Source organism: Heterocephalus glaber, unplaced genomic scaffold (genome assembly GCF_053883595.1).
Source record: "Heterocephalus glaber isolate CG9 unplaced genomic scaffold, H.glaber_assembly_v1.0 deba00000470, whole genome shotgun sequence".
Classification (NCBI taxonomy): Eukaryota; Metazoa; Chordata; class Mammalia; order Rodentia; family Bathyergidae; genus Heterocephalus; species Heterocephalus glaber.
The window spans coordinates 13153286-13209534 of record NW_028258145.1 but is presented as its reverse complement, the minus strand read 5'-3'; the positions used below and the strand labels follow the sequence as shown (position 1 = coordinate 13209534).

Sequence of the window (56249 nt, the reverse complement as noted above, 5' to 3'; positions counted from 1 at the left end):
TATTTTGGTTTGGGCCTATGTTCCAAAGTTTAATGGACAGATGAAGAGTAGGCATGTCTGCCCTTGTTCCCCACCTTAAGGAGAAAGCATTGTATCTTCTCCATTCTTATAAGGCATTTTTGCTGGAAGTATGGAGTACATGTCTTTGATCTGTTGAGAAGGTTCTGTTCTACTTCTAGACTCCTGATAGCTTTTACCATGAACAGCTGTAGAATTTAGTCCAATACTTTTTCTGCCACTACTGACAGGATCATATGCCTTTTTCCTTTCCTCTGTTAAAATGATAACTTTTGGGGATGGATCTTCCAATGCTGAACCAACACTGCCATCCCTATAATAAAACCACTTTCTACATCCTGCCAGATCTGACTTCTAATAGTTTGTTTTGTTAAACAAATTTCTATCTATATTCATACTTTTTTCTTCTATTATCTTTATAAAGTTTTCGTATTATCACAATGTTGATTTCCTCAAATGAGGGGAGAAGTGTTCCTTCTTTATTCTGCTTTAAATGTTTGATACAATTTACCAGTTAAAATGTATATGAGCCTGTTGTTGTCATATAGGTAGGTTTTCAATCTAGGAATATACTTTCTTTAATAGGTGCTATTCAAATTTTATATTTCCTCCAGAGTCAGTTTCATTAATTTGACTTCCAAGGTACTTCTTAGAAGGTGTCAAATTTTATTTCAAAAAAGATTTTTGTAATATGCTTTCTATATCCTTTTAAATTCTGTAAAATCTGTGGTAATGTCTTCTAGATCTTGATATTGTAATTTTTAAAATGTATAATGGATATTGTGTAATAGGAAGAAAAGGTCTAAAGGAGTAGGGGAAGCGGGAAGGGTAGGGGAAAGGAAAGAAGGGAAAAGAGAAAATATGAGAAAAGTAAGAAAAATGGAAACAAAGTCTTTGCAAATAGAGAAGGGAGGAGGGGGTGAAGGGAGGACAGGGGAAGGGGAAAAAAATAAGAAGCACGATTCTCATGTAAAGGTACAAGATCCCAATGATGAATGTGACTGTATTTTATACCTAAAATGTACCAGTAAACTTAATGGAAAAAAATAAAATACATAAAATAAAAATAAACTATAACTTCAAATTCTGCTCTCCTGCAGTAGATGGATCCTGTGTATAGTAGAGCACTTTGGTTTGTGTTTGGAAAGCCAAAGATATGCCAGGAGCTTGTTTGGGGAAAGGTGGTGAGGTTGAGAGATGTGAACTGCTTCAGGATATAGAAACAGAAATATGGATGTTGGAGGCTGGTAGCTACAGAGAGTTGGTCCCTGGGGAAAGAGAGGGGCAGAGGACACTCACTAAGGCAGGACATGGGGTTTTGTCCTGTGGGGTGGCCAGGGTGGTGAGTGCGTAGGACCGTACACCTCACAGTCAATTTTGGCTATGGCTCATGCTGTCTGCACTGTGATCCTTTGTTCCCTGTTTCCTGCCTTTTCCATTCTTCTCACTTTATTCCACTTCACCCCTCCCCTCTCTATGAGATTTGTGTGGCTCTCACAGAGGAGGACTGGAGGCTTACTGGCTTTCTTTGCACATTGGGTGGACAGAGAGACACTCAATTCATGACTGAGGGTCCACATATTCTACCCCAAGACAAGGATTTATTATTTTCCCAACTTACCCAAAACATACACACAAAAGATAACAACTAGAAATCCTATAAAATGTAAAAATCCTGCTAGTGCCGCTTGCCCCCTCGGGCTGGTTTTCAGTTGTGACTGAGAGCTGTGGGGAGAATGCTATGGATTGTCCTCAGCACTGGAACTGATGGATAGAAGGCAATCCATGAAGATTGTTGAATTAATAACAGGCACCGATGTGGGGAAAATATCCTTCCCTAATGGGGCTTAAAATGTAGTAGGAAAATATATAAGCAAATAAATATGTTAAAAATTAATAGTTTTTTGGAAGAAAAATAAAAGCAGGTACAGAGACAGTGAGTAAGGAGGTTCAGCTGGTTTTTAGGAATAGAATGCTATTTTTACTATGCTTGTCAAAAACACTTCCCTGATAAGGTACCATGTGTGCAGAGAACTCGATGCACAAAAGGAAGTAAGTCAGGTAAGTCACTTTTCTCAGAAAAGAGAAGAGTAAATGCATGTGAAGAGAAGTGCATGTGAAACTGATACAATCAGAATATGATTCCAGTATGTTTTAGTTTCAGATCATTGACCCTGTGCTATGGAACTTGCAAAAAGTAAAACCCTCAGTCCCTACCTGAAGGTTCTCAGGAGAAGGTGCAAACATGTTCACCTGGAAAGACTTCATCAGTGCCATGCGTGTCAGGGGTCTGGGCCACTGGCCCTCATGGAGTTAGCAGAGAGTGGGTTATTCAGTTGGCATGGATGGTCCTTAATATCTTCAAGGAAACAGTTGCCCAAGAATCTTGGACTTGAAGAGAATTTGTAGGAATTAGGTGTTGCACACGATGAGATAGGCACTCACAGTGTGGCCTAGGGGAGTGAAGGAGTATACTGCAAAGTTCCCAAGGCCCACTCATGGCTCAGAAGAGACTATAGTCCTTACCATTATCTAGCAGGCCCAGGAGAATCCAGCCCAAGCCTATTTCTCCCTAAATCCCATGTTCCAGCCACAGGCCTGTGTTAGAAGGAAAGGAAACTTCCATAACATAAGAAATGCTGCCAAAGATTGAAGGACAAGTTACCAGTGTGACATCACCATGGCCAAGGAAGATGTGCCTTGGCTCTAGGGCACAGATGTGCCTGTCTCTTGCCAGACAGCCCCTTGAAGTGGAGGTGCTGTACCAAAGTGGGGTGGCTTGAGATCACAGGCACTAATATTATTCCTCAGTTCTTAATCTTGTCAACTGTTCCCGAGGAAAGAATTTGAGCATAGTTGCCCTGGGACAGATCTATTCTTCACTGATGCATGTCTAGGAAATTTTTTTTGCCTATCTTTTGTGAGTGCTGCCAATAATCTACCAAGATTGAAATGTACACATCTTGCTCATAGGCATGCCCAGGGGTCACTGTGTTGAGTTGTGGCACAGTGGTCATAAGTCCTGGGGGTGGCAAGGTAGGATTATTTCCCACATTGGTCAACCATTCACGTAAAAGGTCCTTGGAAAGAAACAGGATCACAGAGAGTAGACTATAAAGCAGGTGCAGAAGACCCTTGGAACTTCTTAGTCTCACCCTTTGGAGAATAGACATTTATTGTACATACTTGAATACAATATGAAGTTCATGCACTTTATGAATTAACTATTCAGAATTAGCTGGATGGGAATGAGGAAAAAACTTTCCATAGAGTGAAAACCCAGCGTTTTCTTTCTTAAAAAGTCTGAAAAATTAGACCTTCACCAGATAGAGCAGGAACTGAAGCAATTTCCGTTTCCGTCTCCCTAAGGTTCTTTCCGGAGCAGACCATCAGACGCCTATGGAAGCCTGCCCTCCGGTGGGCATTTCTGGAACTTCTTTTCTTGCCCTTGTGCTTGAGGTACAACTTCCTTCAAAAAGTTTGGAATTCTTCTATTGAAACTTTCTTGAGTTTGAAGGTTAGAACCCCCAAATCTATTTGACTGGCTCCCCAGACTTCTGTGAGAGAGCTGGGTTTAATATCAAATATGCTGAAATTTGCTGCAGTGGCTTAGAGATTTCATAGCTACACAAAGGGAAAACAGAATTATTTGGCTTCCCCAAGATTTGTGAATATCATACCCCAGTAGTGTAGCACAGTTTACACAGAAAGAGAGCAAGCAAGCGAGAAAGAAAGAAAGAAAGAAAGAAAGAAAGAAAGAAAAAGAAAGGAAGAAAGAAAAGAGAAAGCTCGCAGCATTAGCCAGCCGTGTGAGTGAGAAAGTAGAAACTCTTCTCTCTTCAACCCAGGCAAACATGTAGTGGAAATGGGGTGCAGACCTAGTAACGAGCCCACTCCTAAAGTGAAAGGCCATCTCCTTTCTTTGCATTAACAGATGTTGCCAGGCAGGAACAGCTGGGAGGTCTCAACCTTTGGGCCCCAGAGGGTCTCAGCCCTGGCATGCTGAGTCCTTGTCCCACCTCAGGCCACCCACAGACCAAGTGAGTCAGACTCTTTGTGGAGAAGATGAGGTTCAGAATTGGCATCATTTTGAAGAGGTTCTACAGGGGAACCAGCTGAGAACAAAGACCTAGTCCAATCCTGTCTTTATGAGGGAAGAAATTGAAGCCTGGAAGGGAAGGCTGCTTGATCAAAGCCACCCAGCTAGTTAGCAACAAAACTGACTAGACTGTGGAAACCAGACAGCCTTGGATTCCATTTTGAATTTGTGAACTAGTGATTCTGTGATTCTGTGGTGTTATAGTTGGTCGGATCTAGAGGGAAAAGAAGAGGCCATATTCCTCAAAGCTGTTCATCCAGGTTCCCTCTCCGTGCTCCCACCTGGATCCCCCTGCCTCCCAGCTCCCCTTGTAATGCCTATTGAACCTGTTGCCTGGGCCTGGCTTTCCTGAGCCACATCCCATGCCTTGTGTCATATAAATGATCTATAGGCAGCCTCTGTATATTGGTGCTGATTTGTTCTCTGCAGGCTGAGACTAGACTCATTAGCTACAAATTCCAACCAATGCCAAACTCCAAAGTTTGCACATCCAGTTATTCTAAATATAGCCTCAATCATCAGAACTTTGGCCATTTAGAGCCCCATGAAACTGTACCCAATATGCATATCCCATGAAACTATCTGGTATCTGCTAGCCAAGGATAAGGCCCATTCTGAACCTTGTTGCTGAGTGACATCACCAAGACATGTGAAGATCCTCTCCATGGCCCTCTCCCCTGGGAACTGCCTTGCCCTCCTCCCCTTCTGAGTAAGTTCCCACCTCTCTGCCCTATCCTCTGCACAGACTCCTGCCCTGAGGGACAGCAATGCAGACCTCTCAGAGCATTGCCCCATAGAGCTATTGAATTCTACTGTCACCTGGTGGTCATATCTTTTTTTTTTCTTGCCCAACCTCCAAATCCCTGGGCATTTCCTTTCTTATTGACCTGTCAAATATTCCCTGGTTTCTGTTCCCAGTCTTGCTGGCTAATATACTGAATCCATTAATTCCTATTGGTATATTAGTGTCCTCATGGTTCATCAAGTAGCCATTGCATACCTAGTATATGCCAAGCACTGATCTGGGTTTTTGGGATACACAGAAAAAAGAAACAGATGGAAATCCCTGTGTGTGTTGGGCTATTTTAGTAGGACAATGATGGCCCAAAGATTTCCCTTTGGAATACCTTACAGCACATTTTGAAGTCTAATAAGGAAGTGAGGGGTAGTTTTAGGTATGGTCAATGAGTGTAGGGATGTGAATTGGGTTTATGATTTTGAGAGACACTTTGATAAAGGTACCAGAGCTTATGCACTGCAAGAGCCATATTTTAAAGCAGCACTTCTCAAACTTTATCTCTGTGAACCCATGAGGTCAGGTTAAGAAGATGATCCTAAACCCAGGAGTCTGGTATGCTGCCTGGGAGTTCGAATTCTAACTTATGAGCCATGCTAGGTTGCTAATCCACAGATTACACTTGGAGCAATGAAGATTTAAACAAATTCCTTTGTGACTGATTCTTCTAGGACTAGCAATAGTAGTAATACTATTACTTAACTGCAGAGAGCTATTGCCAAGATTACAGGAGGTAACTCAGTCCCCTACATTAACCATCATCTGCATTTTAGAGATGAGAAAACTGGGTCTCCAGTATGTTAACTGGCTCATCCATGCTTAACAAACCCAACAGGAGAACCAGGCAGGGACTGGAGAACTCCAGAACTGCCAAGTGCATGTGTTGCTTCCTTGCCTATAACTGGTCTATAACCTGCTGCTTAACTTAGATTGTGTGAAGTGCCTGAGCTTTGGTGACTCTTATGACTCAGCATGTTGTAAGATTCACCTGTTGTGTTGGGCACAGCTGGCTGCAGTTCATTAGTTTTCTTGGTCATGGAACATCACATTATATGCAGCTCAGAATTATGTGCTCATTCCTTCCGTGATGGGTGATTGGGTTGTTCCCAGCTGGGGCTTTTTGTGAACAATGCTGTCTTACCCCTTATAGGCAGGGACATTTGCTCTAAAGTTATCCAGGGAGGGTTAGGACCAAGAAGGAAATGGGCTTTCAGAGGCCCCTAGAATGAAAAGAACCTCTGGCCCCCCTTTCCCTATCACAGGGCCTATCACAGCCAAGCACACAGCCAAAAAAGTAGGCATTTTCAAGATTTTACTGTAAAACAAAGCTAAAGTCACAGGGAGTAAGAAATTTTCCATCCAACATATAACAGTCATTCACTGAGTACCTATTAAGGGCTAGCCAGTTGTTCCATCTCACAGGGACCCAAGACACATGCAGTCAGGCTTTCTGATCTTGGGAGCTCCCAGTCTGGTGGGAGACAGACAGATGTGCAGCACTCTTTCTTGGAAATCTCACTGTCAAAGGGGCCAAATGGCCAAGGAGCAATTCGTGGGTCCTTCCCTCCTTGGCTGCAAGGGAAGGATCCCTGGGAGCCACATTTCCACACTACAGAGTTGGGGCACTTCCCACAAGAGGGAATTTACTGTAGGCAGCTGCAGAAGATCTGGAGTGGAGATGGTGTTTGGGGCCCCAGCAGAGAGGCCCAATTATGGGAACGTTTCAAAAAGTAAAAATACACAAGGGAGGGGGGGCGCCAAGGTAGTCCACTAACTTGTAATTTTTACAGTTTAGGGTGTTACCAAAAGAGAAAAAACTATCACCTCCTTTCCCATTTCTGCCACCATTTCACAGAGGAAGAACATTCTAATCTTCCAGGCCCTCTCAGAAAGAACAAAACCTCCAAATGAAGGATTCTCTTTCACATTGAATAAAGCTGGTTTTAAAATAATCACAAACTCCTTAATTTGTATTTCTATAGATCCTTAAAAATGTCTCCATGAGCTGGAGGTGCAGCTCAGTAGTAGAGTATATGCATGCTTAGCATGCCTGAGGCCCTGGGTTCAATCCCCAGCACCTACAAAACAATAAACAATAACAAACCTCCCCATGGACCAGCACTGGCTGGTAATATAGGGTATGGAAGTCTCTCAGTGGGGGTCAGCTAGTGACTCGATGGATGTGGGCAATGGGCAGTGGGGCAAGGGGGGAGGGGGAGATGGGAAGAGAGGAACAGACACCTAAAACCAGCAGGTGCACTGTGGGATGCAGTGGCAGGAGTAACTCAGGCTGGGTAGTGGTCCAGATTTCACTCACAGGGCAGAGGCGACATGGAAGAGGTTTGAGTGGGGCTGTTTGCACTTTGAAAGACCATTCTGGAGGCAGCATGGAGGCTGTCAGTGAGAGACTGGAGGCAGAGTCCTGTCAGCAGGGTTTTCAGGACTCCTTCCAGAGTCTACCTGCAAAAGTTACTCCTTGAATCTCTGTGACAGCCAGGAACCACATGAGCAGAGGTGGAGAGGCCAATGATGGCCAGGGGGTAGGGAAGGGCAGGTCTGGGCAGTACTACTGGTCCTCTTGGAAGTAGAACTTGGTGACCATGTCAGAGTCTTCCAGGTTGTTGGTAAAGCGGACAGGCTGGTCAGCTTCCACCACAGTACAGAGAAACCAGCCCGGGCAGGCAGCTGACTGGAAACTGGTGATGGGGCCACTGTCTGAGCGGATGAAGGTGAAGCGCTTGTTCTGCTCCTTGTTCTTGCTCAGCTCAGTGATGTTAACTGCCTGGAAGGCAAGAGACGGACAGGTGAGCATGACCCTGGGAAGTCCTGTACTGCTCACCTCTTGCCCTTCACCATGCTGTGGCCCTCTGACTGGCCAAAAGTGCTGAACAAATGGTGGCCTGGAGAGCTGGCTGGAAACATGGATCCCAGGTTCCCCAGGACCACAGTGGTACAAAGCGTTGTCCCATTGTTGAACCTTGACTTTGGCAGTCTGGCCACATTGGTCATGGGCCAGTAAGTCTGGTAAATACCTGGCCCCATCAGAAGCCAAGGCCCATGAGGCTGGTATTGTCAGAGTCTGAGCCTCTGAGGACAGGGGATGGTGGAGAAGGGTAATTGAGAGTCTGGAAGCTCATTCATTATGTTACATGCAACATCCTGGCCATCCATCTGTACAGAACAGGTACTCTCTCTCCAGAAGGGTATCCATGTCTACTGGGAGACGGAAATGACAGCTACATGGTTATGGCTACTCACATCTGGGTGACAGTCTTGCCCCATGTGCCCTTGAGACAAAGCCATTTTTTCTCAGGACTGGACAACCCACTGCTATTGCAAGAATCAGGGAAGAACAAAGGTCTGGATAGGAGGCCACCTTGCCAAGCTAGGTGGATAAGGACTAGAAAAGAAAGCTCCCAGGAGTTGGTCTTTCTAGAAGAGGGCCCAAGTGGTTTGTAGTTCATGGTGGCTCAAGTCCTGTGACAGATGGTCACAGTGATGTTTTCCAATGACCTCTACCTCCTGAAAGTATGCCCCTGTGCACTTCCCTCCCATACCTAGTACAGACTTAGTCACAGGAAAGGCTTTGACCAAATAGGATCAGAAGTTTGCTAAGCACTTCCCCATGGAGACATGTCCCTTAGGAATGATCCTTCATAAAATTTACCCATAATGCTGGCTGTAAGGAAGCTTGAGCTAACTACTGAATGCTGAGTGACCACATAAAGGGGAGGCTGGAGGATGAGAAACCATTTTAGGACATCCAGAACCAGCAGCATGAATGCTACTGGAATGCAGTGGCAGGAGTAACCCAGCATGCTCCTCCCCATGTGGTAGAACTATCCAGCTGATCCCAGCCCACCCACAGGATTAGGAGAACATACAGTGTTTATTTGAAAACACTGGGTTTTAGAGTGATTTGCTGTCTGAAACACACCCTTACCTCCAACTGGAGACTGATATCATCACCAGACTTGACACAGGACAGGCACAGCTTCCCCTTGTGGATCCCCAAGAACACAGCATGAAGGTCAATGGGCACCATGTCTATCTTTTCTGGGGAAGAGCAGAAGGGAGAGTCAGAGAGAGAGAGAGAGAGAGAGAGAGAGAGAGAGAGAGAGAAGAGGAGACAGAGATGAGGAAGAGACCTTGAGTATTTTTTCTCTCCTCTCGCCAACTAAAATCCTGAGGCCAGAAAGACAGCAAGGCCTCCTCTTTCTGGTCTGCAACCAAACAGATCAAACCAAACACACTACTTAGTGATTTCTAAAGGACTGTGTCTCCCAGATTCTGCTTCACATAATTTCTGTCCTCTCCTACTTTACTCAGAATATCTGTGCTCTAGGTTACAGGTGCACTGCTGTGGTCCAAGGAGGGCAGGGTTAGCCTTGCCTTCTGGCCCTTGCCCCTCCCAGCTGTGGTTCTAGGTCACTGTACATATAGACAGTGGCCCTTGACCCAGACTACCTCTCCCACCCTCTGGAGGCTGCACTTATATGTGCCCTCTTGTGCTCACATCTTCCATGTTTCCCCATATTCAAACTCTGCAGGGATTAAGAAGGTTGCAGGGTTAATTGAGATGCTGCAGAATCCAGGGGCAAATTGACCCAATCCACACACAGCACTGGCTTTCCTGGGAACCACTCACCTTCTAATTTAGTATTTGGCACTTGCAAGTATCCAGCAACAAGTTGGTTGTTCCTCAGGTAGAAAGTCTTCTGGTTAATATCCCAGATTCTGAAAAGCAAAGGGACCCAGCTGTAGTGGACAGCTGCCTGGGACTCAGCACTCCCTGTCCCCCAGAGCTCACCTCATCTGTGTCCTGCTCAGCCAGAGGTGTGGCATTTAGCATACCCACAGCATGAATGCAAAGACTCAGGCTGACACTAGTTAAGAGACAGGCCAAACTCCTTCCCGCCTGTTCCCTCGCCTTGCTCCTTCATCTCAGACTCCCAGCCCAGGTACCTCCCATTTCAGCAAAGTATGCTCTAGAGCAGTGATGGTGAACTTTTTAGAGATTTCAATGATACAAACAGCCCGCTGCAGCACTCATGCCATAGGCTCGCCATCACTGCTTTAGAGTATCCATGCCATAGAACCTCTTGGGCTGCAGAAATTTCCCATATTAGCCTTGCTCAGTGTAAACTATCCAGCTTCTAAATTGTGGATGGTGCCACTGAGGATTTGAACTTTTAAATTTTTTCTACTTTCTTTTAAATGTAAATTTAAATAATCACCTGAGACTAGTGGCTACCACAGCATAGAAGTTCAAGAGACAGAACAACTTGCATCTAACTCACTCTGAGCCATGGACCAGGAAAGCCTATTGCTAAAACATCCTCTATCCATTGGTGACCTGTTCTGGGTCTGGCCAGGACAATTGTCCCTTGGAACATGTTTGCTTCTTCTCTAGTCCATCCAGTGACCTGGTGGTGGCTTCCAGTCTTCTCTTCTTTGTAAAGGACTCTTGGGCAGAGAGCCAGGCTGAGGGCAGGCTGGCAGCTATGAGATGTAGTAACCAGAGCTCTGGCCAGTATGACATTGAACCTAAGCTTCAGCTCCTCACCTGCGAATTGTAGCTAATAATACCTGCCTCATCAGGAGGATTCCAGCAGCCAAGGAGCTCAGGGAGGGGTCACTGGGCAAACATAGTGCATTGCACATGTGAGCAATTGACCTTTTGTGATTAAGCTTAGTTTCCAGATGAGTCTGTCTGAAGGGATTAACATCCCTGCTGGAGGCCTCCAGGGACCTCTCCCAGAGCTCCCAGCTGATTGGAGGAGGCAGAGGAAACCTCCCAAAGCAGACAGTTCCTGAATCAGGGAAAGGAGGGACTTTCTTGGGATGTGTGTGCACACTCACATACTCAGAGTCCTGAACTTCAGTCTGGGCCCAGAAACATATGGGGATGGGGGTTGAGGAATAAGTCACCCAGGATGATTTCACTCCCAGGAGGGACCCCAGGGCAGAGGGCATGCACAGACAGCACACTTGTGTTTATCAATATCGCAGCCTGACGTTTTTACTACCATGATGATGACACCTCCCAGGGCCCTGACCCAATTTTTAAAATTACCGTTCTTTTCAGGCATTCTATAGTTCACAGAACAGTTACTCTATTATCTGTACACATCATCTTCTCAACAACCCTGTAAGGTACACAGGAAATTATCAAGAAGCCCACATCACAGATGGGGAAACTGAGTCCCCAGAGAGAGAGAGCCTCCAATGATTCAGCACAAACAGGGGTTGCCAGCAGTTAGTGGGGCCTTGGGCTGTGCCCTGCCTGGTATTCCCATCCTTGCCAGGCCTTAATCCCTGCACCGACCCTTGGCACTTGTCTGAGTCTCTGGGAAAGTGAGCTGGCTGGTGGTGGCCTTGCTTTCACATCTGGAGTCTTTTGAAAAGCAAGCCCTAAATACTATGCCTATGGCAGGCTGTTTTTGAATAATGGACACTGCTTTCCAGCCCAAACCTAGTTTTTAAGCCCTGCAGATCCAGCAGCTCTGGAGGGCTGGGATGTGTCTTTGTCTCTAGCTGGTAAACCCCACGTCCTTGAGAGAACCTTACCTAAAAGACTGCATCTTGTAGGGTCTTCTCCCAAAGGGGCGGCAGGCTGCCTCTGAATGGAACAGGAAGAGAAGAGAGAATAGGAGGCTGAAGGGACCCTTGCAGATTTCCATCTTGTGGCCGTAGCAAGGCAGTAGAGACTGCCATTTCGGGCCCAGAGTTGCTGCTTATAAAGAAAGTAGTCACTCACCAAGTCGGGCTGCTGCCATCCTGTCCTGAAGCGGAAATACCCTCACATTTCCAAAACGAGAAACCCTTGCTGTTGTCACTTTCAGCCCCACTGAGTGTCGCAATGGGGTGTTGTAACTAATCCCCTCCCCCTTTCCCCCCTGTGCAATTTCCCCAAAATCAAGATTCTATTTCCCCTTCATTGAGTTCCCGGGAAGAAGAGCACAGTGATAACTAAATTCCCTGATTTGCTTGAAAGGCATCCTGAGAGGGTTTGTTAACTTTTTAGAAAGCAGATTTGAGCAGAAACATCTCCCTTTCATTACAAAGCCAAGTGACAGGACTCCCAGAACAAAAGACAGTTTCATGTCACTTTGTGTTCTTTGAATGAGGGACAACTTTCTGGACTCTGCACTGGGGATTGCCAGACATTGTGTACAAGACCAAAGAGTAAACATTCCAGGTGCTATGGTCTATCCAGGCCCCAGCACAATTACTTAATTGGGCTGTGTTGTGCACAAGCAGACACAGACAATCTATAGACCAGAAAGCCCAGTTGCTCTCCAGTACAACTTTATGTACAAAACACTGGTCAGGCCAGGTTTTGCCCCAAATCTGCTGACCCCTGATCTAGGGAAAAAGTAGTTCTTTGCCCAAGAGGTGTATTGAACCAAGTCTCTTCCCACTATCTCCTCTTTAAAGTTATGGTCTCACAAAAATGGAATGAACTCAGCGCTTGGACAGAAATGGATCCAAATTTTACTCTACCACTTGCTATTTGCCATCCTTATGACTTCAAGGAATCATTTCATTTATTTGGGCCTGTATCTTCTCAATCTCAGCATGAAGAGGATCATATCCTCTTTACAGCTAGGAGAAAGGAAGGAAGGAAGGAAGGAAGGAAGGAAGGAAGGAAGGAAGGAAAGAAGGAAGGGAGGGAGGGAAGGAGGGAGGGAATTATTGGCACATAGTGAGCACTAACAAACATGAACGTCTTTCCTTATAGTATTCTAGATATGCTAAGGAAAAGCTAAGCATGCTCCTATTTTCTGGATATGTAAAAGCTAAGGAGAGTTTTTTACATAATCTATTTGATGGGAATGCCATCATGGAAGCATGGATTTTAGCATTTCAGAACTGGACTGTGTCTTATTCCATTGTCTTATCATTGTTTTAAAGAGGCCCAGTGAGGAAAAGCATCTTCCCATTCCCTGTCACAGAGTTCATTAATGACAAATGTATGCTGAGCAATCCAGGTCTTCTGACCCCATAGTCACAGGTTGTTCTACCACAATAGCTGATCTTGATGCGTTTGACTTATTTTTCAATCAACAAATCAGAGTCTATGTTAAATGAGCGTTAAATTCTCCAACCAAGGAAGCTACAAATGAATTCCCCAAGTCTTTAAAGAGCTCCTCTTTCAGAGCAAATATTTCTGTAAATCTCACCCTTTGACAGGTCAAATGGCACATACACATCCCTGTGTTGTCCTTACAAGCCGGACAACATGAAGTGAGTCACTCAGCCTATCTAAAACATGGTAGAGAAACGACAGCCACCCTTGAGGGCCATGGGGGTGTTCTGATTGTTCATTTATTTGTTTGAGTTGTTTTCACAAGTGGTGGCTGAAGGAAGGGATGTATATAATCCTGCCTAGTTATTTGCCAGAATTTGTTCCAGAATTTGTTAAGATTTAAACTTTCTGGAACAATTACTAGTCATCAGGTGCTTAACAGTGCCCTCACACTCGAGTTCACTAGAATCTAACACTGACAGTTCTCTCCTATTCATCTTTCTTATGCTACCTCTCACACCCTCCTGAATTAAAAACTCAGCATTCTCTCAAAAAGCACCCTGAAAGATTGAAGAAGTGGCTTCCAGGTATGAGAAGCTGGGGCTTTATCCTGGTCCCCACCCTCTGACAGCATCCCAAGCAATGGCTGCCCCCACATTGCAGCCCCTGGGTCAATGTTTCTCTGACCTCAACTCAAATTAAAAGAGAAAGAGTGATTTCTCCTGCAGAACAGTAGCCTGGGCTCCTGGACTTTCTCAGGTCTGTGTCCTTTTCCCACAGACTCTGGCTCCAAGCTTCCAGCATGTTCTTTCTGGGAATGTGGGGAGGAAGTCTCTGGAGCCAACCTGGGCTGAATCCCCATGCATCATTTATGAGCTAAGCCACCTCAGACAATGTGTGGAGCCTGTCTGAGTCTCAGTTTCATTACCCATTAGATGGGGCTAATAACAAAAGTCACATTGTGAGTTTCCGTAAGGATTAAATAAGATGCTGCACGTGATATAGTCAGCCTTGACCCTGGCCTGTGGGAAGTACACAAACAGTAACAACGGCACATGCTTCTTTACCCCAAGTGGGAAAGATGAGTCACACTGCCCCAACCTCTACAACCCTTCCCTGTCCTCCCAGCTCCCAGCTCTGTATACTGGCCCATCTTCTTTTCTTTGTACTAATCCATGCTCCTTTCCCTATATACTGACCTACCTCCTTTCTTGTTCCAGACCCAAAAGAGGAGTAGAAAAAAGGAAGAAGGGGAAGGTCTTTCCCTCTTCTCATACTTCTGGCCACAATTCCACTCCTAGTTCCATCTTATCACACCAAAACAGCTAGTGTCCCTGTGATTTCTGCCCACAGGATATCTCTGACTAAACTTATTCTCAGTTCTGGGTACTCAGCCCTCAAGTCTGCTTCCTGAATGAAGCTTAACTACCAAATCTCCCTTCCCAGTAAATACCTGGGGACTTCCTCCCCTGGTCATCACAACTATCTAGTGCCTTCTACATATTGAGCTCTATGCTGCCAGATACTGTTGACAACAGACATTACTAAGACCTCCTGAAAGGGACTCTGTCAAGGCAGAGAAACAGAACCAAGCTGTCCACCTCTTAGGAGTGGTTATTACACAACTGTAGGGAGACAGCAAGATATAAAGGAAAGTGCTACCACACATGGACAGAAGGGCCTTGAGCCTTCTTCACAGCAGGAACTGCAAACCAACTTCACCGATGTCCTATGTTGATGCCTATAAAATGTTAACCATGGCACTGGCCCCAAAAGAAGTGTTCAATAAATTTTAACGATTTCTCAATTTCAGCTAATTATATCTTTCAGTTCTAGGATTTCTATTTTGTTCCTATTTTATTGTTCTCTGCCAAAACTGTTAATCTTGTCTTCTACAGCTTTGAGCATATTATGCACAGGTCTTTTAAAAACTGCCCTTGATAACTCCATTATTTGAATCCCCACTGGATTTCCATCTATTGTCTCTTTTTCTTTAATGCACAGGTTATCTTGCATATAAGCTGTGGCTTGGATAAGTGTTCCCCAAAGACACATGTGTTAGTGGCTTTGTTCCCAGGGTGGCACAGTGGAAGGTGGTGAAACCTTTAGAGGTGGAGCCTAGTGAAGATCCTTAAGCCAGTGGAGGTGTGCCTTCAAAGGGGATTGTAGGAGCCCAACCACTTTCTCTTCCTGTTTCTTTCTCTTTGATTTCCAGCTTCTGAGTGAGTGGGTATTGCCATACACCCTCTACAGTTGTCATCTGGTACCTCCACCAGAGGCCCAATGCAATGGGGTCACCTAGTCTTGGACTAGAACTTTCAAAACCATGAGCAAAATAAGCCCTTCCTCTCTATAAGCTAATTATTTCATTATAGTAATACAAAGCTGACTGATGTAACATGCCTATTAATTTTATGGTTTCCTAAACACTGTTTATCAAAAATTGCAGTGATCATTCAAGGTTTTGAGTGATGTTATCTTTACCCAGAGACAAGTTATTTTGTTCCTTCTGGGCAGATGGGCCAGAAGCACTGGAGACCCAGGTGAGCTTTACCCAAACATGTCTTGAGATGATTCAGAAGTAGGCTTCAGTATCTCAGAGGGCTGCTCCATTTTGGATCCACTCCTAGCCCCCCAGGGTGTCAACCCAAACTGGGTGGAATTTATCAACACTCCTCCTTCTAAGTTGAACATAAAGTACAAATTTTATCCTCTCCCCACTAACCAAGACCCAAGAGTGCTCAAAATCTCAGCTACAGACTTCTTTAGGGGATGGTGCTGGAGACTGATCCCACAGTCTCACACATGTGCAATATACACTCTACCACTGAACTTAACACGCATCCCGGCTGCAACCTTTTGAAACCTGAAAAAATACCCAGGAGTAAAAGGGTCCAAAGCTGAGCTCCACTTCCCCAGGCTCCTACAGTTCCTCATAGCCTTGACCATTCCCTGATATTTCCAAGCAGATCTTTTAGATATTCATTTTGTCTGGCTTTCCCAGTTTTTCACAGGAGACTTGGTCCTTAAAAAAAAACCCTATGCCAGAGGTAGAGCCTGATGGTAATCTATTTTAAAAGATCTTATTATTGAGGATGACTAGAATTTGAGGGCCATTTGAGAATAGAGACAGAAGAAGTGATTGAAAAGTTGGATGGAAGACAGAGTGACACCCTAAGAAGCTGGAAATGTATATTAAAGAAAATGGAGTCAGTGGATGATGTCAGATTTGTTGTATTAAGATAATCCTGAGGACAGTGGACAGATAGATTAGGCTTGAATTGGGGTGATTGATCCCACACGCAGAACAGCGGCATGCTGGTAAATGGTTAACAACTGGATCTCCAAAAATATTTGGATCTGTAGCATTTACTAATTTTGGAGATGTAGATAATCCTACCATGGATGATTTCAAGCCAACAACATGATGTCAATGAATAGGGAATTTGGTAAGAGATGTGTACAATCAGATCTTGCTAGCTCTAGCATCCATCAGAGACAGGGAGATGTGGCTGCTCTTCATTCTTCCTAGAACAAAATTATCCCTTCACAGTCCAACATCATTCCTTTGAGCTCTAGTGGTTCTTCCAACAGGTCTCATTCTCCTTGCAGAAAATAATCTTTACTGATAAATTTAGTTTAGCAGGAAACTTTAATGAATCTGGGTGTAAACATTTTCCCTTGTGCCTCTTGGAGCTGTTTTTGTGTTCCCCAAGCACTATCTGTAACATGTAAGCCTTTGGATGGACAGGTGTGTGCCTTGAGCTGTATTGGCTTCACCTCATAGTCTTCAGCAAACACTAAAATGTCCCCGTGTTATAGTACACACCATTGCAGCATAAGCAGTATTGTCTAAACTTTGGAAAGATAATGGTACAGTGATGCTGGTTGTTCTTTCCAAGTTATAAGTAAATATATTTGTACAAAGAGGAGGAAAAAAATAAATATTCCCCCCAAACAAAATAATATGATACCTTCTTTTTGTCAATCTCCACCTAGCCAGTCCTGGCAGATAGCTGGGCTAATTTTGACTACATCCAACAGTTTATTGAAATCACCCCATGGCCACAGGCCAGGCTTGGAGACAGCTATTTTCCTGGGTATCTCTACCCTCCACATTGCAGCCTTCTGGCTTAATGACATCACGTTGACCACACTGCTCTCCTGGCTGGTGAAGGGAATTCAGGGATTCATGTACAAACCAACTGTTAACAACTGTTCTTGGTAAGAAGCTCACTCACCTCCCAGACCCAAATAGTAAATCATGTGAGTCCTTTCTGAGGTTTAGAGCTCTCCAAGATGGTTTTTGTTTTCATAGTTTATGGGTTTGATATGGATTTATTTGTCATTATTTGTCTAATTTTCTTGTGTTTTCAGAGGTACATTTGCTCTTGCCTTCTTGGCTTTGTGATTATCTTTATAAGCCAGATTGCCTGAAAGAGAAAAGGGAGAGGGGAAAGGGATGTTGCTTCTTTTTTGTTGGTGGTGGTGCTGGAGATTGAACCAGAGCCCTGTACATGCTAAGCTTGCACTCTACTTTGAGCTACATCTCCAACTGTGTTGCACTATTCCGTACAGATTTCTAGTTCTCATACTATCTGTGCAAGGGGGACATAACAAGCCACTTTTCAGATGGGAATGTTCTCACAGTCACTTTGCGGAAAAATAACTCAAGGCTCAGAAATACTGGATCACTTTCCCCAGACCCTGGAGCATAGCCAGGATTTGAATTCCAGTTTCATTATTTCTTCTCACAATACAATCCTGTCAAACAGGCAGCCAAAATTTTTCCTCTCTGCTTCATCCCATGGCAAATTCAAGCAAGAAGTATATTTGTTTTAATGGTGTTCCTTTTGGTTTGAACTCATACCTCACAGAGAAATTATTTAGCTCACAAAATTTAGGAAGATTTTTTTTTGTGGTAAGGAAAGAATAATTCCAAAACTTTATATACTTTTAGGTTACAGGGACAGACAGCTCTTCATCTAGTTTTGTACTAAGGTGACCAGTTGCCTAGGTTTGCTCAGTATGTTTTTGGTTTCATTACTGGGAGTTCTAAATCTTAGTAAATTTTCAGTCCCTTAAAAGCTAGGATTATTTATCATTTTAAATTATGAGCCCTTAAAGACACTGGCACTTCTGGTAGCTGGTGCCATAAATTGCAAACACAATTAACTTAATCATTGCACCTTGCCAATTTAGCCTGTTTTTTATTAGCAGAGATAATCCATTTAGACAGACAGACAGACAGATAGGCAGACATTCAAAAACCTTTTCTCTCAGGAAGAGACCATAGCAGACATAATATTGATCAATCACATGAGTAAATGACTTTCATTCTGGTCAAGTTACTGCTTAATTAAGTCATTATTTTTAATCTTTTCTGGCTGCATAGTCAAACTATTGTCAACATCTAGTGACTTAAAGCTATTTTCAACCTAGATTCCTAAAAGGGCTTTGAACTTTTCATTATCAATGCCTCCACCTTCTCTTCTTCCTCCTTCCTCTTCACATGTACCAGCCGCAAGGTAAATGATGGGACCAACTGTGTAGAGAGGATGCAGATGTCTGGAGAGGAAAATGGTGCATCTGGTAATGCAGAGTGATTACATCCTCATCCTTGCTTCTCTGCCCTTGATGTCCCAGGTCCAAATTCAAGCCACACACCTCTCAAACTTCTCTCTTCTCAGAACCCTTCTGTCTGCTTGGCAGCAGTTGGCACCTACCATACTCCTGGCCTTAGATAGAGAACGTGTTTCCTTCTTTCAAGGAGCATGGTGCCTACACCAGGCTTGCTTCCACTGGGTTCCTGAATTCATTTAACTCATGCTCTCACACAGTTATTTAGTGCCCACATGGACCAGTTCAAAATATTTTTGGATGAACCATTTTAAAATAAGGTGATTTCTTCACAATAGATCACTTCCTGGTTATGGCAGTGATTTCAGCTTCCTACTTTACAATAGAAAATATATATATATAAGACTTCAGGCTAACATTTTAATACCACCCACTAGAGATCTCAACACTCACTGGGGAAAGGGGAAGGATTTCTGCCCTTGGAATTGCTTCCTGTGGTTTACAAAGAAATTCTCCATGATCTCATCCTGTGCCCCTGTAGCAGAGTGTAGTAGGTGGAGACACATTTGTCTGCAGTTGACTCTGGCTTCTCCCCTTATTCTGGCCATTTGTCTGGCAAATTACTTCATCTTTCTCTATTTCCTTGTCTGAAAATGTGAGTCCTTCCTCATATGGGTGTTGTGAGGATTAATTTCGATAAGCTATGTAGACAGCTCAGCAGAGTGCCTAGCTGTGGTAAGCACCATGGAAAAGTTAGAAATTAATATGTCCATGAAACCCCCGGAGTTGGCCAGCTTCCTCTTCACAGAGGAAAGTAAGATCCAGAAAGGAGAAATGGTCTGCTCAGTAGAGGTCAAATACAAATTAGAGACCAGGTCTTCAGATCAACAATCCTAAGACTTTTTCTTTGTTCCACACATATCCTAATCAGAGGTCACAAAGCAGTAGCTCAAAGATTATTTTATTTGCTTGCTTTATTATTTTATCTAATCAGAATAGCTCACACAATTAAATCAGAATATTTGGTTTTTTTCAGTACTGAGGATTGAACCCAGGGCCTTTGTACTGAGCTATATTTCCAGATAACTCTTAAATTTTTGCTTTGAGGCAACATCTCACTGAGTTGCCCAGATTGGGCTTGAATTTATGACCCTCCTTCATTAGTCTGCCAGAGTTCTGGGATTGAGGCATGTGCCACAATGCCCAAGTTGCCTTTTCCTGAAAAATGAGAGATTCTGGCCACCTGGAACTTCATTCCCATGTGACAGCCACATGCTGGAACCGCCTAGTTCCAATCATTCGATTTTCTGCAGTCCCTACCCTATTACTCCTCAAACCTTGTGAATGAATGCTGTATTCTATCAATATTTCTCATTAAGCTCAAGCTTTTCTTTCCCTCATTTTACAGAGAGTTTTCTGTTTTCCCCAGCAGTGGAGAATGGCCAACACATTCCAAGGGCTCCATGACTTTTCTCACACTAGGTATCCTGCTTTGCCCAGCATCTGCATAGCTTTCCAGGGCCTAGATCTCCATGCCTTCAACATCTCCCTATCAGCTTGCTGGTCAGAGTCTGAAAGCATTGGGTAAACACCAGTGGTAGACATTTTCCTCCCCCATTTTTCAGATGGATCAGAAAGAGGACTGGAAAGAGCTTACCTGATGCCATCAGGAAGCTCAGATAGGACACTAGGTCTTCCAAAGTCTTCCGGCTTCGAGCTCCAGGCTGAGCTGCTCCACATAAAAGAGTGCCCAGGCAGTGGCTGTGACCAACCCTCCCAGGGTGGGGCTGCTCCTCCTCCCTGACTACCTGCGCAGAGTAAAGAGGCAACCTGGCCCCTCCCACACACCCACGTAGAGGTAGACAGCCCCAAGGAGATGAGCAGGTTCATGCCTGCCTAGGGTCAGGCTTAGCTTCTAGAAGAGTGACTCAGGCTTAAGAAGCCAAACTGGTTCTTTTTTGTCTTTATAAAAGAAGAGATCATTTAGAGAACTGAGCTGGGTTTATAGGGCTGGAACTTTGTATCCACCCAAAACTGACTGCCACCTGTTCATGTATGCATAAACATGTTCATCAAAAACTATGTATCTGCTAGGGCTGGGGATTTAGCTCAGTGGTTCTGCCACCTGCCCCGCAAGCACAAGGACCCAAGTTTGAGCCCTGGTACAAAAAAAAAAACTATGTATCTGCTGAATCCTATGTACAGGGCCCTCCACAGGCACTGGGAGGAAGCCAGACAAGGTCCCCAGTATTCTAATGGAAGAAAGCAGAAGAGAAACAAGCTAAATCAACTAACTCCTTGTGGTGGTAAGTGCTACAAGGAAATCAAAAGCTTGATGTACTTTTGAGAATGACCAGGGGTAGGTGGGTATTTTAGAAAAAGTAGCCAGGAAAGGCCTCTCTGAGAAGGTGGCATTTGAACTGAGATCTGAGTGATGACACAAAGAAGGGAAGAGAATTCCAAGTAGAAGGAACAGCTGGGAAAAGGCCCTGGGCTGGGGAGTCTCAGGTTTGTTTGAGCACCCACATGGGGCCTGTGTGGTGGCAACATAATCTTGGGAACAGCGAGCTATCCATCCCCTCTTCCATTTATACTTGGGCTCCATACCTGGGCACTCTTGTGACCTCCAGGAGATCAGATACTCTCTCTCCACTTTCTCTGAAAGCTCCAGATATTTGTAACCCTTCTCCTCCTCTCTGGCATTCAGAGAAACTACTCTAGTTTCATACCTCTGCACTCTGCCCTCAGGGAGCAGACAACTACTGTGTGCTTCCAACCATCATGTTGACACATTGGGAGCTGTAACAAGGATTCCCTGAGACTGATCCCCAGGTCTGTAACTACCCAGCTGAGTGACATTAAGCACATCATTCTGTCCTCCAGGTTTCGAATTGATAGCGGCAAAATGGGCCTAATACACCCTGCCCTACCTTGGACTGGGGGCCAGATGGCAGGATGAATGGTGTGCAAACTATAAAATGTTTTGCATGTTGTGCATTTAAGCAGGGCCTTGCTCACTTCGACACCAGTTCATTTAAGGACCTAGTTGCAGGGATGGAATTCAGTGAGGAATATCTGTACCAAAGTCTCCACATCTTGGTTGGAAGTTTTAAAGTAGCTTTGTAGAAAAATGCCCATTTGCTAAAAAGAATCAGGAACTGAATTTGTAAACCTGGAAACTTTGGAAATGCCAACTTTGCAAACCTAAAACGTGGGCTTGAGGGCACCCTGGGAAGCCGCTGGTGGCTTGTCTTGTCATTGCCATGGGTGTATCTGTTATGATAATAGAAGGTCATGCGGTGAGCCAAGCTTTACTCCAAAGAGGATCACATCTCAGGCTTAGGAACCTTGAAGACCTTGACAACCGCTGTAAAGTGAAGGTCGGACTGTTTCCACCTTGCAGAATGCTTGGGAAAACTGACTGAACAAGTGTAAAGAGCTTTGTACACAGCAGATCTCTATCCACAGGTTCTGCATCTGTGCATTCAATCAACTATCGAGCCAAAAGCCAAAATAGTTCTCAAAAGTTGCCTCTGTGCTGAACATGTACAGAATCTTTAAATTATTAGTCCCTAAATAATATCAAATAACAACTATTTGCACAGTGCTCATGTTACATTAGGTATTATAAGTAATCTAGGGATGGTTTGAGGTATACAGGAAGATGTGCATAGGTTACCTGAAAATATTTTATATAAGGAACTTGAGAGTCCATGGACTTTGATATCCACAGAGAGTTCTGGAACACATCTTCTGAGGATACCAAGGGATGACTGGATTAGTCATAATTATCACAAACTATGGGTTTACTTCCTTCCTGGGAAGCTGGAGTCTGGTCTAGTCTTGGATCAATTATGACAGAGTAAACTAGGCTGCAGTTAGGGACAGAAAATGCAAGGTGACCAATGCACAGCTGGGGGTTCCTAGTGGCCCCGACACTGGGCATGTCCAGGAGGGAAAGACCATTTATGTAGCCCTCAGTCCCTGCCCCATCCCAGAATTGTCATTTCCAGGGCTGCCACCACTCCTCCAAGTCTGTAAAACTCTGAAGGGATCAGTGGCACAACCTAGGATACTCAGAGCATCTGAGAAGCATGGAGCCCTGTGTCTCAGGGACTGGCAGAAGTGGGAAGAACTGGAATTTAAGAATTCTAGGTGACTGGTGTCTTTTGGCCTTCGGGTAGGGGAGGCTTCTAAAGAACCCTGAGGAGCCCCACCCACAGTGAAAGTGACTACCCTTAACTCCAGCACTAACCTGCCTTCAACTAGCATGCTACATGAAGAAGGAGAAGAAGGATGGACAGAAGAGTAGGTGGAAGCAGGAAGTAGCAAGAAGCGAGGCATCAGGAAAGAGTAGCAAGATGATACTGAGGTTTAATGTTATTAGAACCCCTCTCTTGGCTTGAGATAGTCCCAGGCAAAGTCTATTTTCAGAAGAAAACCCAAAAGAAGTCTACTGTGGAATCAGAAGTCTAGATCATGAGCCAGACTGAATGGATGGGCCCCTTGGTACTACAGAAAGACTAAGAGCTTGGGTGAATCCCTCCATTGCATCCAAGACAGAGAGGAGCCAAGGACATTCTGCTTACTGGCAGTTTAGGCATATGGAGCTGGAGCCACGAATCTGAGGCTGAAAGAAGATGGTATGAGTTTCACAATTCTGATGACTAAAGCCTTCAGCAGTTTCCCATGGTCACAGATAAACCCTAAAGAACTTTCAGAGTCCATGAGAGTGTGCACAGCCCAGCTCCAGACTCAGCTTGTGAGCCCTCCCCCACCTTGTTCTCTGAAGTCCAACCACACAGACCTTCTTTTGGTTCCTCAAATTCACCTCTTCCTCCTGCCTCAGGGCCTGGCCATAGGCTTGTCCTCTTCAGGGCACACCCTTACCTGCTCACTCAGCTGACCAGTCAGTCATCCTCTGTGTAAGGTGTGTGATCTTCTCGGTAATATCTGTCTCCCTGGGAAGGTCATGGTGAGGACCATGTTGATTTGTTCATCATTGTTTCTCTGGCTTCTGACATGGAACCTGGTTCATAAGTAAGTGGACCAATATGATGAAAACTCTGTCACACACTCACACACACACACACACACACACACACTCATACACATGGATGAATAAGACTCCTGGGGATAACATTCATAAGTGATCACAATGGAAACACACAATTCACATCAATTGAGGTCAAGATGTGAACACTCTGCTTCACCCACAATCTACTCTTCTAGGAACTATCCCCACCACCCCACTACTGACACCTGCACTCACAGAGCCAGTCAGGCATGAATTCTCCGAACTGTGTCCCCAGTCATGCCCACTGGGGCATGTGGTGGGCAGCTGCTCTAAATAAACCCATAGTCAGGGATAAGGAACTAGAACTCAGTGAAGCCAGCAGCTTGTACCTACTCTCAGAGGATGGAGGACTCCTAAATCCATGAGCTACAGAGAGGCCACCTGCCACAAGTGCCCAGAGAAGTGGAGAGAGCCATTCTGCAGAGAGAAAATGAACAGGCAGATGCAGAAAAGAGGACACTGTGGCCTTGGATGCAGGGACAGGTTGGGCTGCCTTAATTTCTCCTAACTTTCTTGTGCCCAATGGGCATCTGTTAGGAAGCCCAGCTATACTTCCTGTCACTTGTCATGGCTTACAAATCCCAATTTCAGTCAAAGAAACAGTGCTACAAAAATGCTACAAAGCCTAAATAATGGTACAAAATCCAGCAAGCAACACAGAAAGGATCTAAGAAATCAATGAAAATGAAATAAGGGAAAGGATCCAGAAGACACAGGTTGACGAATATGAAGAATCACTTGCTACATCAGCACAGTACATTCAAGTTCACAAAGCTCTGGACAGAAATGGACTGGCTCAGTCCTGCATGCCTCAGGTTCTTCTGCCCAGTGTTGGTGAGCTGAACTTCCTTTTCTCACTCCAACTACATATTTTATTTTACTTTATTTCATTTATTTATTCATGTATTCTTTCTATTTTTATCCAGTATTGAGGACTGAACCCAGGACCTTCAACTGAGCTACATTTCTAGACCTTTTTTATTTTTTTATTTTGAGACAGGGTCTTGGTAAGTTTTCTAGACTGGGTTCAAATTTTTGATCCTCCTGACTCAGCCTTCCAGAGTGCTGGGTTTACAGTCATGTGCCACCATGCCTGTTTCCAAATGCATTTTTAAATAAGTATGTTCTTGTGCTATAATTGACATATAAAAGGCTGTAAACATTTAATGTATTCATCTAAATTATTTTTGGGATAAGTATTCACCTGTGAAACCATCAAAGCCATACATATATTCATTGTTTCCCAAACTTTCCTCTTAATAATAATCATTATTACTATTGTTATTATCATTAAGCATAAACGTATCCTATAGCAATTTAAAATAAATAATATTGTTAGCTATAGTCACTATACTTGTATGAAAGATCTCCAGAACTTTTATCTTGTATAACTGAAAGTTTGTGTCTTTTAATCATAACCTTCCCATTATTCCCTTCCTTCAGCCCGTATCATTCTACTCCCTTTTTCTGTGTCTGACTATTTTGGATTTCACATGCAAAGTGAGATCATGCAGTATTTGTCCCTCTGTGTCTACCTCATTTTACTTGATATGATGCCCCCCAAGTTTGTCCATGTTTCACAGGTGGCAGAATGTCCTTCTTTTTAAAGGCTATATAGTATTCCATTATATGTTCATATTTCCCTGAAAATAAGACCAAGTCGTACATTAATTTGTGCTCCAAAATGTACATATGGCTTATGTGCAGTGGATATCTTATTTTTTCATGTACAAAAATGTACATTTACTTATGTACAACAATCTACTATCCATTTATTCATTTATCCATTTATTCATTCACAAAACTATGTTTATTTATGTACAAAAATCTACATTTATTCAAATACAGTCATGTTATCTTCTTCTGAAACATTGACATAACCCTCCAAACCAAAAAATTCCAACTTGAATTTCTTGTGACTCTATTTGTTATAGAATCATTGGGCCCAATCTCTCATGCCCAGCAGTAGAACTCTCCTTAAATGAACACTTCTTGTCCATGTAGCTTGCTATTAGTGCATTGACAACACAGCTGTCAGTGATTTGAATCCCATCAATTCTTTTCTAAAATTAATTTTATTGGTACATTTTAGGTATACAATATGATGACATCCATCATTGGCAATTTGCACCTTTACATAATCTCTCTTGATTCTTATTTTTTCCCCTTTCTCTTGCCCTCCCTTCAGCCCTCCATCCCTCTCTATTTACAAAGACTTTGTTTTCATTTTTTCATTTTCTCATATTATTTCCATTCCCTTCTTTCCTTTCCTCTACCCTTCCCACTTCCCCTTCCCCTCTGCCTCTTTTCTTCCTAATTCACATTATCTATTATACATTTTAGTCCTTATTTACACTTTCAGTTTCTCACACTAGAGAAACTATTTGGTATTTACACATGTGTCCTGTTTATTTCACTTAAGAGTATCGCCTCAATGTGCATCCATTTAGTTATAAATGTTTCTAATTTCTCATTTTTTATGGCTGAGTAGTACTCTGTTTTAGAAAAAACCCACATTTTTCTTTATCCAGTCTCCAGTTGATGGGAATTTGGGTTGCTTCCAAGTTTTCGCTGTTACAATTGCTGCTGCTATGAGCATGGGTACACATATATCACTGTGGTATGGTTCTTTTAATTCTTTGGGGAAGATACACAGCAGAGGAATAGCTGGGTCAAATGGGACTTCCAGTCCTAGTTCTTTGAGGTATCTCCATACTGATTTCCACAGTGGTTGCACCAGTCTACACTCCCACCAGCAATGGAGCAGTGTTCCTCTTTCCCCACAGCCCCACTAGCATTTGTTATTGGATTTCATGACAGACTTTCTGGGGTGAGGAGTTCTACTTAACCTCTGTTCCAGCTGGTTCAGCTTTATCTGTTTTAATATTTACATCTTTCATCCATTTTGATTTTAGTTCAGTGCATGGTGAGAGATAGGTCTAGGTTTAATCTTTGGCAAGTTGAAACCCAATTTTTCCAGCACCAACTTATTGAAGAGGCTATCTTTCCTCCAGTGAGGGTGTTTGGCTCCTTTGTTGAAGTTGAGGGGGCTGAGTGTGTCTGGAGTTGTTTCTGCATCTTCTAATCTCGTCCACCGGTCCTCAGGTCTGTTTCTTTGCCACTACCATGCTGTTTTTATCACATTAGTTTTGTAGTATAGTTTCAAGTTGGGAGTTGTTATACCCCGTGCCATGTCTCTGTTACCTAGAATTGCTTTTGCTATTCTGGGTCTCTTCTTATTCCAAATGAATTTTTGGATTGTTTTCTCAAGGTCTGTGAAGTATGCTGCTGGGAATTCCATTGGGATGGGATTGAATCTATATAGCAGTTTTGGAAGTATGGCCATTTTCACTATGTTGATTCTTCCTACCCAGGAGCAAAGGGTGTCTTTACATTTTCTGATATCCTCTTCAATGTCTCTTTTCAGAGTGCTATAGTTTTCAGAGAAGAGGTCTTTGATTTCTTTTGTTAGGTTGATTCCTAGGTATTTCAGTTTCTTGAATGCTATTGTGAAAGGAATTATTTGCCCTACTTCTCTCTCATTGAGCCTGTTGTTCATGTAGAGGAGAGCTATTGATTTTTGTGTGTTGACCTTGTAACCAGCTCCTTGACTGAATTTGGTTATTAAGTCTAGAAGACTTTTAGTGGAGTTCTTGGGGTCCTCTATAGAGAGTATCATATCATCTGCAAATAATGAAAATTTGATTTCTTCATTTCTTGTCTTTGTTCCTTTTCTTTCTCTTGTCTAATTGCCATGGCTAATGTTTCTAAGACTATATTGCACAGGACTGGTGATAGTGGACATCCTTGTCTTGTTCCTAATTTTAGTGTGAAGGATTTCAATTTTTGACCATTTAGTATGATATTGGCTGTTGGTTTTTCATAGATGACTTTTATCAGATTGAGGTAGAGACCATCTATTCCAATTTTATGTAAGGTTTTTACCATAAATGCGTGTTGGATTCTGTCATATGCTTTTTCTGCATCTATGGAGACAATCATATGGTTTTTGTTCTTGGCTTTATTGATATAGTTTATTACATTAATTGATTTGGGTATATTGAACCATCCCTGCATCCCTGGGATGAATCCCACTAAATCAAGGTGTATGATCTTCTTGATGATATTTTGCATTCTGTTTGCCATTATCTTATTAAGGATTTTTGTTTCTATGTTCATTAGTGAGATTGGCCTATAGTTCTCTTTTTCAGTTGGGTCTTTCTCTGCTTTGGGAATCAAGGTGATGCTTACTTCCAGGAATGAATTTGGGAGTATGGCTTCCCTTTCAATTTCATTGAAGAGTTTAAAGAGTAGTGGCAGTAATTCTTCTCTAAATGTCTTGTAGAATTCAGTGGCGAAGTCATCAGGACCCAAGCTTTTCTTAGTTGGTAAATTTTTAATTCTGTTTTCAACTTCATTGCTGGATATTGGGTTGTTTAGAATTTTTAGGTCTTCTTCATTCAACTTTGGTGTTTCATATGTATCTAGGAATCTGTCCATTTCCTCTGTGCTGTCCATCTTATTGGCATATAGGTTCTGGAAGTAGGTATTGATGATCCTCTGGATTTCTCCTGAGTCCATTGTGATTTCATCCACTTCATTTCTAATTGCATGGATTTGAGCCTTTTCTTTCCTTTGTCTGATAAGGTTGGCTAAGGGTTTTTCAATTTTGTTTATTCTGTCAAAGAACCAACTCTTAGCTTCATTGCTTTTTGTATCGTTCTTTTAGTCTCCATTGCACTGATTTCTGCTCTGATCTTTATAATTTCCTCCCTTGTATGAGCTTTGGGTTTGTCCTGCTCTTCTTTTTCTAGAAGCTTGAGGTTTAGCATTAGATTGTTTAATTGGGCTTGTTCTGTTTTCCTAATATGAGTATTCACTTCTATGAATTTCCCTAGTAAGACTGCTTTCACTGTGTCCCATAGATTCCAATATGTTGTATTGTCATTGTCCTTTAATTGTAGGTACTGTCTGATTTCTTCTTTAATTTCCTCTGTGACCCATTGGTTATTCAGAAGTGTGTTGTTCAATTTCCATATGTTTATGAAATTCTTGTAGTTTCTTTTGCTACTGATCTCCAATTTCATCACACTATGATCTGAAAATATATAGGGAATTATCTCAATTCCTTTGCACATACTTAAACATGTTGTATGCATGAGTATGTGGTCTATTTTGGAGAATGACACATGTGCAGCCAAAAAAAATGTGTATTCTGATTTTGTGGGGTATAACACTCTGTAAACATCTGTTAAGTTCATTTGTTTAATAGTTTGATTCAGTTCTAGTATTTCATTGTTTATCTTTTGTCTAGTTGATCTATATATTTGTGAAAATGGCATATTGATGTCCCCCACTACTATTGTATTAGTGCTTATTTGATTTTTCATGTCCATTAGTATTTGTTTTATATACTTGAGCGCACAAGTTTTTGGTGCATATATGTTTATGATTGTCATCTCTTCCTCTTGGATTATTCCCTTTACAAGGATGTGGTGTCCTTCTTTGCCTCTGTTAATCAGTGTTGGTTTGAAATCCACTTGATCTTCAAAGAGGATAGCTACTCCTGCTTTTTTGGGGGTTCCTGTCACATGGAGTGTTGTTTTCCACCCTTTAACTTTCAGTCTATGAGTTTCTTTTTGAATTAAGTGTGCTTCTTATATGCAGCATATTGTTGGATCTTGCTTCTTGACCTATTCTGCAAGTCTATTTGTTTTGATTGGTGAATTCAGGACTTTAACATTGATGGTTATGACTGATATGTATTGACTTATCCTTGTCATGACTTTTTCTTTTTGTTGGATTCTCCCCCTTTGCGTTTAATTTCTTGTCCTGCCTGATAGATTCATTCTGCTGGGCTTCCAGGGGTTGTGATCCTCATTGTCTTTCCTAGAATATTGTCTAAAATTTTGAGGGGTGCTGGTGTGGTATTCATGAAGTTCCTAAGGTGCTCTTTTTCATAAAAGTATCTTATTTCTCCATCAATTTTGAAAGATAGTTTTCCAGGGTACATCAATCTGGGTTGGAGGCTGTTTTCCTTCAGGGCTTGGAATATGTCACTCCAAGCATTTCTTGCTTTGAGGGTTTGCATTGAGAAGTCTGCTGTATTTCTGATGGGCCTTCCTTTGTATGTGATTTGTTTCTTTTCTCTAACTGCTTGTAGAATTTTGTTCTTCATTTGGATTTCTGGAATCTTAGCTATTATATGCCTCTGTGTGGATTTTTTTTTTTTATCAAGGCTATTTGGAGTCCTATATACCTCACTTTTCTGTATGTCAAGTTCTTTTCCCCTACTTGGGAAGTTTTCTGCCATCACTTCTGTGAAAAGTTTTTTTTATGTCATCTGGACTCTTTCCTTCCTCTTCATTGACTCTGATTAGTCTTCTGCTATTCTTCTTTGTATCATCTAGCAGTGGCTGGATTGAATTCTCATGGTCCTTTACTATTTTAAAGAAATTTTTCTTCCTGGTCACTAGTATCAGTCTTATCTTCTATATCTGAAATTCTGTCCTCACATTGGCTCATTCTACTGCGTAAACTTTCAATGGAGTTTTTAATCTCCTGGAAATCTGTTTGCATCTGTTTGTTTCCTATGTTGGGATTCCGTCATGTGCCTCGGCTCCTGTATTTTTCGATCTGTGTCCTCTCTAGATTTATTAATCATGTCTTGCACTAAGGATACAATCTCTGCTGATATCTGAGAAATTATTTCTGATTTCACTTTCTCCAAATCCTCTTTGTTGCCAGTTCAGGGAGTCCAGGTGATTGTGTATCAGATTGTTCCACCTTGTTTCCCTTTGGGGTTGCTTTAGGTGATCTGGAAGTCTGCTTTTGAGACTTGTTTATGCGTCTTCTCATTTCAAGGGGCAGGGTTGGGGGGAGGATGTGTGCTGCTGGCACCCACTCAGCTCACCTCCTTGGCACTTGGGGCCATGGTACTCTGGCCTGGAAGGTTCACCTCCTCTATGCTGGGAGCAGCTTTGCTCCTCTGCACTCAAGGCAGTGGTACAGCAGCCCAGAAGGTTCACTTCCTCTGCACTGGAGGCAGCTCTGCTCCTCTGCCTATCCCATCAATTCTTCACTCAAATCAGGACCTCTTTCAGGCCAGACTTCCCAAAGTTTCCATTAAATCAAGTGTTAACTGAAGACTTATGAGACAAAAGTGGCAACAAAAATGATGACAGTTAAAAATGGTGGCCCACAGCTTAGCCAGGTGGGCAGAGAGGTCCCTGGCCACCTGGAGCCCTGCTCCATCCAACCCACATCACACACACCAACAGGTGACCAGCTGGATGGTGAGGACCCCTCGCCATGCCCAAAGTGACAAGCTTAGCCAGGCAGGCACCTGCAGCACTCCCCCCGACCCCCCGCCTCTGACCTCCTAGCTTTGCCGCTACCTGGTTCCACACTATAGAGGCACAGGGCATCATAAAGGCCATTGTCCTGAGCTCCAGAAGATGGAGCAGAAATGAACAACAGATAGAGGGCTTCTCTCAGGCTCCTTGATGAAAACTGAAGCCACTGGAAAAGTGAAGAGAATCTCTGCAATAAAGGCACACCAGACCACTGTGCTTGGTAAGTTGGAGAGACCATCACCTCCCATTGGAACCTGGACTATCTTCAGGGGAAAGGCAGCTGGAACCTGCAGTAGAAGCTGGCGGAGTTCAACCCTGCAAGAGGTCAGGGATCTCAACTTGGGACTTGCAGCCAGAAATCTGCCTGAACCTCATAATCCTGTGACTGGCTGACTGGCTTACTGACACTTATTGACTTATAACTGCACACTGCTGCCCACGTTGTCTATTGTGGCAGCAGAGACATACCCTGAAGGAGGCCCTTCATTTTTATCTTTTATTTGTTATTTTCAAAATTGCCACTATTTTAATTTTGCTTTTATTTTTATTTTTTTCTTTTCTACTCTTTTAAAATTTTTATTTTTCTCTTTTTTTCTTTCTTTTGTCTTTTCTTTCTCTCTCTCTTTCCCTTGCTCCCTTGCTGTCCCACATTGCACATTGTTCTTCATCTCTATTTTTGTTCCTGTTCTGGCCCTAATTCTGATTACTTCTTCATTTTTCTCTCCTTCTCTTTTTCCTTCTCTCAGCTGTGTCCCCTGGCCTCACTGCTTACCTTCCCCTATCCTTCTACCTATCTATCCCTCCCTCTCCAACTCCTTCTAACTCCCTACCCCAAGGGTAAAGTTGCTATATTAAAGAGTTTATTCACTATAAACATATGTTGGGTTGGTCCTAGATTTTAATTCACACAGGGAAAGGTGATAGATAATAACTATCACAAATTGTCATTTTCTAAGATGTACTTGATGCTATGGTGTTGCTGACTGTATTACTTGGGCTAAGGTGTTGTGATTGATCTAATCAGTTGTCCTTCCTGGTATAATGAAAATGAGATAGCCTCAGAGTCATTAGAGACTCAAAACCTAAAGACCAGCTATATCTGGAAGACACCTCTGAGAAGCAATCATTCCATAAGGGTTCTAAATACAAGAACAAAAATACTTACAATAAACAATTTCTAAGTATCAACCCAAGAATTATACCAAGGACAGTACTAAGAACAAAAATAAGAAGACATTTAAGCAAGGCACAAACTCAGACTTCCACCCCACCAAAAGCAAATTCTGGGAGAAACGAGGTGGAAAGTCTGGTAATCAACCACCTGGATACCTTGAACTGATAGCACAGGAAGTAAAAAAACAGATGAATGAGGCCCTAGAAAAATTCAAAACACAAATAATTTCCCAGATAACTACAGAGATGGTGAGCAGAGTGAAAGGCATGATTAGAGGCTCTAGAACAGAAACAGATAAAAAAATAGATGAGCTCAGAAATGTTCTGGATGCCATGAATATCCAGCATAAGAAAGAAATGGCATCCATGAATCAGATTCAAACAGATATCCAGGAGATAAAAAGTCCATTGAAAGTATGTACAGCAGATTGAGGGAATGTGAAGACAGAATATCAGATACAGAAGACAGGATTTCAGTTAATGACCATGAAAACAGAGATTTCTTCCAAATACTAAGGAACAACAAGAAATCAATCCAGCAGCTGCTAGATGATGCAAAGAAGAATAACATAAGACCGATAGGAGTCCACGAGGAGAAAGTACAATTGACATTAAAAAACTGTTCACAGAAGTAATAGTAGAAAACGTCCCAGACAGAGGTAGAGAATTGGACATACAGATAAGTGAGGCAAATAGAACTCCAACTAGCCATGATAAAAAAAAGTACACCTAGAAATATAGTAGTCAAGATCCCAGAAACCCAACAGAAGAACAAAATCATATAGGCAGTTAGAGAAAAGAAACAAATCACCTACAAAGGAAAGCCCATTAAAAATCACAACAGACTTCTCGATACAAATTCTCAAGTCAAGGAGAGCCTGGAGTGAAGTATTTCAAGCCCTAAAAGAAAATAACTTCCAACCTAGACTGCTGTATCCTGTAAAATTATCTTTCAAAATCGATGGGGAAATTAGATACTTCCATGAAAAAGAACACCTGAGAAATTTCATGAACACCAAACCAGCACTCCAAACAATTCTAAGCAATATTCTAGAAAAAAACAATGAAGTTCACAACTCCATGAGCCCCAAAAGAGGGAAGCCACCAGGCAAGCCAAAAAACTAAAGGGAAAGGGGGGAAAAATAAGAAATAAAAGAGCCAATGACAGTAAAACATCATGACAAGGATGAGTCAATATCTGTCAGCTAAACCATCAATGTTAATGGCCTCAGTTCACCAATCAAAAGAAATAGACTGTCAGAAAGGATTAAGAAGCAAAATCAAACAATAGGCTGTATACAAGAAACACATCTAACTCAAAAGAAATTCATAGACTGAAAGTAAAAGGATGGAAAATAGTTATCCACATAACAGGAACCTGGAAAAAACAGGGGTAGCAATCTTATTTGCAGACAAAGTAGATTTCAAACCAAAACTAATTAAGAGAGACAAAGGTCATCACTACATCCTTGTGAAGGGAACAATCCAAGAGGAAGAGATGACTATCCTAAATATATAGGCACCAAATATGAATGCCCCCCAACTATGAAAAACAAATATTAATGGACATGAAAAACCAAATAAGCACTAACACAATTGAGGTGGGGGACTTCAATACTCCACTATCACAAATAGCCAGATCATCTAGACAAAAAATTAACAATGAAATTCTAGAACTGAACCAAGCTATTGAACAAATGGACTTAATAGATATTTACAGAGTGTTCTACCCCATAAAATCAGAATACACATTCTTTTCAGCTGTACATGGGTCATTCTCCAAAATAGACCACACGCTAGCTCATAGGACATGTCTAAGTAAATGTAAAAGAATTGAAGTTGCCCTCTGTATATTATCAGACCATAGTGCAATAAAATTGGATTTCAATAACAAGAAACTGAAAACCCCCCACAAACACATGGAAATTAAACAACACCCTCTTGAACAACCAATGGGTCACACAGAAAATTAAAGAAGAAATTACACAGTTTCTACAAGTAAATGATAATGCCAGTACAACATACAGGAATCTATGGGACACAATGAAAGCAGTTCTATGTGGGAAATTCATAGCAGTGAATGCTTATATTAGGAAAACAGAGAGAACTCAAATAAACAACCTAATGCAGAACCTCAAGCTCCTAGAAAAAGAAGAGCATAACAAACCCAAAGCTCACACAAGAGAGGAAATTATACAGATCAGAGCAGAAATCAATGCAATGGAGACTAAGAGAATGATACCAAAAAAAAGTGAATCAAAGAGTTGGTTTTTTGAAAGAATAAATATAAAATCGATAAACCTTTAGCCAACATTATCAAAAAAAGGAAAGAAAAGGCTCAAATCCATGCAATTAAGAATGAAAAAGGTGCAGTCACAACAGATCCAGCAGAAATCCAGAGCACCATCAATACCTCCAAGAACATGTACTCTAATAAAATGGAAAGCACAGAAGAAATGGATAGATTCCTAGATACATACAAATTGCCAAAGTTAAATGAAGAAGACATATAAATCCTAAACACCCCAATTACAATGAGTGAAATTGAAAGTGTAATAAGAAATTTATCAACAAAGAAAAGCCCAGGTCCAGATGGCTTGCTTCACTGCTGAATTCTACAAGACATTCAAAGAAGAACTAATGCCATTACTCTTTAAACTCATCAATGAAATTGAAAGGGAAGCAATACTTCCAAATTCGTTCCTGGAAGCAAGGGTTATTTTGATTCCAAAACCAGGGAAAGACTCAACCAAAAAGAGAACTACAGGCCAATCTCCCTAATGAACATAGATTCAAAAATCTTCAAGATACTGGCAAACAGAACACAAAGGATCATCAAGAAGATCATACACCCTGACCAAGTTTGATTTATCCCAGGGATGCAAGGATGATTCAACATATGCAAATCAATAAGTGTAATACACTATATTAACAGAGCCAAGGACAAAACCCATATGGTCATCTCAATAGATGCAGAAAAAGCATTCAACAAAATCCAACACCCATTCATGATAAAAACCCTACAGAAAATTGGAATAGAATGTCTTTATCTCAACATGATTAAGGCTATCTATGAAAAACCAACAGCCAACATCATACTAAATGGTCAAAAACTGAAAACTTTCATGCTAAAATCAGGAACAAGACAAGTATGCCCACTATCACCACTCCTGTTCAATATAGTTCTGGAAACATTATCCACCACAATTAGAAAAGAGAAAGAAATAAGAGGAATAAAGATAGGAAAGGAAGAGTTAAACTGTCATTATTTGTTGACGATATGATACTTCACATAGAAGACCCAAAAAACTCAGCCAAAAGACTTCTCGACTTAATTGACAGATTCAATAGAGTAGCTGGATACAAGGTCAACACTCAAAAAACAATAGCCTTCTTATATACAAATAGCAGACTCACTGAGAGAGAAATTAAGAAAACAATTCATTTTATAATAGCAACCAAAAAAAATAAAATATCTAGGAATCAATCTGACAAAGGAAACAAAAGACCTCTACACTGAAAACTAAGGGCACTCTGAAAAAAGAGATCGACAAGGATATAAGAAAATGGAAAGACATCCCTTGTTCTTGGGTAGGAAGAACCAATACAGTGAAAATGGCCATACTTCCAAAACTATTATATAGATTTAATGCAATCCTGATTGAAATTCCATCAATATATTTCACAGAACTAGAGAAAACAATCCAAAAATTCATTGGGAACCAGAAGAGACCTCGAACAGCAAAAGCAATTCTAGGCAACAGAGACATGGCTGGGGGTATCAAAATCCCCAACTTGAAACTATACTACAAAGCTACTGTGATAAAAACAGCATGGTACTGGCAAAGGAAAAAACCTGAGGATCAGTGGAATAGATTAGAAGTTGCAGACACAAATCAAGACATACTCAGTCACCTCATCTTTGACAAAGGAGCCAACTACCCTCATTGAAGGAAAGATAGCCTATTTAATAAATAGTGTTGGAAAAACTGGATTTCAATCTACTAAAGATTAAAACTAGACCCATATCTATCACCATGCACTAGACTAAGATCAAAGTGGATTAAAGATCTAAATATTAAAACAGAAACACTAAACTTGATGGAAGATAACTTAGGTAGAACTCTTTTCTTTCCTCATTAATTTTATTGGTACATTTTAGGTGTAAAATACAGTTACATTCATCATTGGGATCTTGTACCATTACATGAGTATCTTGGTTCTTATTTTTTTCCCCATTCCCCTGCCCTCCCTTCACCCCCTCCACCCTTCCCTATTTGCAAAGACTTTGTTTCAATTTTTTTTCTTTTCTCATATTTTTTCTTTTCCCTTTTTTCCTTTCCCCTACCCCTCCCACTTCCCCTGCTCCTTTAGACCTTTCTTCCTATTACACAGTATCAATTATACATTTTCTAAATTACAATATCAATATCTAGGAGACATTACCACAGATTTTACAGAATTTAAAAGGATATAGAAAGCATATTTCAAAAATCTGTTTTGAAATAAATTTCACAACTTCTAAGAAGTAGCTTGAAGATAAATTAATGAAACTAACTCTGGAGGAAATATAAAATTTGAATAGCACCTATTAAAGAAAGTATATTCCTAGCTTGAAAACCTACCTATATGTCAACATCAGGCTCATATACATTTTACTTGATAAATTATATCAATTAAAGCAGAAAAAAGAAGAAACACTTCTCCCCTCATTTTAGGAACTCAACATTGTGCTAATCCTAAAACAGGATAAAGACAATAGAAGAAAAAAGTATGAATATAGATAGAAATTTGTTTAATAAAACAAACTATTAGAAGTAAGATCTGGCAGAATGTAGAAAGTGGTTTTGTTATAGGGATGGCAGTGTTGGTTCAGCATTGGAAGATCCACCCCCAAAAGTCATCATTTTAACAGAGGAAAGGAAAAAGCCATATGATCCTGTCACTAGTTGGAGAAAAAATTTTGGACTAAATTCAACAGCTGTTCATGGTAAAAGCTATCAGGAGCCTAGAAGTAGGACAGAACCTTCTCAACAGATTAAAGACATGTACTCCATACTTCCAGTGAGAAAGCCTTATAAGAATGGAGAAGACACAATGCTTTCTCCTTAAGGTGGGGAACAAGGGCAGATATGCTTACTCATATTTCAACAGAATAGAAATAGAACCACACACATATGGTTCACTGAGTTTTGAAAGATTATTTAACATTAGGATTTTATAGAATATAAACTCAATTCAAGAGCCAAGGAAGAGATAGTGTTTTCAGCAAACAGCACTAGAACACCTGATATCCATATATAAAAAATTAACCTCAACCCTTTATTTCCATACATGAAAAATAACTTGAAGGGATCTATGAACCTGAATATGAAAGCCTAAAAGTATAAAACCTTAAGAAGAAATTATAAGAAAAATGTTTATGAATTTAGGGTAGGCAAGAACTACCTAGGATACAAAAAAATATGATGTATAAAAGAAAAAAATTGATAAATGAGATTCCATCAAAATTTAGAACTTTAAATGACATCATTAAAATGAAAACTTGTCCTTAAATAAACCATATTTACAGTGCACATAACCTATGACCAGAATATATAAAGAATTCTTAGAGCTCATTAATAGATAACCCAATTAAAAATTAGACATAAGAAGATGATAAATAGCCAGTACAGCACAAGGAAAGATGTGCAACTCTAGAATCAGAAAAATACTAATCAGAACAATAACAAGATTGAATTATACACTCATTAGGGAGATGAAGTTAAAAATTTTAAAAGCCTTGTCATGACTTTTTCTTTTTGTTGGATTCTCTTGCTTTGCATTTAATTTGTCACGCCCAAGGGATTCATTCTTCTGGGCTTCCTGGGGTTGTGATCCTCATTGTCTTTTCCTAGGGTATTGACTAAAATTTTTTGGAGTGCCAGTTTGATATTCATGAAGTTCCTGAGGTGCTCTTTATCATGAAAGTATCTTATTTCTCCATCAATTTTGAAAGATAGTTTTGCAGGGTCCATCAATCTGGGTTGGAGGCTGTTTTCCTTTAGGGCTTGAAATATATCACTCCAAGTTCTTCTTGCCTTGAGGGTTTGCATTGAGAAGTCTGCTGTGATTCCAATGGGATTTCCTTTGTATGTGATTTGTTTCTTTTCTCTCACTGTTTGTAGAAGTTTGTTCTTCTGTTGGATTTCTGGAATCCTAACTATTATATGCCTATGTGTAGAATTTCTTTGATCAAGGCTATTTGGAGTCCTATATGCCTCACTTATCTGTATGTCAAGTTCTTTTCTCCTCCTTGGGAAGTTTTCTGCCATCACTTCTGTGAACAGCTTTTTTATGTCATCTGCACTCTCTCCTCTTTCTTCATTGACTCCAATCAGTCTTATGTTATTCTTCTTTGCATCATCTAGCAGCTACTGGATTGATTTCTCATGTTCCCTTACAATATTAAAGCAATTTTTCTTTTCCTCATCACTAATTGCAATCTTATCTTCTATATCTGAAATTCTATCCTCACATTGTTTCATTCTGCTGCGGAGACTTTCGATGGAATTTTTAATCTCCTGGAAATCTGTTTGCATCTGTTTTATGGATTCCATTTGTTTCCTATGTTGGGATTCCATCATGTTCCTCAGATCCTCTATTTTTTATCTGTGTCCTCTCTAGGTTTATTAATCATGTCTTGCACCATGAGCACAATCTTTTCTATTACCCGAGTAATTATTTCTGCTTTCATTTTTTCCAGATCCTCTTTTGTTGCCAGTTCAGAAAGTCCAGGTGGATGAGTATCATATTGTTCCATCTCGTTTCCCTTTGGAGTTGTTGTAGGTGACCTGGAAGTCTGTTTTTGAGACTTGTTTACGTGTCTTCTCATTTCCATGGGGGGGTGCTTCTGGAGCTCACATGGCTCACCTTCTCTGTCTTAGGAGCATGGGATGGTGGCAGGGGAGCTTTCTTCTGGTTGCTGAAACCCACTCACCTTCTCTGCCCTAGGAGCATGGGATGGTGGGGGGGGAGCTTCCTTCTGGGTGCTGGGACCTGCTCACCTTCTCTGCCCTAGGAGAGTGGGATGGCAGTGGTGGAGCTTCCTTCCGGTTGCTGGGACCCACTCAGCTTCTCTGCCCTATGAGCATGGGATGGCTGCGGGGGAGCTTCCTTCTGGGTGCTCACTTAGGTAGAACTCTTGAAGACACTGGCATAGGAAAAGACTTTATGAACAAAACCTCAGTAGCACAGGAACTAGCACAAAGAATCAACAACGGGGATCTCACCTTATTAAAAAGCTTCTGCACTGCAAGAGAAACCACCAACAGAGCTAACAGACAAACTACAATGTGGGAAAAAAATTTTAGCAGCTGTACTTCAGACAAAGGACTATTATCTAGAATATATAAAGACCTCAAAAAAATCAGACACCCCAAATTCAAAGGCCCAATCCAAAACTTGGCGTCAAAATGAACAGACATTTCTCAGACAAAGACATAAAAGTAGCAAATAAACACATGAAAAAATGTTTGACATCACTGGTCATTTGAGAGATGCAGATGAAAACAACACTGAGATTCTACCTCACCCCAGAAAGAATGGCTGCTATCAAGAAATCAACCAATAACAAATGCTGGCGGGGGTGTAGGGAGAAAGGAACCCTTCTCCATTGTTGGTGGGAGTGCAGACTGGTGCAACCACTGTGGAAATCAGTATGGAGATAGATCAAAGAACTAGGACTAGAGGTCCCATTTAATCCAGCTATTCCCCTACTGGGTATCTTCCCAAAAGAATTAAAAGAATCATGCCACAGCAATATGTGTGCACCCATGTTTATAGCAGCACAGTTTGTAATAGCTAAAGTTTGGAAACAGCCCAAGTGCCCATCAACTGGAAACTGGATAAACGAGATGTGGTTTTTTTTATAAAATGAAGTACTACTCAGCCATAAAGAACAAGAAACTAGAGACATTTATAGCTAAATGGAGGCATATTGAGGCCATCCTCTTAAGTGAAATAAATAGGACAAATGTGTAAATACTGACTAGTTTATCTAGAGAAACTGAAAGTGTAAATAAGGATTAAAATGAATAATTGATAATTTGAAATAAGAAGAAAAGGTCCACAGGGATGGGGAAGTGGGAGGGGAAGGGGATAGGAAAAAAGGGAAAGGAAAAATTATGAGAAAAAAAGAAAAAATGGAAACAAAGTCTTTGTAAATAGGAAAGGGGGAGGGGGTGAAGGTAACACAGAGAATGGGAAAAAAAATAAGAACCAAGATACATCATGTACAAGTACAAGCACCCAATGATAAATGTAAATGTATTGTATACCTAAAATGTACCAATAAAAGAATTTGAGCAAAAAAAATAAAATAAACACCTGAAACTACAGCTTCCATTTTACCCAGCTATTCCCCTTCTTGGTATCTTCTTGAAAGAATTAAAAGCATCATACCACAGCGATATATGCACATTCATGTTTATAGTGGCACAGTTTGTAATAGCTAAATCTCGGAAACAGCCCAAATGCCCATCAACCGACAAATGGATAAGGATGTGGTTTTTGTCTACAATGGAGAACTATGCTGCCATAGAAAAGGATAAGCTTGAGACATTTATAGCTAAATGCATGCAGCTTGAGACTATACTCTTAAGTGAAATAAATCAGACATACATGTTTAAATACTGAATTGTTTCTCTGGTGTGAGAAATGGAAAGTGTAAATATGGACCAAAATATATAATGGATGTTGGCAAATAGCAAGAAAATGTTCACGTGAGAAGGGAAACAAGGGAGGATAGACAGGGAAAGGAAGGAAGGGACAAGAACAGAAAAGGGAATAAAAGAAAAAAATGGAAACAAAGCTTTTGTAAATAAGGAGGGAAAGAAGGATTGAAGGGAGGGGAGGGGAATGGGAAAAAAAGAAGCAAAATATATCATGTACAGGTACAAATTCCCTATGATGAATGTTATCATTGTGTATATTTAAAATATACCAATAAAATTTTTTTCAAAACAAAACAAAAAGAAGGGTGGTCCACACAAAAGTGAAGAAAAATTGCAGGCACCAAAATTCAGAGAACATTTCTTTATTGGACTTGAGTGCATTAGGTGCATCTGTTACAATACACAACATACTGAATTATGAAGATTCATATTAGTCACAATCACATCTGTTCATTTTCAAGTATGCACATTTGTCATGCATTGTGTGCCAAGTGCAATGTAGATTCCAAGGGTACCGAAGTGAATAAGGAGGACATATCCTTGTCTTTGTGGGATCAGAATCTTCACATGTCCAGAAACTACATCACAGAACAATATATGTGAAGATGAAGGAACCACAGGGTTTTATGGGAGTGCAGGCTTAGAAGTGGTTTCAAGGGAGGAAGGTAGAGGAGGAAGAAGAAAAGCCTCAGAGTAAAAGAAAAAAATGTCTGGGGGACTCAATTACAAGTAAGTCTCCAGAGCTGCAATGTAACATGCAAGAGGAAAAGCAATGGAGAACCTTAAAGGGTAAGAGGAGGTGCATGGCCCCAGACCCAGGTCCCTGTACCTTATCAAGGGCCTGGGACTTGGGGCAGAGTTATAGGTTCCAGAACTGCCAACAGGGAAGATTAGGCTAGCAATATGTTTGGAAGTGGAAGAAGGTGTAGAAACTCTTCAATTTGTATTTCCTTCTTTACACTGTATGTTTGTTTGGGGGACAAGGAACTGGGAACTGGTGCTAATTATAGGAACAATTAGAAACTAAACATTTAGAACCAAAGAGAATCTCTGTTGGTGTCCTGTGTAACACAGAGGCTGGGTCTTTGGGAACCCTGGCCGAGGTATTAGTCACCTGAGCCAGTTTTCTAAGGCCAGGGATTTCTCAGGGAAAATAGAAGCATTCTGCTTGGAATCTGGTGATGCATCAGAATTCCTGGAGCCACCAAGCTATAAGCCTCTCTGCACAGTACCAGGAATGTGAGCTCAACTTGTGATCTATAACAAAGGATTACATCATTGGGGAAATAAGGGTGTGCCCAGGAACAGAACAACTCTAAGTCTGAGTTCGCCTCAGATAGCTGGGCTCTGGCCGGGGGCCAAGCTCACGGACTTAGACTTTGGGAAGTCTATCTATAGGTTTTGTTGGAAAAACAGAGTTCACACCTAACTAGTTTCTCTGCCACTCTGGAAAAGGGGCTTTGTGTAGATGGATGGTCTATGTCTGGCTGATAGAGTGGTTTTCATATATGCTGCAGCACACAATGCTGCAGTGCTAGCATGCAATGGAGATGAGCTTGCATGGCCTGTGCAGGTATGGAGGAAGAAGGACTGACTAGAAAAAGGAGTTGAGCTGCAGGCAACCCTAACACAAGCCTGGGTCCATTATCTGAGAGCTGTGGAGCTGTGGTGGCCCTGACAAAGGAGCCAGGACTTTATACATATTGGATGCAGCCTTCCTGTAGGGAAGGGATGTGACCCCTTCTGCTTCAAGCCATTTTCATGAGTAGGGATGAGGGTGGAATCTAGATGAGCACCACAATGCCCATTACAAGAACAAGAACAGCTGTCATGCCACCATGTAGACTATCTCATTTCATTTTCACAACAAAAGTTCAGAATGCACTATTATTGTCCTTGTTTTACAAAGGAGAAAAACTGAGGCATAGAACTGACTCTGAGTACATTGATCCACCATAATGCTTCCTCTGTGACTAGAACACTTGGTATGTAGTCAGAAAACTTCAAATCAGAGAACTGTTTTGAGGGTTGTTGCAATTAAAGATCTACCGCTTATCCTCAAGCAAAAAATTTCTCTAGGTAAGGTGTGTGGATCACGAGGAGGAAGCAGAGTCCAGAAGAAACCAAGGCATGGCTGCATAACAACATTTTGGCAACAATGGGAAGCATATACAGCATGACAGTGATCCCATATGATTAAACCACTTATAGACTTAGTAACTGTCTTGGTTTGTTGTAAATGTACTCTGTGATATGCATACCAGGACAAAATCACCTAACAATGCATCTCTCATAATTATCTCATAGCTAAGTGACATATGGCTGTATAAGCTCTTCATGGTGGGCAAAGTTTCACCAGTAAAATCAACAAGATAGCACCTTAGTTAAATAAGGATTTTAATACAGCACTGCATACATAATAAGTTACACATCAGCTAATAGCCATGACTATTCCAAAATTTTATATTTAATCCCCCTTCTTCAAAAACATATGATACATGAGCATTTTAAATTTTAATCATCTCCTCAACCTAGATGTTATTGTTGAATGACATTTTAGTTTTGTTTGTTTTCTAACCCCACATTTACAATTTTTTTTTAAACATGAAAAGCTTTGTTTAGATTCTCCAATGTGTTTACTGATATCTTGGCTCACCATTCTTACATCTCAGATCTTTGGTAAGCAGAAAAGTGCCCCCCACCAATACATCCACATCTTTTCCCCTGGGACCTGTGACTATGCTATATTACATGATAAATGGGAAATCAAGACTATAAATGGAATTAAGATTTTTAATCAGATGACCCTAAAATAGGGAAATTATTCTAGATTATCTAGGGGGACCTAATTTTATCTCAGTAGTCCATACAAGTGGATGAGGGAGCCAGAAAAGGATGTCAGAGTAATGAGATATAAAAAGGATTCAACCACCACTATTAACTTTGAAGATAGAGGAAGGGGCCACAATCCAAGGAATACAGGTGGCCTCTAGAAGGTAGAAAAGGTAAATGAACAGACTTTCCCAGAGCTTCTTACTGCCCTGATGACACTTTGATTTTAACCCAGCAAGACTTGTGTTAGACTTGTGACCTATAGCTTTGGAATATAATTTTATATTACTTTAAACCACTATCTGTGGCAGTTTGTTATAGCAGCTGATCAGAAATGAATATTCCTCCATTTAGGGATCTTTTCTTCCTTCCTGAAATATCCTTTAGATATTCTCTTAGGAGGTAAATTTATTCATCATCTATCTGGAAATGTCTTACTGTGTACTTTTTGAAGGATCGTTTTGATTGACACACAATCATATTGCTATTCTGTTGACAACAGTAAATTTTTCTCTCAGCCTTTGAGGATGTCATTTAATGGTCTCCTGGCTTCTACTGTTGTTGAGAAGTCAGCTGTCAGTTTACTTGTCAAGCAATCTTTTTAACTTTGGTGTTTTACAGACCACTATAATGTATCTTATGTGACACTCTTTTTTATTTATCTTTCTCCATGTAAGATGTGTTTCCAGGATCTGTAGATTCATTTATTCAATATTCTCAGGCATTAAATCTTCAATATTGTTTTTTCTCTTAGCTCTTTATTTTTCCCCTATGGGGTTGTGATTTGATGTGTATGAGGTCTTCATATTCAGTCCTTAGGGTCTTAATTTGCCTGTCATACCCTGAATTTCCTTGTTTTACTCTTCTGCATTGAGTATAATTTTTTATTCTTCTAGTGCCACAGTTTTCTTTCAACTTCATTCACTAGAGCTGTTTAAACCCATATATTTGAGTTCTTATTTCAGCAACTATATTATCTATAGAAACACAATTTAGTTATTTCTTAAATCTACTATATCATTTTTATTCTTATCTCTTGCTTGTTTACATTTTTTTTCAAATTTTGCTTTAAATATTTCAAACTTAGCTATTTTAAATTCTGAATTCATTAATTCTGTAGTGGTTTTTTTTGTTGTTGTTTTGTTTTCAGTACCAGGGATTGAATTCAGGACTTTGTGCTTGCGAGGCAGGCACGGCACCACTGAGCTAAATCCCTGGTCCAAATCTGCAGTGTTTAACAGGTCATTTTGTGCCAGAATTTGGAGGTCTTAGTGGTGAAGTAAAATTCCCACCTGGAGCTTTAAAATCCACTTAGCAACAATCTAAAGTCTCTGAGAAAAAAAAGGAAAGATTAAAGCAAAAGAAATAAAAGTCACATTAAATTATTGGTAACATTAACCTTCTAATATAACAATGTAGCTCTTTTTTTAAGTCAAGTAAACAAAGCAATAATTAAACAAGCAATTTGATTAAAGCAGTTCTTAATCTGAGAGGGTTTTGTGGAAATTCCTTAGAGGCCCATGAACTCAGTTAAATTTTATGCAAAGGGTCGGGTTCATTTTGGAGTTAAGAACCCATATCTAAAAAATATGCATAATTGCAAAAAAGGTGAAGAATCTCTACTCACTAGGAGCTTCAAAAATAAAGTGTAAGTTATTATTTTCTATCTTCATTGTGTCTTTGCTCCTCTTGTTCCTTAATGATGGCTTCATTTACGTAGCTTTGAAGAAAAATCTTTTAATTATTTTCTCACATATGAGTTTCAAATCACAAATTAGACACAAAAAATTTAAATCTAGTAGTTAAGTGAGCAAAGGAAAATATGAAAAAAATAAAATGCAGATGGCAACTAGAAGTATAGAAAATGCTGAACTTCTTAGCTAGCAAGGGAATAGTAGTAAGGCACTCACACCTAATGGATTAACAAAAATTAGGAAAAGTGCACTTTCCAACAATGGTGAGATTGCAGTGAAGTTAGATGCCAGCCACAGGCTATTTCTGGTTTAATTCTTTCAGGTGATTGTGTGACATGTATAAAAAATCAGACTAATATTACTCATCTTTGTGTCAATTGATTGTGTAAGTTTAATCATAAAAGATGTTGAAGTGAAATAATTCAAACACAAGCTTAAATATTCCATAGTTTTTCTTATGTGAGGAAAAAAAAATATATATATATACACAAAGAGCAAAACAGAAGAGTGATAAATAGGAAGTAGTGAAAAGTTCAAGTACTTCCCCAAATTATATAGTCTATTGTTTCAAAAAGCTTATTTTTCTCTTACTGGGGATTGAACTCAGGACCTTGCGATTCCAAAGCAGGCCTGGCACCACTGGGCTAAATCCTCGGCCCTCAAAAAACTTTTAATGAAAAAAAAAACTTTTAATACATATGGTAGTTTGTCTCATTTATATTACTGGTACTAGCTTATTTTAGTTCACTGAAAAGGACATTATATGTTATTATCTGCTTGATTCTTCTTTGTAAAAAACTTTTTGATCTATATCTTATACTCTGAGTAATGACTTTTTTGTGTTAAATTCTTTTATTGGTACATTTTAGGTATACAACACAATTACATTTCTCATTGGGAATTGTACCTTTACATAATGCAGCTTGGTTCTTATTTTTTCCCCATTCCTAGCCCTCCCTTTACCCCCTCCACCCTTCCCTATTTATAAAGACTTTATTTCCATTTTTTCCATTTCTCATCCTTTTTTCTTTCCCTTTTTTCCTTTCCCCTGCCCCTCCCACTACACCTACCCTTTGGACCTTTTCTTTCTATTTTGCATTATCGATTATTCATTCTAACCATTGGTACATTTTAGGTATACAATATGATGACATTCATCATTGGAAATTTGCACTTTTACATAATCTCTCTTGGTTCTTATTTTTCACCCTTGCCCAGCCCTCCCTTCAACCCCTCCATCCCTCCCTATTTACAAAGATTTTGTTCCTATTTTTCCATTTTCTCATATTAATCCCATTCCCTTCTATCCTTTCCCATAGCCCTCCCATTTCCTTCCCCTTTGCCCCTTTTCTTCCTATTTCACATTACCTATTATACATTTTACTCCTTATTTACACTTCTAGTTTCTCACACCAGAGAAACTATTCAGTATTTATACATGTGTGTCCTATTTATTTCACTTAAGAGTATTTCCTCAATGTGCATCCACTTAGCTATAAATGTCTCTAATTTCTCACTTTTTAAAAAATGGCTGAGTAGTACTCCATTTTATAAAAAAACACATTTTCCTTATCCAGTCTCCTGTTGATGGGTATTTGGGCTGTTTCCAAGTTTTAGCTAGCACAAACTGTGCTGCTATGATCATGGGTGCACATATATCACTGTGGTATGATTCTTTTAATTCTTTTGGGAAGACCCCCCAGGAGTGGAATAGCGGGGTCAAATGGGACTTCCAGTACTAGTTCTTTGAGGTATCCCCATACTGATTTCCAGAGTGGTTGCACCAGTCTACACTCCCACCAGCAGTGGAGCAGGCTTCCTCTTTCCCCACAGCCCCACCAGCATTTGTTATTGGTTGATTTCATGATAGCAGCCATTCTTTCTGGAGTGAAGTGGAATTTCAGCTTTGTTTTCATTTGCATCTCTCGAATGACCAGTGATGTTGAACATTTTTTCATGTATTTATTTTCTATTTCTACTTCTTTGTCTGAGAAATGTCTGTTCATTTCAGATGCCCATTTTTGGATTGGGTCTTTAAATTTGGGAGGTCTGATCTTTTTAAGTTCTTTATAGATTTAAGATAGTAGACTTGGGTCTGAGGAAGAGCAGGTGAAGATTTTTTCCCACATTGTGGATTGTCTCTTCACAATGCTGGTGGTTTCTCCTGCTGTGCAGAAGCTTTTTAATAAGAAGAGATCCCATTTGTTGATTGTTTGTGCTAGTTCATGGGAAACTGAGGTTTTGTTCATAAAATCTTTTCCTACACCGATGTCTTCAAGAGTTCTCCCTAACCTCTGTTCCAACTGGTTCAGAGTTTCTATTTTAATATTTAGATCTTTACTCCATTTCAATTTTAGTTTAGTGCACCATGAGAGATATAGGTCAAGTTTTAATCTTAGGCAAGTTGAAACCCAATTTTTCCAGCACCATTTATTAAAGAGGCTGTCTTTCCTTCAGTGAGGGTGTCAGGCTCCTTTATCGAAGATGAGATCACTGAGTGTGTCTGGCGTGGTTTCTGCATCTTCTAATCTGTTCCACTGGTCCTCAGGTCTGTTTCTTTGCCAGTACTGTGCTGTTTTTATCACAGTTGCTTTGTAGTATAGTTGCAGGATGGGAATTGTGATACCTCTGCCATGTCTCTGTTACCTAGAATTGCTTTTGCTATTCTGGGCCTCTTCTCATTAAAAATGAATTTTTGGATTGTTTTCTCAATGTCCATGAATTATGCTGCTGGGATCTCAGTTGGAATTTCATTGAATCTATATAGCAGTTTTGGAAGTATGGCCATTTTCACTACATTAATCCTTCCTACCCAGGAGCAGGGCATGTCTGTCCATTTTCTGATATCATCTTCAATCCCTCTTTTCAGAGTGCCATAGTTTTCAGAGAAGACGTCTTTGATTTCTTTCATTAGGTTGATTCCTAGGTATTTCAGTTTCTTGGATGCTATTGTGAAAGGAATTATTTGCCCTATTTCTCTCTCGGTGAGTCTGTCATTAGTGTAGAAGAAAGCTGTTGGTTTTTCTGTGTTGACTTTGTATCCAGCTACTTGACTGAATTTGGTTATTAAGTCTAGAAGACTTTGGGTGGAGTTCTTGGGGTCTTCAACATGCAGTATCATGTCATCTGCAAATAATGACAATTTGACTTCTTCATTTCCTATCTTTATTCCTTTTATTTCTTTCTCTTGTCTAATTGCCATGGCTAACGTTTCCAGAACTATATTGAACAAGAGTTGTGATAGTGGACATCCTTGTCTTGTTCCTGATTTGAGTGTGAAGGATTTCAGTTTTTGACCATTTAGTATGATATTGGCTGTTGGTTTTTCATAGATGGCTTCTATCAGTTTGAGGTAGAGACCATCTATTCCAATTTTTGTAGGGTTTTTATCATAAATGCGTGTTGGATTCTGTCAAATGCTTTTTCTGCATCTATGGAGATAATCATATGGTTTTTGTCCTTGGCTCTATTGATATAGTGTATTACACTGATTGATTTTCATATGTTGAACTATCCTTGCATCCCTGGGATGAATCCCACTTGATCAGGGTGTATGATCTTCTTGATGATCTTCTGCATTCTATTTGCCAGTATCTTATTAAGGATTTTTGCATCTATGTTCATTAGTGAGATTGGCCTGTAGTTCTCTTTTTCAGTTGGATCTTTCTCTGCTTTGGGGATCAAGGTGATGCTTGTTTCCAGGAATGAATTTGGGAGTATTGTGTCCCTTTCAATTTCATTGAAGAGTTTAAACAGTAGTGGCAGTAGTTCCTCTCTAAATGTCTTGTAGAATTCAGCAGTGAAGCCATCAGGGCCCGGGCTTTTCTTAATTGATGTTTTTAATTACATTTTCAATTTCATTGGTTGATATTAGGTTGTTTAGAATTTTTAGGTCTTCTTCATTCAACTTTGATAATTCATATGTATCTAGGAATCTGTCCATTTCTTCTGTGTTTTCCATCTTATTGGCATATATGTTCTGGAAGTAGGTATTGATGATCCTCTGGATTTCTGGTGGGTCTGTTGTAATTTCACCCTTTTCATTCCTAATTGCATGGATTTGGGCCTTTTCTTTCCTTTTTCTGATAAGGTTGGCTAAGGGTTTCTGAATTTTGTTGATTCTTTTGAAGAACCAACTCTTGGCTTCATTGATTTTTTGTATCGTTCTCTTAGTCTCCATTGCATTGATTTCTCCTCTGATCTTTATAATTTCCTCCCTTGTATGAGCTTTGGGGTTGTTCTGCTCTTCTTTTTCTAGAAGCTTGAGGTTCAGCATCAGGTTGTTTAATTGGGCTCATTCTGTTTTCCTAATATGTGTATTCACTGCTGTGAATTTCCCTCGTAAGACTGCTTTCATTGTGTCCCATAGATTCTGATATGTTGTATTGTCATTGTCATTTAATTGTAGGAACTGTCTGATTTCTTCTTCAATTTCCTCTGTGACCCATTGGTTATTCAGAAGTGTGTTGTTCAATTTCCACATGTTTATGAAATTTTTCCAGTTTCTTTTGCTATGGATCTCCAATTTCATCGCACTATGGTCTGATAATATACAGGGGATAACTTCAATTCCTTTGCACTTACTTAAACACGTTCTATGTGTGAATATGTGGTCTATTTTTGAGAATGACCCATGTGCAGCTGAGAAGAATGTGTATTCTGATTTTGGGGGCTGGAAGACTCTGTAAACATCTGTTAAATTCATTTGTTCAAGAATTTGATTGAGTTCTAGTATTTCATTACTTATTTTTTGTCTAGTTGATCTATCTATTTGTGACAGTGGGGTGTTGAGGTCCCCCACTACAGTTGTATTAGTGTATATATGACTTTTCTTGTCCATTAGTATTTGTTTTATATAGTTGAGCACACTAGTGTTTGGTGCATAGATATTTATGATTGCCATCTCTTCCTCTTGGATTGTTCCCTTTACAAGGAGGCAGTGTCCTTCTTTGTCTCTCTTAATCGATGTTGGTTTCAAATCTACTTGATCTGCAAAGAAGCTAGCTACTCCTGCTTTATTTTGGGTTCCCGTCGCATGGATTATTGTTTTCCACCCTTTACCTTTCAGTCTATGAGTTTCATTTTGTATTGTGTGTTTCTTGTGTGTGGCATATTGTTGGATTTTGCTTCTTGACCCATTCTGCCAGTCTATTTCTTTTGATTGGTGAATTGAGACCATTAACATTGATTGTTATAACTGAAACTTATTGATTTGTCATTGCCATGACTTTTACTTTTGTTGAGTTCTCCCCCTTTACATTTAATTTCTTGTCATGCCAGCTGGGTTCATTCTGCTTTGCTTCCTGGGGTTGTGATCCTCAATGTCTGTTCCTAGGATATTGTGTAAAATTTTTTGGAGTGCTGGTTTGGTATTCATGAAGTTCCTAAAGTGCTCTTTGTCATGAAAGTATCTTATTTCTCCATCAATTTGGAAAGATAGTTTTGCAGGGTACATCAATCTGGGTTGGAGGCTGTTTTCTTTTAGGGCTTGGAATATGTCACTCCAAGCTCTTCTTGCCTTGATGGTTTGTGTTGAGAAGTCTGCTGTGATTCTGATGGGCTTTCCTTTGTATGTGATTTGTTTCTTTTCTCTAACTGCTTGTAGAACTTTGCTCTTCTGTTGTGTTTCTGGAATCTTAACAATTATATGCCTATGTGTAGTTTTTTTTATTTGATCAAGGCTATTTGGAGTCCTATATGCCTCACTTATCTGTATGTCAAACTCTTTTCCCCTGCTTGGGAAGTTTTTGGCCATTGCTTCTGTGAAGAGTTTTTTTATGTCACCTGCACTCTCTCTGTTTCTTTATTGAGCCCAATCAGTCTTATGTTATTCTTTTTTGCATTGTCTAGCAGCTGCTGGATTGATTTCTCATGTTCCATTACAATTTTGAAGCAATTTTTCTTTTCCTGGTCACTAATTGCAATCTTATCTTCTATATCCATAATTCTGTCCTCACATTGGCTCATTCTGCTGTGTAGACTTTCAGTGGAGTTTTTCATCTCCTGGAAATCTATTTGCATCTGTTTTATGGATTCCATTTGTTTCCTATGTTGGGATTCCATCATGTTCCTCAACTCCTCTCTAGATTCATCAATAATGTCTTGCACTAGGAGCACAATTTCTCCTGTTATCTGAGAAATTATTTCTGATTTCGTTTTTTCCAGATCCCCTTTTGTTGCCAGTTCAGTGGGTCAAGCTGGTTGAGTATCAGAGTGTCCCATCTCATTTCCCTTTGGGGTTGCTGTAGGTGATCTGGAAGTCTGGTTTTGAGACTTATTTAAGTGTTTTTTCATTTCCACTGGGGGGGCAGGGGGAGTGCTGTTGGCGTTTTGCGCGGCTCACCTCCTCTGAGCTGGGAGAGGTGGGACAGGGGCCAGGAGCGGCGGTAGGGATGGTGGCCCAGAAGCCCCTTCCTCTGGGCTGGGAGCCACATGATGGAGGGCGGCCCCAAAGCCCTTTCTTCTGTGCTGGGAGCGGTGGGAGGGATGGTGGCCGGGAAACCCCTTCCTCTGGACCAAAAGCAGTGGGACAGTACCTCAGAAGCCCCTACCCCTGGGCCGGGAGTGGCGGGAGGGATGACCTCTGAGTAACTACTTTGAAGCTAATAATACACAGTGTATTAACTATTGTTAATCTCATTATTTTGTTAGGAAAATTGATTTTATTTTTTCATAAAATAAAAAAAGACTGATTAATGATAACAGTATATCATAAAACCTTCAGAAGAAAAGTGGGATTGATCAATTAATCCCATTTCAGAAAATAATTCAAAGGATTAAAAAAACACATGATTATTTCATCCTACATGAAAATAACAACATATTATAAGTTTCAATGTACAAAATACAGAAAGTTAATAATGCCACATTTACGAACAATTAGGCAGCCATTTGAAATGTTTAATATTGAAGACTGAATAACAAACATGAAAAAAGCATATAACCCACTGTTAGTGTCACTTTATCCAAATGAGGATCAAAATAAGGAAGAAAGTTTCTGGGGAACACAGTTCTGGGATGCAAATTTTCCTCTATTTAAAAAACATTCTGAGTGGATGGTGTGCCTTGTGATGGGATGGCCATATTATGTGAGTGACTAACTGAAGGCTGGACTACATGTGTGGATCTTACATCTTGGAACAAATAGTTCTCAGCAGAAAAGTTACCCAGACACATATTCAATAAGCATCCCACTGAACAGGATGGTAAGTAAACCCAAATGTTTTCATTTCTTGTGAGGGAATGCATAAAATCAGCATGGCTCTAGGTCTCAGTGATAGTGTTAGGGTTGCTTTTCACAGAATCTTCTGTCATCATATGTGACAACTAATGTCATAAGCTCTTGACTCATTATCGTGGTTGTCTGCCTACTCACTCTTCCCAAATGCATCCACTATCTTCTTGCCTTTGTGGTGTGTCTTTCCTTTACCAGAAATTTTCTTCTGGCCAGAGACTCTTCCACACTTGAGCCCAGCTCCAAGGCTACCTCCTGGGAGAAGCCTCCCCATGCATTTCCCTCCAGCAGTGTCAGAACTTGCCAACAGTGTCCCATGTCTTTCGTTGCTACATGACTACACTGTCCCTATATTTCCCTGCTGCAACTGGGAGTACTTAATTCACGGCAAAATGGATCAAGTATGGGATTTGGAGTTGGATAAACTAGGTTTTAAATTTCAGCTGCTGTATTTACTATGTGAAGTTGGGCAAGTTATTGAGCCTTTCAGAACTTCCATTTCTTCATTAGCACAGTGGGTGTCAAAAGAAAACATTTTGTAAGATTATGGCCACCTTCTAAGTGTCCAGTAAATGTTGGCTGTGTGCCCAAGCTTGTGAACTATTGAAGTGGACTAAGACCAAAGTCTTTTGGCTCTTAGATCCACCTCATGACAGATGGACAAGAAGAAGAGTAGGAAGCCCAGAAGACCTCAGTCATTGAGCCAATAAGACTGCAGTTCTCAATTTGTAAATCAGTCATTGCTTTTTCTGCTTCCTGGGAACCTTTAGACATTGGGGAAATCCTTTTGATCACCTCCTCTTTCCATAGCAAGGAGGCCCAGGAATAGACACTGTGGGGGTGGAAGAATCAGATCCCCTAACTGCCCAGCCTTACAACCCCTCCTGCCACACCACTGGACCAAACAGACAGTGAGTGAGTCACTGCTAACATTATCCAAAATAGCCACTGGTCTTGGAGCTAGTGACCTCATGATGTGAAGAAATTTTTTTTCTGAGAAACATCCTTTCCAGATTACCAAAGATGTATCTCCTTTCCCACTACATTGTTCTGAACTTTACTTACCTCTAACCCCTTAAAGTGACCTCTTACCCTTGACACTTCTTGTTGAGGAGCTCACTTTCTGTGTATTTGAGGGGACTGGGGACATCTGTCAGGAACTCCCCTGACTTCTCTCCTCACTGCTTCAGTAGAAACATAGAACTACGTAATGATGAAAATAACTCAGTCTAGAATCAGACTGGGTCAGATATGAGTTTAGATCTCTGCCTATCATTAGCTGAATAATTTTATTTTCATATCTCCTAACCTCTAGCCACTTACCTGGAAAAATAAGGTCAAACAAAACAAATGAACCCACCTTCTAGGTATTATGAGACGCAAATAATTTGGTGAAAGAACCAAAAACCTTGTAGATAATTAACAAATGTTGATTATTACATCCTTCTCTTCCATTCAAAACATTGATGTTCCTTTCTTTCTATTGCTGAAGTTCCAAAAACTACACACATGATATCCAGAATGTCCAAAGTATAATCCATCAGCTTCTCATCCACCTCTGACCTCTGCAAACAAGCCTTATCTTCCTTCTTGACTGCTCTATCTCTATTGATGGCATAGCCTGTCTGTATCTGTTTTGTATTGCTGCTGTAATAAAGTACCATAAATTAAGCAGCTTAAAACACGACTTTATCATTTTGAAGTTCTGTGGGTTAGAAGTCTGACATAGGTAACGATGGGCTAAAATGAACGTGTCAGCAAGGCTGTATTCCTGCTGGATGCTAAGGAAGAAAGTATTTCCTTGTCTTACCAGTGTTGCAACTCGGAAAACAAATTGAAGACCTCAGAAGCACCTTCAGCAGCAGTTTCTCTCTGGTCTGTACTGTCTCCCATCCCTGTTTCTCCCCCACAAAACAAGCTAAAGAAACTACAATGTATCTTCTCTAAGCTGGGTAATAGAATCTAGAACATTTTCCCCCAAATAAGCTACAAAGCATAAAAATATGACATCCTCTACCTTTCTGACTTGGAATTGGCTGTAAAGAAATGCTCTGACCCACCTTGTCTGATAGTAGATCATAAGATCCCCATTCCACAAAGGTTTCTTCCCTATACCTGAGAGATAGGAATGCTGCACAGAGAGGCCAAGAATAATCTAGACAGGCTATTCTGGGTTTCCCTATGTCTTCTAGTACCATTGTATCTTACTATTTTTGTCCAAGCACCTTTCTATATGGCTGCCCATGCTTCCTTGAACCTAAGTTTAAAAAGTGATAATTCACCCTGAGTCTATAGCTTTTCAGTCTGAAATCTTCATGTCATGTAAAACTATGATCAAATAAATTTGCTATGCTTTTTGGTCCTTAGCCTGTCTTTTAGTATACGGGTGTCAGCTGTGAACCTTTATGATAGACAAGAAAGGGAACATCTTTTGCCTCCCTACACCATCTTCTAGGAGTTACTCACATTCTTTGGTTCATGCCCATCACTCCAATCTCTCCTTCTATCATCACGTGTCCTTCTCAGACTCATCCTCCTGCATTCCTAATATAAGGACTCTTCTGGTAACATTGTTCCAACCATCATAATCCAGAATAATCTTGCTGTCTTGATATAGCTTAACCTTATCTAAAAAATACCTTTTTTTCTATATAAAGTAACCTGTCAACAGGTTCTAGGCTCTAGGACATAGACACATTTTGAGCCAAAATTCTACCCACCATACTCTTTCTAGACTTCCAGTTCCAAAACATCAGAACCATCTGTCACTCCTCCATCTTTGTTCCCATTGCACCTCCCTTTTCAAGGTGTAGTGATAGCAAAGAAGTTTCAAGTCCCGTGTCCATTGAGATCTCCTGATACAGGCTTCCTGGAATGTGGTGCTGAGAATTATAAGGCTGTATCTTCAGTTCAAAGAAAATAGTCTGATCAATTAGTCATTTTCTGTAGTCATGGGACAACAGAATATAGCATGAGTGCTGGGCACCTCCTGCATCTGACTTCTCCTTCTCATGCACACTGACCACCCTTGCCATGACTAGAACTGTTTGTGCAAACTACTGCAGTACCTCTGTTGTGGACTGAATTGTGCCCATCAAAATATATAAGTCAAAGTCATAATCTCCAATACATCTGGAGATGGGACCTCTAAGAATGTGATTAAGTTTACATCAAGTGATCTGATAGGACTAGTGTCCTTACAAGAGGCACTAGAGCTCATATTCCCCCCAGTTCCACACACATACCAAGGAAAGACTATAATGAAAAGGTGGCTATTTGCCAGCCAGGAGGTGGATCCTCACCAAGAAATGAATCCTATTGGACCCTGATCTGGAACTTTCAGCTTCCAGAACTGTTAGAAAATTAATTTTTGAGATTTAAGCCACTGGTCTGTTGTATTTTGTTGACAAGCTTGTCCTAGCTCCTCCCACCAACTTTCCCCAGCTCCCATCTGCTTTCTGCACTATTGCCAGATCTGTTAGAGCAGTGGTTTCTACATGTTGATCCTTAAACTATTGCTCATTATTATCTTTATTAATGAGCCAAATACAATGAGAAAAGCAAGAGAACTATGCTTGCTATTTCCATATTTTAAGATGCTGTTGTCAATGCACCTTTCTTGAGGAGGGTCATGGTCTTTTCTTC

General features: G+C 40.6%; 1 protein-coding gene across 5 annotated transcripts; it reads right to left on the bottom strand.

Annotated features, from left to right (window-relative positions):
* Window positions 1-6211: 6211 nt before the first annotated feature.
* Window positions 6212-20326, bottom strand: Il1rn (interleukin 1 receptor antagonist). Of its 5 annotated transcripts, none has more exons than XM_021258172.2 (6): window positions 20183-20311; window positions 17187-17378; window positions 11484-11535; window positions 9562-9650; window positions 8857-8969; window positions 6212-7695 (listed from the first exon to the last, which is right to left on the bottom strand). In XM_021258172.2, the coding sequence occupies exons 2-6, from the start codon at window positions 17209-17211 to the stop codon at window positions 7480-7482; spliced, it is 495 nt and encodes a 164-aa protein (XP_021113831.1). In that variant the 5' UTR covers window positions 17212-17378; window positions 20183-20311; the 3' UTR covers window positions 6212-7479. The 5 variants fall into 5 exon arrangements, with proteins under 5 accessions (XP_021113831.1, XP_087060367.1, XP_021113832.1 ...); XM_087204241.1 differs by having other exon boundaries at window positions 17187-18513; window positions 20183-20270; XM_021258173.2 differs by lacking the exon at window positions 17187-17378 and having other exon boundaries at window positions 20183-20326.
* Between the last annotated feature and the right edge of the window lie 35923 nt (window positions 20327-56249).

Coding starts and splice junctions, on each gene's coding strand:
- Il1rn (XM_004844535.3), bottom strand. CDS start 11,596: ATGGAAATCTGCAAGGGTCCCTTCAGCCTCCTATTCTCTCTTCTCTTC. Junction 9,651..11,483: donor TACAAGATGCAGTCTTTTAG/GTAAGGTTCTCT, acceptor TTTGCTTTTCAG/AATCTGGGATATTAACCAGA. Junction 8,970..9,561: donor GCCAAATACTAAATTAGAAG/GTGAGTGGTTCC, acceptor GCTCTTCCCCAG/AAAAGATAGACATGGTGCCC.